The sequence below is a fragment of the Nicotiana tabacum genome, chromosome 23 (assembly GCF_000715075.1).
Source record: "Nicotiana tabacum cultivar K326 chromosome 23, ASM71507v2, whole genome shotgun sequence".
NCBI lineage: Eukaryota > Viridiplantae > Streptophyta > Magnoliopsida > Solanales > Solanaceae > Nicotiana > Nicotiana tabacum.
In genome coordinates this window covers 88,100,345-88,172,149 of record NC_134102.1, presented here as the reverse complement: position 1 = coordinate 88,172,149, position 71,805 = coordinate 88,100,345, and the positions used below count along the sequence as shown (strand labels likewise).

The following is a 71,805-nucleotide window of genomic DNA, read 5'->3' as shown; positions in this document are numbered from 1 at the left end:
AGTCCCTCTCGCGCTATTACTTTACCATTTTGACTGGAAACTTCCTAATGGGATGAGTCCCGAAGAGATAGACATGGCCGAAAAATTTAGCACTAGTCTTGAAAGAAAAAATGCGCTTTGTTTGGTTCCTTCGCCTTACGTTGGGGCTACGTACTAGGAATTGAGTTTTTGCAACCTGTGAGCTGTGATTTTCGTGTTTTTTTCTCCTTCCTTTTAGACATTTTACTTGAGGAAATCAAACTCTTATGTACGCACTGATGCCTCTGATTAGACGGTCGAAGTTAGCCCATAATATAATGTCGCTTCATTCGTAGAGTCATGGTCGTTGATAGGAAGGTGTGGAGGTCGAGTATTAGGGTTGTAAGTTAGGGGGTAGTCGAGCGTTTCTCCTCAATGTGCCGCCTAGTCTGCTAGTGTTTTGTCTAGGACTGCTAGCGGTTTTTGTTGTGCTTCACATTTTTGTTGTCTTTCACATTTTGGCATTTCCATTTATTTGCTGTATTTTATGATGTTGATACTATTTTTCTGATTTCTGTCGTTGTTACGAATCTATTGTCTCGAGCCGAGAGTCTCCCGAAAACAGTCTCTTTATCCCTCCGGGATAAGGATAAGGTTTGTGTACACTCTACCCTTCCTACACTCCACTAGTGGGATTCTACTAGGTTATTATTGTTGTCATTTGTAAAGTCAAATAAAATCGAGGGTTCAATTTCTGTTGCAATTTTACTAGGCAACTTCCTGCTATATTGTAACTCTAACTTTATCTTTCATATAAATCTGGCACACTAGTCTTTGGATAGTTGTGCGTGTATTCATGTAATGAGAAAAAATATTTTAAAATTCCCATAAATATTATTAAAAATATGTCTTCAGTTATAAATATAATTAAAGAAAATATTATAAGTTCGTAAAAATGATGAATGTTAATTATGTGTGGTTAATTGTATAACGAAAGAAACATTGCCCCAAAGAAATACTTTTAAACTTTATTAAAATTCTGATACATGATTTTTGTATTTGGTTTAAAAGCCCAAATAGAGTAAATTTTTTTTTGATAAGGTAGTTTTCTCTTTTATTTTGCGTTAGGAGATTTTAGAATTGAAAGCAATTTCATTCTGTCACGCCCTAAGACAACGTGACCAGCACTCGGTACTCTATCCGACCCGAGTGAACCATCCCATAGATTAATACTCATCTATATGCGTAATAGGAGGATGCATAAGCCTCTTCAAATACAATCATTTTAATATATAAACCAAAACATGAATAATATCTTTAAGTAAATATTTTCATTCAAAAGAAAGCTTCATAAAGATAAAAGAAAGTTTCATTCATGCATGCCATATGAGTAACTATAGGATTACAACCCAAAAATAAATACTACTATTGTCTATGGAATCTCTATGACACGGAATGACATAGCCAACCAAGGCACCATGTCTCAAAAGAATGATAATATAATAAATTCCTCCACGGGTGCGAGGGTGGAGTCTCACCAAAAGTATCAACAGGAAATGTAGAGCTGCCCTATCCACGCGGTACAAGCTGCTCAGGTCCAGTCCCTGAAAACAGAAATGGAAATGTGGCCGAAAGACCTAAGCTCCACATGCTTAAAACAAATCATGAACCGTTCCCCAACAGAAAATAGGACCAGACTTAAGAAGATATAAGATATGCAATAATAATTGATATAAGAAAGAAGTCTGCATATCAATTAACAATTTAGAAAATGAAACAAAATACTATGGTAAAACATATTTCAAAGTCTTCCTTTAGTATTAATCTTTGCAAATCATGTTAGATTTTTCATTTACCGGGAGCACTATACAGTCAACGACACAAAAGAAAGTCAACTAGGTTATGTAACTAGCGGTAAGTATAATATACCCTAGTTTCTAAGATCGTCTCATCATTGTGTCGCACGAATCGACTCAACCGTGCTAATAAAGCAGCACAATAGTACCCCCTAATGGAAAGTACTCTGCCGTAGTTCACAATCGTAAGGTAGGTTCTACGCCTACACTGGTACGTGTAGTTTCATGACCTAATGAGAAAAAGTATCCAAGGTCAATCTCGGTGAACTTAAGTAACTCCCAAAACCTTTACATTTATCAATGACGATATTCATAGCCAAATCAACTATTTGAGAATAGTTAAATCCGAGATATTTCACAACTCATGTATTTTTGTTTCAAAAAACAAAATACTACAAGTGTTATTCCTCATTTATTTAGTTTTAAAATTTGCATACGTTTCAAGAAAATAATATTCATAACACTCAAACCTTTTATGATGCAATAATTGGTACAATCCCAACTCGCTCGTCCCCACAAACTAGGACTTACATTTAGAAACTCAATTTAATCGTGCTTCGATATGAGTTTGGAGAAAAGCTCAGAGGGTAATAAGTTTCAACGTACCTCAAATTGCTTCCAACCTTACCCCGAATGATCCAATAATGCCGACGAGGCACGATCTACATATACGAACTCACATAATTTAATAACGTATCACAACAATACCAACTAACCCAACTAAGTGTCTAACACTTTAAGTCCAATTTCATAAGTTTAGCAAAAATCCCCATTTCATCATTTGAAGGTAAATCCTTGAATTTTAACTCCAATTCCTTCATTAAACATATTATGGGATCTATTCATTCCACTAGAAGCTCAAAATAACATCGTTCAGACAAGACCCAACACTATTCATCATCCCAATTAACCCGGCACTCACCATTAATGAAATAGTTATCTCCAATGCATTTCAATATCTTTTTTTTTCACTTAAGTAATCTCATGTAGCTCGGGTTTATTTAAATTACATTCTTAAGTTCGAAATTAGCCCAACCTAAGTATAAAAATTTATGGGCTTCACATTCTCCCCCACTTAGAAACATTCATCCTCGAATGTAAATCCTTAGTCTTATTAAAGCCCTAAAGTGTAATCTCCATGTCTTTCCTTACTCCTAGACTCTTAAGGATTCGAAATTTGACTAGCTTTCTAAATTTCTAAGAATTTCGACAGAGTTTCCTTTGTTTATGAGCCTATCCAAAATTTTCAACCTTACAGCGAGCCACAAGAGCACAATATAAAAGACCCTACACGACTCTACTCATCATAACTACATCAATAAATGCCTTCATGGTTTCATATATCTCCAATTACCATTACATAGCCTCTCCCGACATTACAACAATAAAATTTATTACCATAAGACAAGTCTAACAAGCATGTACAATAGAATAACCAATCAATCACCTGTCCCATGGAAGTAAATTATAATAAACTCTAAACTCAAAATTTCAAAAAGTAGTCATACTTGAAGTCGCGAATAAGTGTGGATATCAGATTTTTCTATCTTCTTCGGCCTCCCAAGTAGCCTCTTCGGCGTCATGATTACTCCATAACACTTTAACTGAAGCTATGTCCTTGGTCCTCAACCTACGGACTTGCCTATCAAGAATCTCAACCGGTTCTTCGTTATAACTTAAACCGTCATTTATTTCTACTACCTCCGGTGAGATGATGTCAGCAGTGTCACGCCCTATTTTCTCGCGAAAGCGGGATTCGACGTGTGACAACTCTTTTAAATGAGGTATTAAAAGAGAAGAGTCGCCACCTAACAGTTTAAGGTGCGTTAGGGCACCTATTTACATGTAACTCTGTTTTGACTAGTCAACGCCACCAAAGATCGGGTAAGGGCTCAAATTACCTAAAAGAGAAGGTGTTAGGTACTCTTCGAGGTCCACAACTGTGGGTCCGGGCCGAACTTAAAATTATGTGGATTACGCTAAGTGATCAAATAATAAAAGAGAATATAAAGGTCAAAAACTTTTATTACAAAAATCTTAATACGAATATAGAGATACAACTATTCCAATTCTAATAGCAAACATAGAAGGCCCGGTAGACGGCCACGATCGCCTCTGCCTCGACCTTTGGCTTTTCGTCTTCAGATTTGGCCTTAGCAAGTTCGGAAGCCAATCGAACCTCGAGCTCCTCTATTTTTTGTGCCTGAGCTGAGATCTTCTCCTTCATGCCTCGAAGCAGAATTTCGACCGATGACAATTGGGCTCGAGCAACCTCTTTTTCAGCAGCAAAGCGGTCCATACTTTCTTTCCACCCTAAGGTCTCCGCCTTCATCATGTTGACCTCTTCGCGGAACTTCTCGATCCTCTCGACCTTTTGCTGTAGCTGTGAGATTGAAATGTTAGCTACCATTCCTGAATCGAGCCCATGAGCTATTAAGATTTTCATTACTTGCTCGATCAGGTTAGTCTGATCTTGGTGAGCCTTGGCCAACTCGGCTCAGAGGTCCTTGATCTCTTCTTTTATTTGCCCACTGAGAAGTTTAAGGGCATTCCTCTCCTCCGTGAGCCCTCAGAGGTGGGCCTCACATCAGCTCAGTTCTGCTCGGGACTTTGAAAATGCCTCCTGATGGAGTGCCAAAGCCTATACGTAAAAAGAAAGTCAAGGCTTGTTGAGCCTCATCAAAGAGACTCGATGCTTCACTCAGGTCGGTGGCATCCTCGACCCCGATAAAGTAACCACGGAAGGGTTTCTCCCTTCCATGGGCCCCGTATACTTTGGGATTCCTTATAACTTGGGCCTCCTGAATTGCCTCCTCATAAAAAGCAGGGAGAATCGGCAAGTCTCCAATATCTATTTCCCCAAGTAAGCCACTTGGGGCGTTCTCCTCGCTACGAAGGGCCTCGGAGCTGACCCCTTCAGACATACCCGCCTGTTGCTCATCCGGTGTTCCATGTGTCTATGTTCCAAAAATATCATGGTGATCCGTCCCATGTGTTAGATTTCAGCTCAGTCCAATTGGACAAAGATTTGACTTACGAGGAAGAGCCGGTGGCTATTCTAGCCCGGCAGGTCCGACAGTTGATGTCTAAGAGTTATCCTTCAGTTTGGATGTAATGGAGAGGTCATTCGGTAGAGGAATCTACCTGGGAGTCCGAGTCGGACATGCGGAGTAAATATCCACACCTTTTCTCCAGCTCAGGTACTGTTTCTAACTCCGTTCGAGGACGAACGTTTGTTTTAGAGGTGGAGAATGTGATGACCCAAAATGTCATCTTTAAATTTAATAAGTAATTACGTGTTCTAAGACTTCGAAAAGCACCATTTATCATTCCTCGATTTGCGTGTGCAGTCCGTATAAGTTTTTGAAAAGTTTTTATGTGAAAAATGGATTAAAATGTGATAGAGAGCTTTAAAACTCAGCTAAGTTGACTTTAATCAACATTTTGAGAAAATGGACTCGGATCAGTATTTTGACAATTCCGGTAGGTCCGTATCGTTATTTGGGACTTGGGCGTATGGCCGGAATCGAATTCCGAGGTCCCTAGTTCGAGATATGGAATTTTGATGAAAAATTAAAAAGCTTGAAAGCTTAATGATTTTTAAGAAATTACTGATGTTGGATTTATTGACCTCGGATCCGTATTTTGGTTTTGGAGCCTGGTATAGGTCCACTATAATATTTATGACTTGTCTGCCGAATTTGGTAAGAATCAGAGTTGATTTGACGTGATTCGGACGTCCGGTTGTAAAAATATAAGTTTTAAAGTTTTCTTGAAAACCTCCTTTGATTTGGTGTCCGATTCGTAGTTCTAGGTGTTATTTTGGCGATTCAATCACGCGAGCAAGTTCGTATGATGTTTTAGAACCTGTGTGCATGTTTGGTTTGGAGCCCCGAGGGCTCGGGTGAGTTTCGGATAGGCTACAGGATGATTTCGTACTTAGGAAATCTAGTTTTCTGCAGACTTCAGGCTTCTGGTGTGTTCTTCTTCGCGTTCGCGAAGGTACTCTTGTGAACGCGAAGAGAAAATTGGACTGGCACGTTTTGTGCTTCGCGTTCGTGACATGGTGACCGTGTTCGCGAAGGCTTGAGGTTCAAATCTTCGCCTTCGCGATAGAAGCCTCGCGTTCGCGAAGGGAAAGAGATTGGCCAGGAAAATTAGCCTTCGCGGGCCCGAAGAGTAAAATTCGACAGCACATAATTTTGCTTCGCGAACACGAGGCATTGACCGCGTTCGCGAAGGGTAAAAATCCCAGAAATAGAACTTAAGTTCTGGAAATGGGGTTTCGACCCATTTTCAATTCTTTCCCATTTTTGAGCTCGGGTAAGGCGATATTTGGGCGATTTTTACGGGAAAACATTGGGGTAAGTGTTCCTTATCCTATATTGATTATATTTCATGATTTCATACTCATTTATATCATGAATCCGTGAATTTATGGAAGAAAAATCAGATTTTTATTAGATCTTCCAAAAACAAAAATTTAAGATTTGAAGGTCCATTTGACATCGGAATTGGACAAATTTGGTATGGTTGAACTCGTATCGGAACGAGTGTTCGGATTTCATGAGTTTTTCTGGGATTTGAGATGTGGGTCCCACTGCCGAATATTTTAATGAATTTCGGATTTTATTCCGAAAAATTTGTAAATTCATATTGAATTAATTCCTATGATTAGTATTGAATATATTGAATTGTTTGTGAATAGATTTGAAGCAATTGGAGGCAAATTTAAAAGGAAAAGTTGTGGTTGAATAATTAATTTGGAATTTGCAAAGCGAGGTAAGTGTCGTGGTTAACCTTGACTTGAGGGAATAGAACCCTTAATTTATTTGTTATGTGAATTGCATGTGAACGACGTATAGGCGAGTTGACGAGTGTCTATTCGTCGTCAAATTAATTGTTTGCCTGCCTACTTGAAAAATCATAAATTATTTTTAATTATAAATTAATTATTATAATAATTATTTCTCTCTTATTCTTTGTCAAATATTAATTCTTGAATTCCTGCATTAATTGTTACATGTTATTTGAATTATGTGATTTAATTGTTATTTGACATTTAGCATATTAAATATTACACTGCCTATTTTTTCCATGATTTCTATATTGTTGTGATTTAATTGTTGTATTTATTGGGAAAATTTCTTCTATAAGAATTGATTGAAATGGATACATTGGAGGATCGGGTTGCACGCCGCAACAGACTTATTAAAAGTTAATATTGGAGGATCGAGTTGTAATATATATATATATATATATATATATATATATATATATATATATATATATATATATATATATATATATATATATATATATATATATATATATATATATATATATATATATATATATATATATATATATATATATATATATATATATATATATATATATATATATATATATATATATATATATATATATATATATATATATAGCACGCCGCAACAGAATTGAATGTGAATAAATTGTGAGAGCGGGTTGCACACTGCAATAGAATTAATAGAAATTATAATTGGTTATGACTGCTGATTTGCCTTCAATTATTATAAATGAATTACATGATTTATTTCTATTATTGTTGTTGTTACTAATATTGCGTACATGTTAATGTAAGTGAACCGCCTTAGCCTCGTCACTACTTCGTCAAGGTTAGGCTCAGCACTTACCAGTACATGGGGTCGGTTGTACTGATACTACACTCTGCACTTCTTGTGTAGATTTTGGAGTTGGTCCCAGCGACGTACCATAGACTTGCTCGGATTTCAGCTACCAGAGGAGACTTGAGGTATAACTGCATGGCGTCCGCAGTTCTGAAGTCCCCGTCTATTTTACTTTAGCTGTGTGTTTATTCTCAGACATCTTTATTTTATTCAGACCTTATTTGTATTTATTCTAGAAGCTCGTGTACTTGTGACACCAATTCTGGGATGGTATTTAGACACCGTTATTATTATGGATTATTTCAAAATTGCTACTGCATTTGCTTCCTTGTTATTAATAAATTTAAAAATTATTTTAAAAATGGATAATATTATTCTAACGTTGGCTAGCCTAGCAAGTGAAATGTTAGGCGCCATCACGGTCTGAAGGTGGGAATTTCGGGTCGTGACAGATGACAATTGGGCTCGATCAACCTATTTTTCCGCAGCAAAGCGGTCCACACTTTCTTTCCACCCCAAGGTCTCCTCCTTCATCATGTTGACCTCCTCGTGAAACTACTCGATCCTCTCGACCTTCTGTTGCAGATGTGAGATTGAAATGTTAGCCACCGTTCCGGAATTGAGCCCATGAGCTTTTAAGATTTTCATTACCTACTCGATCAGGTCGGTCTGATCTCAGTGAGCCTTGGCCAACTCGGCTCAGACGTCTTTGATCTCCTCTTCTTTTTGCCCACTGAGAAGTTTAAGGGAATTTCTCTTCTCCGTGAGCCCTCGGAGGTCGGCCTCACATCGGCTCAGCTCTGCTCGGGACATTGGAAATGCCTCATAATGGATTGCCAAATCCTATACGGTAAAAGAAAGGAAATTAGACAGGAAGAAGAAGAAATAAACTAAGTATGATATCTAGAAAAAGAGTTGAGACTCACCCGATTCAAGGCTTGTTGAGCCTCATCGAAGACACTCGATGCTTCACTCAGGTCGGTAGCATCCTCAACCCCGATAAAGTAACCACGGAAGGGGTCCTCCCCTCCATGGGCCCTGTCTACTTCGGGAGTCCTTATAGCTTGGGCCTCCCCTCCATGGGCCCTGTCTACTCCGGCGTAAATCGGGGTTCTCTGTCGATATCCATTTGAGTTCTGTCGAGGGGCCTATTTGGATAAACGTAACCGAAAGGGGTCCACAATTGATCATCATCGACCCTGATCTTTGACTGGTACCAATTATGCACATCGGCCCAGGTTACCGCTGGATATTTAATTAAATTCTGCTTTAGCTGTCGTGATGCCACCGAACTTCGTTCATTAAAACCTTGAGTAAAGGCTTGAACAACCCAATCGTCTATGACCGGTGGTAGTTCCATGCGTTCCATCTGGAACCGAGATACGAATTCCCTCAACATTTCGTTGTCTTTTTTTTTAACCTTGGACAGGTATGACTTCCTAGTCGCAACCTTTATTGCTTTGGCATGTGCCTTTACAAAGGAGCATGCAAGCATGGTGAATGAGTCGATGGAATTAGGCAGCAAATTGTGGTACCATATCATTGCTCTTTTCGACATGATTTCTCCAAATTTCTTCAGTAGAACAGATTCGATCTCATCGTCTTCCAAGTTATTCCCTTTTATTGCACATGTATAAGAAGTGACATGCTCGTTAGGGTCGGTGGTTCCATTGTACTTAGGAATTTCTGGCATTCAGAATTTCTTCGGAATGGGTTTCGATGCCTTACTTGGAGGGAAATGCTTCTGTACGAATTTCTTTGAATTCATACCCTTTAGAATCGGCGGTGCCCCTGGTATTTGGTCAACCTGAGAATTGTATGTCTCTACTTTCTTGTTATTTGCCTCAATTTTCTTTTCTCCCGATTCAATCCGTTTAGTGAGCTCCTCGAGCATTTTCATAGTGGCAGAGTTAGTCCCCTATTCGTTGGCATTCGACCTTTCCGGCACAGGCTCGGTCCTGTGGACAACTTCTGGTTCGATCCTACTCAGTGTTCGATGCCGATTTTGTAGTTGTTCTATAGCATCTTGTTGAGCCTGTAATATTTTGAATATCAATTAGAGGCTAACTCTACCATCTTCTCCGCCCTGCGTACCTCAACCACCTGATCAAAATTCCCTTTGTACGCTACCTTCGGGATTAACGCCCAAATTTGCATTTAGGGTTACATGTGAACTAACATCGACGGGATTTGTAATTGGTGTTCCCTCGAGGTCAGCCTGAGGCACCTCGATCCCTGGGGCAGCTATATTGTTATTTTTCTCGTAAAATCTGAGGTTGTTGTCACCATGTGTAGGCGCTGCTTGTGAGTTTGGCATGTTTATCCTGAAAATAAAGATTCTTACAAGAATAAATGTAAAGCAGTGTGTGTTATCAGAATCGGTATTAAGAAATCACTATTATCCATAGCCCCATTATGGGCGCCAAACTGTTTATCCTTAAAATTGGATAGCAATTAAACTTATAATATGGTTCTAAGGACACGTGATTTCACTTAATACCAATTCATAAATATGAAGATTAGTGACAGAAATGAACTATAAAGTACAACAAACCAGTGTTAGAATGGAACTCACCCCTCGAGTTTGGATACCCTCGAACTGGTTGATGTAAGAACAATTAAAATATAACAAACTGATGAACAATGGTATAAATGAGAAAGAGAATTATATTGCTTTGATATCTGTGAACAACGTTTTTTGGCAAATGATTAGAACCCCTCTTTATATAGTAGAGGTATTTCACTTATGGTATAATTTCTTTTACATAAGGAAATCTCATGCTAATTAACCGCTTCTGATTTGATCCATTCCGAGATTTATGCCATGATTCCCGATCAGTCACGGATATCTCGCCTTTATGTTATTGTGCTATCTTCGATCTTGCTCGGTGTATGTCTCATTTCTCTTCAATTGCTACTAGCCTCGATCTCGACAGGTACCTCGATTCTGAACTTGGTACCTTATCCTCGTGATTTAGTCTATTTCGTTACGAGGCCGTCCTTCGATGCAACCTCCCAGTCTCGGTCAAATAGTAAAATCGGGTAGGCCAGGTTTTAACCGCATACAGATAGTCCCCTAATTTTTTGGTGTGTAGTGACAAGAAACGAATTGAGCCTTCAATTTTCTACCTCGACTTGTCATGACATCATATTCGTGACGTAAGCAACGGAAGTGACCAAAACGTCCCATCGGTACAGTTCCCCAAGTCATTAATGAGTGTCAGTTGGTGGTCGGCCACTAGTGCCTTTGAACCATCGCCGTGAATCCAATAAATAGACCCCACTCTCATTGATTCAAACTTTACTTTCGCTTCCTTCTAATCTCCAAAGCTTTTACATATCTTAAGTTTTTCCCTTCTACAAATCTTCAGGTTTTGCTGTTAATCCTTTCTCAAACGTTAAGTCCTATTATCTTCCTCTTCTTCAAACTCACACAAAATGGCAAAAACATCGAAAACGGTACCACAAAAAGAAGTTGCTTCATCTTCTCAACCGGCCTGCGGGAAAATGCCAGTGGAACCCCATCTAGAGGAATGTATTCCTGGGGGGTGCGTGCTAAACTCCGATTTCAAGACCGATTTTATCGATGCAAGTCAATGTCGAGGTATATATGCTTGATAACCGAGGGATACCTTAAGCAGGTAAAGAAAGATTGCAGCTGGGAGGGCAAAGAGGTGGTGATCCCGACCCCCGAAGAAGACATCACCACCCATGTGGAAGGGTTTCTAAGTGTTTACACTTACCCTTTCACGCTGGCCCCCTCGAACCCGTGGTCGTTGATTTTTGCCGTCAATATCAAATAACCCTAGGCCAAATCCATCCTTCCTTTTGGCGAATTGTTATTCTAATCCAATTCTTCATGAGCAAAGTCGAGGGGCTCAAGAACGGGAAGCTTCCATCGGATCCTAAGGAATCGATGACTCTACATACGAATGCCGCACGATTCACATTGGCCGAAGATGGAACATTATATAGAAGGATGTTCGATGGACCATTGGCAATATGTTTCGAACTAGGAGATACCGACTATGTCCTACGAGAAATCCACGAGGGCACCTGCGGAAATCATTCTGGTGCCGAATCATTAGTTCACAAAGTCATCAGAGTAGGATACTATTGGGACGATATGGAAAAGGATACAAAAGCATTTGTTCGAAAGTGCAACAAATATCAAAGGTATGCGCCGAAGATTCACCAACTCGGAGAGCAAATCCACTCATTCTTATCCCCATGGCCATTCATGAAATGGGGAATGGATATCGTCGGCCCTCTCCCATCGGCCCTGGGTAAAGCTAAATTTATTTTGTTTATGACTAACTATTTTTCTAAGTGGGTTGAAGCATAGGCTTTCAAGAAAATTAGAGAGAAAGAAATCATAGACTTCATCTGGGACCACATTATATGTCGATTCGGGATGTCTGCCGAGATCATATGCGACAATGGAAAGCAATTCGTCGGCAGCAAAGTGACAAAGTTTCTCAAAGATCACAAAATAAAAAGGATCCTGTCAACGCCATATCATCCTAGTAGGAACGGACAGGCCGAATCGACAAACAAGACCATCATTCAAAATCTAAAGAAAAGATTGAACGACGCTAAGGGAAAATGGAGAGAAATATTGCCCGAAGTCCTTTGGGCGTATTGAACAATGCCAACATCCAGTACGGGGGCAACATCGTTCTCTTTAGTATATGGCATCGAAGCTCTAATCCCATTTGAAGTCGAGAAACCCAGCGTCAAGTTTTGATATGCAACAAAAGAGTCAAATCATGAGGCTATGAATACAAGCCTCAAATTGCTAGATGAAAAACGGGAAGCCGTCCTCGTTCAAATGGACGCACAGAAACAGCGGATCGAAAGGTACTACAATCGAAGAGCCAATCTTCGACACTTTAAAATCGGGGACTTGGTTCTGAGGAAGGTCACCCTCAATACTCGAGACCCAAACGAAGAAAAACTTGTCCCAAACTGGGAGGGACCATATAAAGTCTTCGATATCATCGAAAAGGGATCCTACAAACTTGGCACGATGAACGGCGAACAATTACCAAACAATTGGAACATATCACTCCTCAAACGATATTACTGCTAAGGTATGACATTCTCCATTTTCGTTTATATTTTATACTAACCATTTGCAGGTGTTTAATCGAATACACCAAAGGATTCTTCAAACACAAAGTCCTTAGGTCTGAAAGCACGCTTTGCACTCTTCTTCCCTTAGACAGGTTTTTGTCCCAAATGGGTTTTTCTGGTGAGGTTTTTAACGAGGCAACCATTGTTAGTGCTAACTTAGAGCTATTCAACAGTATCTGGGGCTCCTTTACAATATACTAGGGGGCATCACCCTCGAATAGTTTCAAGGAAAGTTCTTTGTGTCGACAGGGTCTCGATAGGTAAAGGACCAAACGGTCAAATGAACAGTGTCCATGTAGATTATTCAAGCCCCAATGGAAAAACATGTACGCATGTATAATCTATTGAAAGAAGTATATTTCCTGACCAGATGTTCCATGCCTTAGAGAAAATATTTTACAATTTCATACTTATGATCTATTATGGAAACTGTCTTAAGGGCCGATCACAACTGAAGTTCAAACAATTCACCCTATACTCGGGGACTGCCATCCAAAATATCGACATCATCGAATTACTAAACCTCGAAATCATAAGACCTTAAAAAGGATATCCTTGATTTTATAGGCCACGGCCACCCCACTCGGGGACTGACACTTCGAACGAGATCGAAGTATAGCAAGGAAACAAGCCTAAAGGGCAAATCCCAAACTAAAGGCTACGACCAAATTAACACGGTTTGAAGACGTCCGAATTTCGTTATAAAACATGCCATCAAATAATCTCATAAATCGGTTAAAAAATCAACCCTTGGCTGAATTACTAAGGGTCTCGATAATATCGACCCTCGAAAAACCCTAAGGGGTATCGAATTGTTCAAACTCTCGGATAATTTTGTGCTAAGGCATAACAAAACAAAAGATTTCGATAACACCAATCCTCGAAAAACCTAATGGGTACAAATTTATCTCGTGCTAAGGCATGACAAATTTTTATGATTAATATTTCAAGCCGAAAAAGGTGAAAAGCCATTCTTTTGAGGCCATATCGGTCTAATTCAAGAGCCTAAGGGCCATTTTAGTTTTTGAGTTTGAGAAATCGTCCTTACTGAATTAAAACCTAAGGGTCACTCTACTTCGAGTTCGAGCAAGTACTTACTCGATTTTAAAGACTACACTGGTCCGACTTCGGTCTAATTTCCTAAAGTCCCAAACTTGTGAGCAAAATCTCCATAGGGCATAAAGGCATGAATGAAATAAAATTTTCACGAGGCAGGATATAGAATAAAGATAAGTCAAAGAGAAAAAAGATATTTTATATATACGAAGATATTTACAAGGACCGATCAGGGTCCCGCACAAAAAATCAAAAATGAAAAAGCCTAAGATTCCTAATTTTCCTCAAGGGAAGCTTCTTCTCCATCGAGGTCCTCCCCATTCTCGGACCCGCTCTTGCTGCCATGACCATCATAATCATCGGAAGAGTCCAGCACTCCAGCATCAACTTCATGTTCTCTAGCCTTTATTATCTCGTCGGTAAGATCGAAACCTAAAGCGTGGATATCCTTGAGGGTTTCCCTCCGAGATAGGCATTTGGTGAGTTAAGAAATCCAATGTGCTCGAGTTTGAGCGGTCTCGGATGCCTCTCTCGCTTGGACTTGAGCGGCTTTAGCATCGTCCCGGTAGACGACCACGATCGCCTCTGCCTAGGTCTTTGCCTTTTTGGCTTCAGATTTGGCCATTACAAGTTCAGAAGCTAATCGAGCCTCGAGCTCCACTATTTTCTTTGCCTGAGATGAGCTCTTCTCCTTCATGCCTCGAAGCTGACTTTCGACAGATTATGTGATGACCTAAAATATAATCTTTAAATTTAATAAGTAATTCTGTGTTCTAAAACCTCTAAAAGCACCATTTATCATTTCTCGACATGCGTGTGCAGTCCGTACAATTTTTCGAAAAGTTTTTATGTAAAAAATGGATTAAAATGTGAACTAGAGCTTTAAAACTCAACTAAGTTGACTTTAGTCAATATTTTGAGCAAACGGATCCGAATCAGTATTTTGACAATTCCAGTAGGTCCGTATCGTGATTTGGGACTTGGGCGTATGCCCGGAATCGAATTCCGAGGTCCCTAGCTCGAGATATGGAATTTTGATGAAAAATTAAAAGCTTGAAAGCTTAATGATTTCTAAGAAATTACTGATGTTGGATTTATTGACCTCGGGTCCGTATTTTGGTTTCGGAGCCCGGTATAGGTCCACTATAATATTTATGACTTGTCTGCCGAATTTGGTGAGAATCGGAGTTGATTTGCGTGATTCGGACGTCCGGTTGTAAAATTATAAGTTTTAAAGTTTTCTTGAAAACTTCCGTTGATTTGGTGTCCGATTCGTAGTTCTAGGTGTTATTTTGGTGATTCGATCGCGCGAGCAAGTTTGTATGATGTTTTAGAACCTGTGTGCATGTTTGGTTTGGACCCCCCGAGGGCTCGGGTGAGTTTCGGATAGGCTATGGGATGATTTCGGACTTAGGAAATCTGGTTTTCTACAGACTTCAGGCTTCTGGTGTGTTCTTCTTCGCGTTCGCGAAGGTACTCTCACAAACGCGAAGAGTAAATTGGGCTTGCATATTTTGTGCTTTGCGTTTGCGACATGGTAACCACGTTCGCGAAGGCTTAAGGTTCAAAGCTTCGCCTTCGCGATAGAAGCCTCGCGTTCGCGAAGGGAAAGAGACTGGCCAGGAAAATTAGCCTTCGCATTTGCGAAGGGCATCTCGCGTTCGTGAAGGCCAAGCCAGGCATGCATCGCGTTCGCGAAGAGTAAAATTCGACATCACATAATTGTGCTTCACGAACGCGAGGCACTGACCGCGTTCGCGAAGGGTAAGAATCCCAGAAACAGAACTTAAGTTTTGAAAATGGGGTTTCTACCCATTTTTAATTCTTTCCCATTTTTGAGCTCGGGTAAGGCGATTTTTGGGCGATTTTTACGGGAAAATATTGGGGTAAGTGTTCCTTATCCTATATTGATTATATTTCATGATTTTATACTCATTTATATCATGAATCCGTGAATTTATGGAAGAAAAATCAACAGGTTCACCCATATCTTCCTAGACAGGTATATTCCACCCTCCCAGAGGGAAGAGTTGAGGTTTCAGTTTGAGCAACTCCAACAGGGTCAGATGTCAGTGACCGATTATGAGGCGAGATTTTCTGAGTTATCTCGCCATGCACTTATGATACTCCCTACTGAGGCGGAGAGAGTGCGGAGGTTTGTTACAGGTTTACATACTGGCATTCAGGCCACTATGGCTAGAGAGGTTGAGATGCGTACTTCTTATAAGCTAGTCGTGGAGATAGCCTGCAGGATTGGGGGTGTGCGTCAGTGGAGCCGAGAGCAGGTTATGAGAGATAAGAGGTTCAGGTATTCTGGAGAGTTCAGAGGTGCTCTGTCTGGGGACAGAGGTCAGTTCGTGAGGGGGCAGTCCAGCAGGCCCCCATATCCAGCACCACCGCCTCCTCGAGGTGCTCCAGTGCGACCCTATCTCGGTGCTATACCAGAGAGTTCTTATCGCCCACCAGCTATTCAGGGTCCTCCCAGTGGGTATTCAGTTCCCCAAGGCCAGACTCTTAGTCAGCAGCCCATCATACCTAAGAGTTGTTATGAGTGCGGGGACCCCAGACACATACGGAGATTCTGCCCCAAGCTTCAGGGTAAACTAGTGCAACAGGGTCAGCAGCCTATAATTACCAGACCAGTTGCTCCACCAGTTGTCCGACCACCAAGAGGTAGAGGACAGATGGGTAGGGGCCGTCCTAGAGGTGGAGGTCAGCGAGGTGGAGTCCCGCCAGTTAACGCTCCAGCTCGGTTCTATGTTTTTCGGCCATACCAGATGTAGAGGCCTCAAATGCCGTGATTACATGTATTATTTCTATTTGCGGCAAAGATGCCTCAGTATTATTTGATCCAGGATCTACGTATTCATAGGTGTCATCTCTATTTGCTCTATTCCTAGGTGTTTCTCGTGAGTCCTTGAGTACTCTTGTTTATGTGTCCACTCCTGTGAGCGATTCTGTTATTGTGAACCAGATCTACCGGTCATGTATTATTACATTCTGTGGTTATAAAACTAGAGCAGATCTCCTATTGCTTGAGATGCCCGATTTTGAAATTATTCTGGGCATAGACTAGTTATCTCCATATCATGCTATTCTAGATTGTCATGCCAAGACTGTTACCTTGGCTAGAGTGGAAAGGTTAGTATGTTAGTTCATTTAATCGGGTTATTTCTTTTATAAAGGCTTAACACATAGTTGAGAATGGTTGTTTGGCTTATCTAGCCTATGTTCGGGATACTACTGCAGAGACTCCAGTTATTGATTTAGTGCCTGTAGTTCGGGAGTTCTCCGATGTATTTTCTTTAGATCTTCCAGGTATGCCACCTGATCGTGATATTGATTTTTGTATTGACTTGGCTCCAGATACCCAGCCTATATCTATCCCACCGTATCGCACGGCTCCGAAAGAATTGAAAGAAAAGCTCGAGGAGTTACTAGCCAAAGGGTTTGTCAGACCGAGTGTATCACCTTGGGGTTCACCAGTATTATTTGTGAAAAAGAAGGATGGAATAATGCGGATGTGTATTGATTATCGCCAATTGAACAAAGTCACTATTAAGAACAAGTACCCGTTGCCGCGTATTGATGATCTATTTGACCAGTTGCAGGGTGCTAGGGTATTCTCTAAGATCGACTTGAGGTCGGGGTACCATCAGTTGAAGATTCGGGATCCGGATGTTCCGAAGACTGCTTTCCGGACTAGATATGATCATTATGAGTTTCTGGTGATGTCCTTCGGTTTGACTAACGCCCCGGCAGCGTTTATGAATCTGATGAATAGGTTATTCATGCCATATATTGATTCGTTTGTCATTGTCTTCATTGATAACATTTTGATCTACTCGCGTAGTAAGGAGGAGCATGAGCAGTATATCAGAGTGGTGCTTCAGACGTTGCGAGAACAAATGCTATATGCTAAGTTCTCCAAATGTGAGTTCTGGCTAGAGTCTGTAGCATTTTTGGGGCATATTGTATTGGGCGAGGGTATTAAGGTTGATCCCAAAAAGATTGAGGCAGTTCAGAATTGGCATCGTCCTACTTCGGCGACTGAAATTAGGAGTTTCCTAGGTTTAGCAGGTTATTATCGTCGGTTCGTGGAAGGTTTTTCATCTATTGCAGCACCTTTGACCAAATTAACCCAGAAGGGTGCTCCGTTCTGATGGTCCGATGATTGTGAGATGAGCTTTCAGAAGCTCAAGATAGCATTTACTACAGCACCAGTGTTAGTGTTGCCTTCCGGTTCGGGGATGTATACAGTATATTGTGACACTTCACGCATTGGCTTGGGTTGTGTATTGATGCAGGAAGGGCGAGTTATTGCATATTCTTCACGTCAGCTAAAGCCCCACGAGAAAAATTATCCGGTACATGATTTGGAATTAGCTGCGATTGTTCACGCTCTTAAGATTTGGATGCATTATCTTTATGGGGTGTCTTGTGAAGTTTACACTAATCATCGTAGTTTGCAGCATTTGTTCAAGCAGGGGGACCTAAATTTGAGGCAGCGCAGATGAGTGGAGTTACTGAAAGATTATGATATTACTATACTGTATCATCCGGGCAAAGGAAATATGGTTGCAGACGCCTTGAGTAGAAAGACGGAGAGTATGGGTAGTTTGGCTTTCATTTCAGTAGAGGAGAGGCCATTAGCTTTGGATATTCAGTCCTTGGCTAACAGACTTGTGAGGCTGGACGTTTCAGAGCCCAGCCAAGTTCTTGCATGTGTTGTAGCTCAGTCTTCACTATTTGAGCTCGCCAGTATGATGATCCACACTTAATAGTTCTGTGAGAAACGGTACTACGGGGTGGTGCCAAGGAAGTTACTATTAGCGCGGATGGTGTTCTACGTCTCCAGGATCGTCTATGTGTTCCTAATGTGGATGGATCGAGTAAAAAGATCCTAGAGGAGGCACACAGTTCTCGGTATTCTATTCATCCAGGTGCTAAGAAGATGTATCATGACTTGAGGCAGCATTATTGGTGGCAACGAATGAAAAAGGACATCGTTGAGTATGTAGCTAGGTGTCTAAATTGCCAGCAAGTTAAACATGAGCACCAAAAGCCAGGTGGCCTACTTCAACAGATGACTATACCGGAGTGGAAATGGGAACGCATCACTATGGACTTTGTAGTTGGGTTGCCGCGGACCTTGCGGAAGTTTGATGCAGTTTTGGTCATTGTTGACAGGTTGACCAAGTCAACACATTTTATTCCTGTTGTGACTACGTATACTTCAGAGAGGTTAACCAAGATTTATATTTAAGAGATAGTTCGGTTACACGGTGTGCCAATTTCCATCATATTAGATAGAGGCCCTCAGTTTACTTCACATTTTTGGAGAGCAGTACAGAGTGAGTTAGGGACCCGGGTAGAGCTCAGCATAGCCTTTCATCCGCAAACCGACGGGCAGTCAGAGCGGACAATTCAGATTTTGAAGGATATGCTTAGGGCATGTGTAATTGACTTTGGAGGTCAGTGGGATCGTTTCTTGCCTTTGGCCGAGTTTGCTTATAATAACAGTTACCAATCCAGCATCAAGATGGCTCCATTTGAGGCTTTATATGGTCGGCGATGTCGTTCACCTATCGGATGGTTTGAGCCAGGTGAGGCTAAGTTATATGGTACTGATTTGGTAAGGGATGACTTGGAAAAGGTAAAGTTGATCCAGGAGCGACTTCATACAGCACATTCCAGACAAAAGAGTTACACGGATCAGAAAGCGCGTGATTTATCATTTATGGTAGGTGAAAAAGTTCTTTTGAAAGTTTCGCCGATGAAGGGAATTATGAGATTTGGAAAAAAGGAAAAATTGAGCCCAAGGTTTATAGGCCCATTTGAGGTGTTGAAACGAGTTGGGGAGGTTGCTTATGAGCTTGCATTGCCTCCCAGCCTATCAGGAGTTTATTCGGTTTTCCATGTATCTATGCTCCGGAAGTATCATGCCGACCTATCACATATGTTAGACTTCAGCACAGTTCAACTAGATAATAACTTGGGTTATGAAGAGGAGCCAGTTGCCATTGTTGATAAACAGGTTTGCCAGTTCAGGTCCAAGAGGATTTCTGCAGTAAAAGTCCAGTGGAGGGGCCAACAAGTCGAGGAAGAGACTTGGGAGGCCGAGGAAAACATGCGGAGCAGATATCCACACTTATTCAGCACTTCAGGTATAATTCTAAACCCGTTCGAGGACGAACGTTTGTTCAAGAGGTGGAGAATGTAATGACCCAACCAGTCATTTTGACTTTTAGAACCCCGTTCCCCTAAATAAAACTCTCTATATGTGCTTATATTAAATTATGACTTGCGGGGATGGTTGGTTCGGGATTTGTTAGTGTTTGGATTGAAATCGGAACACTTGGTTCCTTAAGTTGGCTTTAAAAGGCCAAGTTTGACTTCGGTAAACATTTTGAGAAAACGACCCCGAAATAGAATTTTGACGATTCCAACAGCTCTGTATGGTGATTTTGGACTTAGGAACATGTTCGAAATTTTATTTGGAAGTCCGTAGTTAAATTATGCTTGAAATGGCTAAAATAGGAATTTAAGTTTGAAAGTTTGACCGGGGAGTTGACTTTTTGATATCAAAGTCGAAATCCAGTTCCGAAAATTGTTATAGCTCTGTTATATCATTTATGACTTGAGTGCAAAATTTGAGGTCAATCGGACTTGATTTGATAGGTTTCGGTACCTAATGTAGAAGTTGGAAATCTTAAGTTTCATTAAGATTGAATTGGAAGATGATTCGTAGTTTTAGCGTTGTTTTATGTGATTTGAGGTTTCAAATAAGTTCGTATGATATTTTAGGACTTGTTGGTATATTTGGTTGAGGTCCCGAGGGCCTCGGGGGAGTTTCGGATGGTTAACGGATCAAAAGTTGGACTTAAAAAGCTGCTGTAATTTTTCTCTTCTGCTGGATATTCTGGGCTGTTATCGAGCCCAGGGTCGAAGCCAGGGACGAGGCTCAGGATCGAGCCCAGCTCGAGGGCTATGATTGAAGGCTCAGGCTTGATGCCATGATCGAAGGCCCAGGCTCGAGGGCCATGATCGAAGCCACGATCGAGGCCCAGGCTCGAGGGCCATGATCGAAGCCACGATCGAGGCCCAGTTCCGAAGGCTGCATGATCGAAGCCACGATTGAGACCCAGTTCCGAAGGCTGCCTAGGCAGAACTATAAAGGAGGAAATTTCGTCCCATTTGCCATTTTTGACGAACTTGAGCTTGAGCAGAGGCGACTTTTGTCAGATTTTTAAGGAAAGATATTGGGGCAAGTTATTCTAACTCGGATTTGGTCTATATACACAAATATATCATTGTTTTCACCATTTAGTTAGTGTTTTGAGATTGAAATTTGGAAAAAATTTAGAAATCTCATAGAAACGAATTTTTGAGATTTTGGTATCGATTCGGAGTCGGATTTGAGTGAAACTGGTATGGTTGGATTCGTAATTGAATGAGTTATCGAATTTCGTAACTTTTGCCGGATTCCGAGACGTGGGCCCCGCAGACGAATTTTCAATTAATTTCAAATTTTTATTGAAAATGTATTATTTTCTTATGTAATTGATTCCTATATTTTTTTAGTAATTGTATCGAATTATTTTGACTAGATTTGAGCTCGATAGAGTTGGATAATCGTGGAAAAGGCCTACTAGTGGATTAAATTGGAGCTAGACGAGGTAAGTCTCTTGTCTAATCTTGTGAGAGAAAAATTATCCCATAGGTAATTAAAGTAATAATTGTTGCTAATTATGGTAGTTACGTACGCACGAGGTGACGAGAGTCCGTGCGTAGCTACTATTAATGCTAAAGTCTAGGTAGTTTTGGACTCAAAGCATGAATTACTTGTGTAAATTGTATTCTTTATTTAATTAATATTATTTGATATATATATATATATATATATATATATATATATATATATATATATATATATATATATATATATATATATATATATATATAAAGGAGGGAATAAAATATACTTGATTTTCTGTTTTAATTAATTAATTGATTTCTATAATTGGTTTAGTGATTGTATCGAATTATTTTGGCTAGATTCAAGCCAGACAGAGCTGGATAATCGTGAAAAAGGCCTACTAGTGGATTAAATTGGAGCAAGACGAGGTAAGTCTCTTGTCTAATCTTGTGAGGGGGAAATTACCCCATATGTAATTAAAGTAATAATTGTTGCTAATTGTGGGGGCTACATACGCACGAGGTGATGAGAGTCCGTGCGTAGCTATTATTAATGATAAAGTCCAGGTAGTTTAGGACTCAAAGCATGAATTACTTGTGTAAATTATATTCTTTGTTTAATTAATATTAATTGATATATATGAATATATTGTGAATTAAATTATATTCTTTGTGTGTGTATATATATATATATGATGTGAATTGTTAGATAAAAATATTAAAGGATGTGAATCTCATGTGCTTGATCTTCTGTTTAAATTAATTAATTGTTAAGAGAAATTATTCTTCCTCCCGGATTTATCTTATAATAAATATACTCTCTATCCGGGAATACATAAGAAAATTTCCTCCTTTCTTGTGGAGCGGGCCGAACGCCTCGGTAGGATAGATGCATCTATGGATCGCGCCGGACGTCCCTCGACAGTGTACACGACACTCTAGATCGGTCCGTACGACCTCGGCAGAAATCGTGCCTAATAATAATAATTACACGATATTTGATAGTTTATTGCCGCTTGTGAAACTAATTGATGAATTGAAAATCTTTGGAATTTAAAGAATTATTATCTCTGTTTGTTAAAGAATTATTGTTATTCCTGTAAATGAGGCAAATTGATAAATTAAAAATTTATTGAAATTGAAGGAATTTAATTAATGTATTGAGAATTGTTGCATTTGAAGTAATTTAATTGTTTCTGCTGATTAAATAAAATTATTGTTGACTTTGTGAATCGCAACTTCTCAAAATGACTAATTCGTCATATTTACTTACCATGCATGCATTCAAAGTAAAGAAAAACGTACAATGCCGTGATAAGTACATAGGCGGCTCAATGGTGTTGGAGGCTTAAAGACAAGCTGTAATAAGTTAGTTTAAACTTGTATAATAAGTGAGTTTATTCTTTTCACTTTATGAGATGCAATTTAATCTTGGCGTTATAACCAAAGTACAATAAATAGTTAAATTACATATAAGAGAGTAGCTTTTGGGGCCTCTAATTTTGTGAGGCCTAAAGCAGCTGCTTTAGTGGCCTGGGGGTTAAGCAGCCTCTGAATAAGTATAATCTACGTGAATAGAAGTATGCAGTGGCAAATACATGAATTTTCATAAGCTGTATTAATATTTAAAAAACTGAACAAATAAATAAATCATTGGAATGACTCATAAGGCACAAGCGACTCTAAACTAGTTGTAGACATGTTGAATAGGAAAGACAAAATACCTTGGCATCTGGATAATATCATTAAGGAGATTCTGTGGATTAATTATAACATGATGTGATTGTCCAATGTGATTGTCCAGCAATTAAGTTACCGATATTTTAGCCAAATGGAATCACACTATACATAATAGTTTGATTCCAAGTGAATTGCCAAGGAAAGCTATTGGTTTTTATATGTCGGACAAAATACAACAACAACAATAACAATCCAGTATAATCCACTAGTGGGATATGGGGAGGGTAATGTGTACGCAGACCTTACCCCTATCCTGGGGTAGAGAGGCTGTTTCCGATAGAACATCAGCTTCCTCCCTCCAAAAACTCCCCACTTTGCTCTTGGGATGACTCAAACTCACAACCTCTTAATTGGAAGTGGAGGGTGCTCACCACTAGAGCAACCTCTTGATCGGACAAAATGCAAATGCCAAATCGTAGACATAAGATAGTTAAGAACTCTTTTGTGATTCATAATATCTCTGTGGAGTCAGCCTCATTAAATAAAAGAGAAAGAAAAAAGCTAAAGAAAATAAACAAACTCACAATTTGGTTACAACAAGTTACAGGAAGTAACTTGGGCGGTGGAACAAGTTGTTAAACAATTTGCAAGATTGCAAATTGGCAAATAGGCGACATAGCCAATTTTGATTGGTTTTAGAGAGAATTCATTCAACTATAAATAGGGACGATGTTTCCTCATTTCAAACACACCAAAATCAGAGAGCGCAATAGAACATAAAGAGAGTAATCAACATATTGTAGTTTGTGAGATAAATAGAGAGTGGGAGTAATATCATGGCGAGGTATCAAAAATAAAGAGTGTTATTTGTTTCGAAGTTGTAGTAGTCTCTTGACACTACCAAGTTATAATATTATAGTGATATTATAGTGCTCTGCTTGGGTATTGTATTTCACCCAGTTAAAAGATTTGGTATCGTTTACTCTCTTTTGATATTGTTATTTACTATGAATATTATTCCTGGGCGGGATTATTTTTTCCCAACAATGTGGTATCAGAGCCATGGCGAGTAATAGTCCGCTGTCTTTTCAATACCCTCGTCTCATAAAAGATAATTATGAGAAATGGTATCTACGTATGAAAGTCATTCTTGGCTCTTAGGATGTGTGGGAAATCGTAGACAGAGGGTATGCAAAATACGATAATGAGGAAGCTCTTGCTCAAAATGAAAAAGAGTTCTTGGCAAAGACGAGGAACAAGGATCAACAAGCCCTCATGCTCATCCATCAATGTTTGGAAGATGCAATGTTTGAGAAGGTGACAGATGCTACTACCACAAAGGAAGCTTGGGAGATTTTACAAAATTCTCTCGAAGGAGTTGACAAGGTGAGGAAGGTAAAACTTCAAACTCTAAGAGCTGATTTTGAAGTTTTAAAAATAAAATAATCTGAATGCATTTCAAATTATTGTTCAAAAGTGAACACTCTTATAAATCAATTAAGAAGACACGGGAAGGACATAGAAGATGTCTGTGTGGTAGAAAAGATCCTACGCACTTTAACACCTAAATTTAATTTTGTAGTGTGTGCTATTGAGGAGTCTAGAGATTTAGACTCAATGACGGTGGAGAAATTGGAGGGTTCTTTACAGACCCATGAAGAAAAGATCAAGAGGAGACAAGAGTGCTACTAGAGCAACTTCTTAAAACTCAGGCATCCTTTAAGGACTATGAAGGTGAAAAGTGTTATCGAGGAAATGAACGAGGACGAGGCCGTAGTGGTCATGGAAGAGGAAGAAGTACTGGTAAAAACTTCAACAATGAAGTTAAAATCCACCAAATATTCATAGGTCGTGGTCGTGGACAAATCGGAAGAAGAGGACGCGGCTACTATCAAGAAAATAATGGACAAAAGGTATGACAAATTAAAATTGAGTGTTATAATTGTCATTAATTTGGCCATTACTATTGGGAATGTCGTAGCAACATTGAAGAGAAAGCTAGCCTTGTTGAGAACAATAAAGAAGAAGATGAGTCAACATTATTGTTGGCACTCAAGGAAGAAGATCGGGAAGATTGTGGCTCGTGGTATTTGGATAATGGAGCAAGCAATCATATGTATGGATGCAAAGACAAGTTTGTGAAAATCAATAAGATGGTGAGAGGTAATATGCCCTTTGGAGATACCTCAAAGATTCAAATTGAAGGGATAGGTACGATTCTAATCTCCTGTAAAGATGGTGACCACAAGTTAATTCAAGATGTTTATTATATTTCAAATTTAAAAAGTAATATTTTGAGTTTGGGACAACTTCTTGAAAAGGGATATGATATCAACATGAAAAATATGCATCTTTGGTTTAGAGATTCAAGTGGAATTCTAATTGCTAAAGTGCATATGGCAAAGAACCGATTATTTCTCTGAATCTTAAAACAACTGATGCAAAGTGTTTGAAGGCTAATGTGCAAGATGAATCAAGGTGTTGGCACATGCAATTTGGGCACATTAATTTTGAAGCCCTCAAATCAATGGGAGAAAAGAACATAGTGCGTGGGATACCATCAATCAACCATTCAAATCAATCGTGTGAAGCTTGTCTTCTTGGAAAACATGCAATGAGGAGTTTTCCAAAGGAATCCATTTCCAGATCAACCATGCCGCTCCATCTTGTTCATACTGATATGTGCGGACCAATCAATCTACCTTCCTTTAGTAAAAGTAAATACTTTCTGCTTTTCATTGATGACTTTAGCGGAAAGACTTGGGTTTATTTCTTGAACCAAAAGTCTGAAGCTTTTGCTGCTTTAAAATTTTCAAAGTACTTGTGGAAAAGGGAGTGGCTATAAAATAAAAGCTTTAAGGTTCAATAGAAGAGGCGAATTCACTTCAAAAGAATTTAATGACTTTTTTTCAGTCTCATGGAATTAGTCGCCCTCTAACGATACCTTATTCACCCCAACAAAATAGAGTTACAGAGAGAAAGAATCAAACAATTTTTAATATGACTGGATGCATGTTAAAAGCTAAAAGTATGCCCAAGGAATTTTAGGCAGAAGCTATTTCTTGTGTAGTTTATTTGAACAACAGGTCTCCAACAAGAAATGGTAGAGATCAAACTCCTCAAGAAGCACGGAGTGGATGAAAGTCAAGTGTCAAGCACTTGAGAATCTTTGGGAGCATAACATATGCCCATGTGCAACAACAAGGAAGAGCGAAGCTTGACGATCGAAGTGTCAAGCATGTGTTTGTTGGCTATGATACGAGTTCAAAAGGCTACAAGCTATACAACTCAAGCAGTGGCAAGGTAGTAGTGAGTCGTGATATTGAATTTAATAAAGAATTGGCATGAAATTGGGAGGCTCAGGAAGAAACTTCATTTGATTTTATTTCACATTTTAGTGATGAAGAAGAACCAGAGACCGTGGAACCTATGCAAGCTGCTACTCCACCTCCTTCACCAACTAATGTTGCATCTCCTTCTTCTCAAGAAAGTTCAAATGAACACACGTAGAGGATGAGGAGTATTCGAGAGCTCTATGATGGCACAAAAAAAGTTATTAATTTTGATTTTTTGTATTGTCTCTTTGTTGATAGTGAACCAATAAACTTTGATGAATTTATTACAGACAAAAGGTGGAGACAAGCAATGGAGGAGGAGATCGATTCAATAGAAAAGAACAACACTTGGGAGTTAACAACTCTTCCCAAAGGTAATCGAGCAATTGGAGTGAAATGGGTATACATGACAAAGAAGAATGCTGATGGAGATATGGAGAGATACAAAGCACAACTTGTGACTAAAGGCTACAAGGAAAGGCAGTGTATTTCCGATAAGAAAGTAGAGCTCAAATATGTGAAGTCTCATGATCAAGCTGCGGATATTTTTACAAAGCCTCTCAAGTTTGAAGATTTTTAGAGATTGAGATCAAGATTTGAAATGAAAAAAAAAATTAAAATTAAGGGAGAGATTTGTGGGGTTAGCCTCATCAAATAAAAGAGAGTGGGTAGTCTCATAACACTACCAAGTTATAATATTATAGTGATATTATATTACTTCGCTTGGGTATTATATTTTATCCCGTTAAAAAATTTGGTATCGTTGTTACTCGCTTGTGATATTGTTATTTACCGCGAATATTATTCTTGGAAGAGATATTATTTTTCCCAATAACCTCATCAAAGTACGTAGTTGCTGCCAAAGTTTTGTAGTTTGCAGGAGTTTTATATGCGACTATTATATCTTTGCTGTAATTTTTTTTTTTTGTCTTTGAGAGAGGAGTCTTTTTGTAGATTTGATGCCGGGTACATGTGGTAGTAGACTTGGTTCTTCCCATGTACCTAGTAAATAAAGTTGTGTACGTCTTTGATGGAGGTATTGGCATTAAGTCCTCCTCCACTGAGTTTTTGATTAATACACATGTTTGGGGTCTACCAAACTGTAACAATACGACCAATTTGTTTTGTTTATTTGAATCCCGTTTTCTTATTTGATTCTTACCATATATGTATTTGTGGTTTGTGACTTTCGAAATTGGTTAGTTGGCTTCGTGAAGGTTTGAGAATTTTTATCTTTAGAATCTTAAGTTATAAGAGTTGACCAAGGTTTGACTTTTGAGCACACGACCTCGGATTGATGACTTGGTGTTATAAGTTATAAGTTATAAGTTATAAATTATAAGAGTTGACCATTTATAAGTTATAAGTTATAAGAGTTGACCAGTTCTTACCACTTGCGTAGTTTGCTTACAACAACAGTTGCCAGTCAAGCATTCAAATGGCTCCATATGAGGCCCTGTATGGTAGGCGGTGCCGGTCCCCAGCGGGTTGGTTCGAACCGGGCGAGGCTAGGCTATTGAGTACAGACTTGGTTCAGGATGCCTTGGAAAAGGTTAAGTTGATTCAAGATTGACTTCGTACAGCCCAATCTAGACAGAAGAGTTATGCGAATCGGAAGGTTCATGATGTTGCATTCATGGTTAGTGAGCGGGTATTGCTCCAAGTTTCGCCTATGAAGGGTGTGATGAGGTTCGGGAAGAAGGGCAATTTGAGTCATAGGTATATTGGGCCTTTTGAGATTCTTGAGAGATTTGGAGATGTGGCTTATAAACTTGCACTACCACCTAGTCTATCTGCGGTTCATCCGGTATTCCATGTTTCCATGCTTCGGAAATATCAAAGCGATCCGTCTCATGTGTTAAACTTCAATTCGGTTCAGTTGGACAAGGATCTATCTTATGTTGAGGAACCAATGGCTATTTTGGATAGGCATGTTTGAAAGCTGGGGTCAAAGAACATTGCTTCCGTGAAGGTTCAGTGGAGGGGTCATCCGGTCGAGGAGGCGACTTGGGAGACCGAGCATGATATGCGCAGCTGTTATCCACACTTATTCACCAGCTTAGGTACTTTTTCTAACTCCGTTCGAGGATGAACGTTTGTTTTAGAGGTGGAGACTGTGATAACCTAAAATGTCATCTTTAAATTTAATAATTAATTTTGTATTCTAAGACCTCGAAAAGTACTATTTATCATTCCTCGACTTGTGTGCGCAGCCCGTAAAATTTTTCAGAAAGTTTTCAGGTGAAAAATGAATTAAAATGTGAATTAGAGCTTTAAAACTCAACTGAGTTGACTTTGGTCAACATTTTGAGCAAATGGACTCGGATCAGTATTTTGACAGTTCTGGTAGGCCCGTATCGTGATTTGGGACTTAGGCATATGCCCGAAATCAAATTCCGAGGTCCCTAGCCCGAGATATGAAATTTTGATAAAAAATTAAAAGTTTAAGTTCAAATATTGACCAGATGTCAAATTATGTGCAAACGACCCCGGAATAGAATTTTGATGATTTCAACAGCTCCGTATGGTGATTTTGGACTTAGGAGCATGATTGAAATTTTATTTGGAAGTCTGTAGTGGAATTAGGCTTGAAATGCCAAAAGTTAAATTTTTGGAAAGTTTGACCGGGGGGTTGACTTTTTAATATCGAGGTCGGAATCTGATTCTGGAAATTGGAATAGGTCTGTTATGTCATTTATGACTTGTGTGCAAAATTTGAAGTCATTCCGAATTGATTTGATGTGTTTCGGCACAAGATATAGAATTTAAAAGTTCAAAGTTCATAGATTTTGATTTGAGGTGCGATTCGTCGTTTTGATGTTGTTTGATGTAGTTTGAAGCCTCGACTAAGTTCGTATTGTATTTTGGGACATGTTGGAATAATTGGTTAAGGTCACGAGGGTCTCGGGTGGATTTCGGAAGGTAAACGGAATAAATTTCGGACAAAGAGGGTTGCTAGAAATTTGCAAAACAAGAAAGTTGTAGTCATTTGATTATAGTTTCCAGAAAGTTAAACCATTTATTATTTGGACATTTGTACAGAAAGTTATGATGGATTGAATGAAGGCTGGTAGAGCAGTTTTGCCAGGAATTCTGATACGTGGAGCCGATTTTGGAAGCTTATATCTCGCAATTCATAAAGAACCGAAAAATTTGCAAAACATGAAAGTTGTAGTCGTTTGATTCTAGTTTCCAGAAAGTTAAACTATTTATCATTTGAATATTTGTACATAAAGTTATGATCGATTGAAGGAAGGCTGGTAGAGCAGTTTCTGGTGGACTTTTAGTGACTGAAAATGGACTTTTAGTGACGGAAAATGGACTTTTAGTGACGGGTGGGCAGAAACTTAAGGACCAAAAATGATCATTTCCTTCATTTCGTTTTGGATTTTTGGAGCACGGTTCTTGGGCGATTTTTGGGCGATTTTCACGGAAAAATATTGGGATAAGTGTTCCTTATTCTATATTGTTTATATTTCATGATTCCCTACTCATTTACATCATGAATCCGTGAATTTATGGAAGAAAAATCAAGATTTTTGCAAAATCTTCCAAAAACAAAAATTTAAGATTTGGAGGTCGAGTTGTTATCAGAATTTGATAAAATTGATATGGGTGGACTCGTAATTGAATGGGTTATCGGATTTTATAAGTTTTGCCGGATTCCGAGATGTGGGCCCCACGGGCAAATTTTGAGCTAATTTCGGATTTAATTGAAAAATATAATATTTTCTTATGAAATTGATTACTATAATTTTTGTTGACAGTATCGAATTAATTATGATTAGATATGAGTCGATCGGAGTCAGAAAATCGAGGAAAAGGCTTAATACTTGGTTAAATTTGAGCAAGTAGAGGTAAGTGACTTGTCTAACCTTGTGTGAGAAAAATTCCCCTAGGATTGATAATTGTAATGTATGAAAAGTCGTGTACACGAGGTGACGAGTGTGTACACGTGCTAAATGTAAAAGATTATGTTTTAAATTGTGTAGATCATTGTTGCGCATTAATAAAATTATTTCATTTTGTTATATTCTTCATTATTGATTTAATGTTTATATTTTTAAATTTGCTTGACCTTTTCCTGCTAATTATTTTATCTGTTTAGTTGGAACTTGGTTTCTTTTATTCTGTGCATTATTTGAAGGTTGATTTTCTTTAAATTAAATATTATTAATATGAAGTATTTGACATTTTTAAACTTGATATTGAAGCAAAGTATTAAAGATTTTGAAACATTATTTTCCTGAATTATTTACTCCTGAATATTTTTGTAAGATTTTTGTACTCATTGTGATGGAGCAGTGAGCTCTTTATTGTAAAAAAATATTATTGTTGAATTATTTTGACATGAGATCTTTATTGTGGAAAAATATTATTGTTGAATTATTTTGGCAAGTTAAATTATTTGAGCACTTGAGGTACAAATTGTGATATATTGTGATATTGATACGCATGCGGTGGTATAAGGTCTGGGTATTGAAACGCATGCGGTGAGATAAGGGTAGCTTGATACGCGTGGCTAGTAGGGGGAACTACTAGAAGTCATGCGGTGTGATAAGGATGGCTAAAACGTGGGATGCTATTTCGGAAAAAATATTTTCTTTCAAATAAATTGTGAAGGCTCCCGCGGTGAGATAAGGAAATGAGATATTGTGAATTTGTTTATGATTTGGGACTACGACGCGGCACCTCGGGAGTGCCCTTGTTGATATTGATTTATGGTCGCAGTTGCCTTTGATTATTGTGTGATTTTTTTAAAGTTAAAAAAAATTCTATTTTGTTTCCACGAGGTATTTATTTGCCATTATTTGATATAATTAAATGTGACATACTATTTCATTCATTTCTATTGTTATTTTATCTTATAATATTATTTAAAATTTTTATCATGCCATTATTTATTCTCTAGTAAGGCCTGACCTGACCTCGTCACTATTCTACCGAGGTTAGGCTTGGCACTTACTGGGTACCGCTGTGGTGTACTCATACTACGCTTCTGCACATCTTTTTGTGCAGATCCAGGTACATTTTATCAGACCATGCATCAGTAAACTAGCTGTACGAGGAGACTTCGAGGTATATCTGTCAACGCCCGCAGACTCCGAAGTCCCCTTCTATTCTTATTATGTTGCTTCTTTATTTTCTTTAGACTCTGTTATATAGAGATATCGAGGATAAATTCTTAGAAGCTTGTGACTTATTTCTACTGGATTTTGGGAGTTGAAATTGTTTGAATTGTAGTTTAATTATTTCAGATATTTATTATTATTCTGCATTGATAGGCTTACCTAGTCTTAGAGACTAGGTGTCATCACGACATCCTACAGAGGGAATTTGGGGTCGTGACAGGAACTGAACTTGAATGTGCCTTTGGACCAAAGCCTCGTAAATGTCTTGTTCCAGAAACAAGATTCAGCAATGGAAAGGTATGTTTTTAAAAAATTAAAGGGAAAGGTATATACCCTTAAAATAAAGGTTACTAGTAAGTACCATTTATGGGATGAAAAAATATCAATTATACCCATATAAAGTCTTTTGCTAATTTGAACCCAGGAATGATCTGAGGGAGTGTAAAACCAACCCTGCATATTACTATGCCGAAGGCCTTGGCAAATTATGTCAATGGGAAGAGTTGATGACTTATCAAAAGAAGAACGGATCACTTTTCAACTCACCAGCCACTACTGCAGCTGCTTTGATTTTCCATTGCAATGATGATAAGTGCCTTGGATACATAAATTCAATCCTGAAACAACACAAAAATTGGGGTATATATGTATAGTGATCATCTGAAATATTATACTATTGCTACCTAATGTTTAGATTCTCTTTACAAGCTCTGTATTAGGTTTTATTTGGTATCAAATGAACGGGTTAAAACACGCAGAATCAATAAATAAGAAATTAGAAATGGACTAAATCAATAAATAAATAAACGGGTTATTAACCCGTCCAATTGTTATTTGGGTATAGATGGGCTGGGTATAGATGGACTAAGCAATGGATCATCACCTTTTAAAAGTATTCACATGAAATTATGTCTCATAATTTTATGTTATCTCCACCCCTTTTTCCATTGCTAATATTTAGTTTCTTCTTAATTTTCCTGGGCGTCTATACGAAGTTCCTACTATTTATCCTACGACAATACGTATACGTCTGCAAATGGTCGATACCCTGCAAAAGCTGGGAATGGACCGACATTTCGAAGCAGAAATCAGAAATGTTCTAGATGAAACATACAGGTAACTTTCGATAGATCATATACCTTGATTTAAATCCATCTTTTAGTCTTATCAACATGTAATTCTGATTAATGACAAATAGACTTTGGGCGCAAAAGGACGAAGAAGTTTTTTCAGATGTTGCTTATGGTGCCATGGCGTTTCGACTATTACGGATGTGCAACTTCGAAGTTTCCTCTGGTTTGTTGATAAAAATCGTTTAATTACTCGCCTTAGAGGTTTGCACGATTGAACGTCCTGTAGTTAATTTGCTAACATTCTGCAGAAGAATTAGCACGATTCAAAGGTCAAGAAGGCGGATCAGCTGTCGGTTCGGGGCCTGGACCTTCATCATCATCATTTTCTTAAACCTCCTCCCCTTAGGTTCCCGAGTACTCGAAACCGGTGCTCGAAGAGTCAGTTGCTGCAGGCCGGGCATGAAGATTTTCTCGGGCATTTAGCTTTAATTTTCGGGCCTTGATGATGCAATCATCAATATCGACGATGACCGCTTTCGCCTCTTCCAAGATTTTTCTACTTATATGGTACATAGCATAAGTCTTTTCAAACATGAGGGATTCCTCATGGTATTGGAGATTTCCCTTAAGTTTGTCAACCTCGGCCTGAACACCGTCCCTCTCGGATCTCATGGCACTGAGGCTAGAATCAAGACCACGAGTTGTAGATAGATGAATCCGGTTTTGCTTCACGATCTTCTTAAATCTTTCTTCCATCTTGGCCCTCTTCTCCTCGGCGGCATTGGCTTCTTTGGTACGGAGCTCAAGGTTGCCTTCAAGTTAATCACTTATACCTCGGAGGCAGAGTCGCGCTTGGCAACAACAAGTACAGTATCTTGGAGCTCGGCCCACTTAGCCTTAGCCTCTTGGAATTGCTGCAAGCGGGACTCAAGCTCACCCGCCTCAGCAGCTTATGCCTCCAACACTGGGAGGCGCATAGCAAGTTGGTCCATGTCGGCCAACAGTTAATCCCGCTCGAAAGCGAGTCCTTGCTTATCGAGGATCAATTTCTGCAGGCCCTCAGAAGCAAGGAAGTTGGCATGTAAAAAGAAAATATATCAAAGTCAGAATTCCCATTGCAGCAGATAAATGAAAAGGAAATTGTAGGAAGACAAGTACGGTACTGCTGCGACGATGTGTATGGCATTATTCAACAAGCACTCCCCCGAAAGGAAGCATATTTTCTTCCTATCTTTCTCTGAATCCAACGGCTTTAAGTAGATCGCAAACACCACCGGCCTGGACAGCAGATGGCACTCCTTAAAAATCGAAAGAGTAGCACTCCTCCCTTAGGGATCTGGGAAAGGGGGTGAGTAATTATGCCCCAAATTCCCATGGTCGGGGGACCGTGGAGGAGAAACGCCCCTCTCTCGAGCGCCTGTTACCGGTGGAGGAGATGAAGTGGGTGCTGGTGGCGAAGGTGCAGCTCATGTTGAGGGGCGTGAAGTTGTTGGCATTGAAGGTTGAGAAGCAGCTGCGGCAGGAGCAGCGCTGATTATTGGTTGCTCCACATTCGAAGGCAGAAGAGGCCCGGGGTCCGGGCTCCTTTGACTAGAAACAACAATGGAAGTTAGAAAGAGAGAATCAGCATCTTCTACTATTTCCACCTCACCCTAAATTGCTTGGACTTCATCTGCGGTCAGGTTTTGAAGCTCTCCCGGTTGAGCGTCCGATTGAGCTGATGAAGTTGTTTTTCTCCTTTGGAGGGCAGACACGTCATCACTAGCTTCTCCATCTTCCATAACAACCACCGTGGCCAGCTCGATTGTTGCAATTTTTATTTTCTTATGTTGAGCCCCATCCAAGAAATTGCCATTGGTTGCTTGTTCTCTAGTCGGGGACTCCGAGAAGAAGCACTTTCACCGGAAGCAGGTCCGCGTCCACTACGTCGAGCAAGGGAACCTTGTAGCACCCTCATGGCCTCCTCTGGGTTGGTTAAAATATCGACCTCGGGTCAGGTGACGGAGCCCTGCGGAAGTCTTGAACCAAGCAAAAGATGGAGTTAGCAAAGTTATCTACGTTCATACAATGATAAAAGGAAGAAGGACTCGTTCATACCATGGTTCTTGGCCCTCCACCCATATTGGGGCCATTTCCTTCCATCGGCGAGATTCTAGTATTGTAATTTTCAGAATCTTCTGAACCCACTAGTCCAGGCCTTGGACTCGTGGTGGTTCCCACCGGGTAGCTAAAGCAAAAGAAACAAAGAGGTCAACAATAATGGAAAATAATTGTTTTACGAAGGAAACGAATCAAAAACTTACGAAAATGGTTCCTCGACTCAGGAAAAGGCACAGTTGTGGCCAGAATGATGTCCCTAGTGGTGATGATGACAAATCTCTCCATCTACCCACAATCATTGTCATCATCTACACTGGTGAGGATAGCGTGGTGGCCACGTTTGCTGAAATTTATTACTCTCCCACGAAAACGTTTTGGGAATAGAGATTCATCCATTCTGCAAAGGTGAGGGTTTCCCCAGTCTCCATACATAGCAACCCCGAAGGGAGCATGGTCAACGGGAACAGATCGAATATTTGCCATCGGATAGAATTCAATGAAGAATATTCTCCAATATTGAATGGACAGCCATTGTAGAAAATATTTGCATTCATGTCCTGCTGTTACACATTCATCAATGACTCATTTATTATCATTTAAGTGGGGCTTGATCCTAGGATCTTGTTTCCCTAGATATGGCTATAAATAGCAGGCTCAGCACACAGTGTAGGTGTGATAAGCCGGTAGGTCATTTATAGTTTTACCTTTCATTTCTCTGTCCCGAGACCTCGAATAGTTGCGTAGTCCGTGTCCTTTTTTCCGGAAAGTTTTATGTGAAAATGTGAAATCATGCTTTAAAACTTATTTGAGTTGACTACGGTAAATATTTTATGTAAACAGACTCAGATCAGTATTTTAACGGTTCCGGTGGATCTGTATCGTAATTTGGGACTTGGACGTATGCCCGAAATCGAATTCGGAAGTCCCTAACTCTATTTAACATAATTTGTTAAAAACTAGCAATTTAAAGGTTTAAAGAATTCATAAGTTTGACCGTAGGTTGACTTTATTACTACCGGTTTCGAAGTTTGGTTCTAGAACTTGGTATAGGTTCATTTCAGAAACTATGACTTGTCTGCAAATTTTGGTGCAAAACTGAGTTAATTTGACGTGATTCGGACGTCCAGTTGAAAATTTTCATGTTCTAGGGCTTCTTTAAAAAATTTAATTGTTTTGGTATCCGATTCGTGGTTCTATGTGTTATTTTGATCGCGAGCAAGTTCGTATGATGTTATTACACTTGTGTGCATATTTAGTTTGGAGCGCGAGGGGCTCAGATGAGTTTCGGATAGGCTACGGACCATTTGAACTTAGAAGAATTTGCTGGTTTTGGGCTACTACTGATATTTGGTGTGTTCTTCTTCGCGATCACGAAGATACTCCCATGATCGCAAAGAGTAATCTGCGTTGGGGAGGCTTTTCCTTCATCGTGAACGTGATGGCTGGGATGCGAACGCGAAGCTTTGGGGGGCTACCCTTCGCGAACGCGGACAGCCTCTCGCGAACGCGTAGGGTTGAGGGACCGGGGAAGGGGGCCATCGTTGTTACTCTACGCGAACGCGGGCCTTGGCTCGCGAACGCGAAGGCCTGGGGAAGAAGCCTTCGCGAACACGTGAGGAACATTGTGAACGTGTAGGCCAACTGGGCAGTGCTCTTCGCGAACACGTCAGGTGTCTCGCGAACGCGATGAACACCTGACGCCCAGTATTTTAAACTTCCAAAAATCGGGATTTCACCCATTTTTCACCATCTTCTCTTTAAAGCTCGGCCTAGAGGCGATTTTGAAGAGAAATTTCATCAACATTTCATAGATTATTGTACTTTAACTCGTTTTCTTCCATTTCCATCAACACCCATTGATTTCTAACCTTGATTTATTCTCATTCATGGTAGAAAATTAGGGTTTGGGTAGAATTGAGGGTTTTTGTAAAATTGAGACTTAGACCTCAAATTGAGGTCAGATTTTGAAACTAATTACATAATCAGGATCGGGGTGAATGGGTAATCAAATTTTAGTCCGAATCTCGGGTTTTGACCAAGCGGGCCCGGAGTTGACTTTTGTTGACTTTTTAGGAAAAGTATAAAGATCTTAACTTTATGTATTGTAATTGATTTTCCTAGCATTGTTTGATGTTATTGAGTCGATTTTGGTTAGATTCAATTGGTTTGGAGGTGAATTTTAGAGGAAAGACCCTGGTTGAGCTTTGATTTGCTTGCAGAGCGAGGTAACTGTTGGGTAACCTTAATTTGAAGGAATAGAAACCCTTGAGCTATGTGTTATGTGAATTACATGTGTAGCGACGTATATATGAGGTGACGAGTGAATATACGGCGTCAAAATAATTGTTTTCATGATTTTTCGTATTTCGTTAATTATTTTATTCCATGTCTTAACTGTTATATGCTTTAATTGCTTCCTATACCTTAACTTGCTACTTGTCACTTATTATTCTCGTATTAAAATGTTAGTTTCTTCCATGCTTCCATGATTAATTGCTATTTGCTTTAATTATTTTAGTTGTACACTTTAACTGTCATATATTTGGCTTGGCTTGTAGCTTTGTATCAATTGTAGTATTCCTTGATTTGGTACTGGGATTCCTTATTATTTTGCTTTTATATTCTTTAGTCGTAAAAATTCTTGTGAATTGAGTTGTTGAATTGATCACATTTTATTGATTTATTGTTGATCGGGTTGCACGCCATAATGGGTGAAATAAGGGAGGATTGATATTAATATAGTGGGATCCGGTTACACGCCGCAACGGCTTTTACATGTTATTCTTGATATTGATATGGTGAAATAAGGGAGGACTGTGTTTATACGGTAGGATCGGGTTGCACGCCGCAACGGATTGTGTGTTTTGTATTCATTATTGCATTGTGTTAGCTTTCAGTGTTTTCATACGAGATTCTGAGGAGTGATGTCTCTAGTTTTACTGATTTCGAGGATTGAGTTTATTTTCATAAGTTAACTGCCTTGCCTTTCCCGTGTTTTCGTTCATGTTATTATTATTATACTGCATACATGTTGTTATAAGTGACCCGCCTTAGCTTTGTCATTATTTCGTCGAGGTTAGGCTCGACACTTACAAAGTACAAGGGGTCGGTTGTACTCATCCTATACTTTGTACTTCTTGTGCAAATTTTGGAGTCGGTCCTAGCGGCGGTCAATAGATTGCTCGGATTGATTGCCTGAACGAAGACTTGAGGTACAGTTGCTCGGTGTTCGCAGCCCTGAAGTCCCCTTCTACCTTACTCTAACTGCTATTTCATTTCAGACAGTTATACTTTCATTCAGACCATTATTTATATTATTCTAGTTGCTCGTGCACTTGTGACACCAGTTCTAAGATTGTATCTAGATATCGCTATTGTTATGGTTTTTCTCACTCTATTTTTGTTTATTTAGTTTCTCGGTTATTATCTAATTTGAATTGTTAAAATAGCTAAAAACTATTCTAACATTGGCTTGCTCAGCAAGTGAAATATTAGGCATTATCACGGTTCCGAGGGTGGAAATTCCGAGTCATGACAGTAGGACACGAATTTCTGGGCAAAACATATGCTATATTTCATTTTCGCTCTCAATTAAATAACTTTATTTGCTCCTTTACATGCTCTCATTTCTATCCCCGAAACACTGCTCGCGGAGCTAGTTCTTCTTCAGTTTCAATTGCTAAGTTTTATTTTTAATCTTATTTCATTATCATTTTAGATCAAATCAGTTCGCATATCTATAAATCATGTAACAAATTTAACAGTACTGTTTTATGGGTCAACAAATACTTTTATTAGGAATTTTGTCGGAATCCTCCCCACATAATATATAAGTTAATAATCCAATATCATCTTTTGCTTTGTTACTTGTCATCTGTTGTTTTTGCAATATTTTACGGGAGACTTTGTCACTACTGTGTAATATAATTATATTTTTCGGTAATGGTAGCTAAAGAAAATCCCATTACTCGATCTCGATTAGATAGCTGCTAGATGTACGCCACATAATGTTTTGTATTGGCCAACGGGACACTAATCTTATAGTGCTTTCTATTTTATTTCCTTTTAATATTCTGCTCTTTTACAATACCTATAAATGACTTGTCACTATTCTGTAGTATATTCACCTTTCCAATAATGGAAGCTAAATAAGTAATTATATATGCGTCACTTACGCTTGGATAGCTCATTATGTAATATATTCGCTTTTTCCAATAATGCTAACTTAATAAATAATTATACCTCCGTCACCTACGATTAGATAGCTCTTAGAGTAATAGTTTTGGTTTTAGTGCCATCAATCTTATAATCTGTTTATTGTTCCTTTGTTGAAGTCTTGTCACTCTTCTCTAATACTAATATTAACATCTTTCAATAATTGTAGTAGCAAATTTTTCCAACTCCTTTTGGCCCCAAGGCACTCTTTGTTTGAAACAAATACGTCAACCACATAAACATATTATCGCAACTCCTCAAAATGACTAATTCGTCATATTTATTTACCATGCACGCGTTCGAAGTAAAGAAAAAAGTACAGTGCCGTGATAAGTACATAGGCGGCTCAACGGTGTTGGAGGCTTAAAGACAAGCTGTAATAAGTTAGTTTAAACTTGTATAATAAGTGAGTTTATTCTTTTTACTTTATGAGATGCAATTTAATGACGATGTAACCAAAGTACAATAAATAGTTAAATTACATATAAAAGAATAGCTTTTGGGCCTCTAATTTTGTAATGCCTAAAACAGCTGCTTTAGTGGCCTGGGGGTTACGCCGCCTCTGGACAAGTATAATCTACGTGAATAAAAGTATGCAATGGCAAATACATGAATTTTCAGAAGCTGTATTAATATTTAAAAAACTGAATAAATAAATAAATCATTGGAATGACTCGTAAGGCACAAGCGACTCTAAACTAGTTGTAGACATGTTGAATAGGAAAGACAAAATACCTTGGCATCTGGATAATATCATTAAGGAGATTCTGTGGATTAATTATAACATGATGTGATTGTCCAGCATTGTTATAGGGAGGCAAATCAAGTTATCGATATTTTAGCCAAATGGAATCACACTATACATAATAGTTTGATTCCAAGAGAATTGCCAAGGAAAGCAATTGGTTTTTACATGTCGGACAAAATACAACAACAACAATAACAATCCAGTATAATCCACTAGTGGGATATGGGGAGGGTAATGTGTACGCAGACCTTACCCCTATCCTGGGGTAGAGAGGCTGTTTCCGATAGAACATCAGCTTCCTCCCTCCAAAAACTCCCCACTTTGCTCTTGGGATGACTCAAACTCGCAACCTCTTAATTGGAAGTGGAGGGTGCTCACCACTAGAGCAACCTCTTGATCGGACAAAATGCAAATGCCAAATCGTAGACATAAGATAGTTAAGAACTCTTTTGTGATTCATAATATCTCTGTGGAGTCAGCCTCATTAAATAAAAGAGAAAGAAAAAAGCTAAAGAAAATAAACAAACTCACAATTTGGTTACAACAAGTTACAGGAAGTAACTTGGGCGGTGGAACAAGTTGTTAAACAATTTGCAAGATTGCAAATTGGCAAATAGGCGACATAGCCAATTTTGATTGGTTTTAGAGAGAATTCATTCAACTATAAATAGGGACGATGTTGCCTTATTTCAAGCACACCAAAATCAGAGAGCGCAATAGAATATAGAGAGAGTAATCAACAAATTGTAGTCTATGAGATAAATAGAGAGTGAGAGTAATATCAACCTCTTGATCGGACAAAATGCAAATGCCAAATCGTAGACATAAGATAGTTAAGAACTCTTTTGTGATCCATAATACCTCTGTGGAGTTAGCCTCATTAAATAAAAGAGAAAGAAAAAAGCTAAAGAAAATAAACAAACTCACAATTTGGTTACAACAAGTTACAGGAAGTAACTTGGGCGGTGGAACAAGTTGTTAAACAATTTGCAAGATTGCAAATTGGCAAATAGGCGACATAGCTAATTTTGATTGGTTTTAGAGAGAATTCATTCAACTATAAATAGGGACGATGTTGCCTCATTTAAAACATACCAAAATCAGAGAGCGCAATAGAATATAGAGAGAGTAATCAACAAATTGTAGTCTATGAGATAAATAGAGAGTGGGAGTAATATCATGGTGAGGTATCAAAAATAAAGAGTGTTAGTTATTTCGAAGTTATAGTTGTCTTTTGACATTATCAAGTTATAATATTATAGTGCTCTGCTTGGGTATTGTATTTCACCAGTTAAAAGATCTGGTGTCGTTTACTCTCTTTTGATATTATTATTTACTGTGAATATTATTCCTGGGCAAGATTATTTTTTTCCCAACAACGTGGTATCAGAGTCATGGCGAGTAATAGTCCGCTATCTTTTCAGTACCCTCGTCTCACAAAAGATAATTATGAGAAATTGTATCTACGTATGAAAGTCATTCCTAGCTCTTAGGATGTGTGGAAAATCGTAGACAGAGGGTATGCAAAACACGATAATGAGGAAGCTCTGCCTCGAAATGAAAAAGTGGTCTTGGCAAAGACGAGGAACAATGATCAATAAGCTCTCACGCTCATCCACCAATGTTTGGAAGATGCAATATTTGAGAAGGTGACAGGTGCTACCACCACAAAGAAAGCTTGGGAGATTTTACAAAATTCTCTCGAAGGAGTTGACAAGGTGAGGAAGGTAAAACTTCAAACTTTAAGGGCTGGTTTTGAAGTTTTAAAAATAAAAGAATCTGAATGCATTTCAAATTATTGTTCAAAAGTGAAGACTCTTATAAATCAATTAAGAAGACACGGGAAGGACATAGAAGATATCTGTGTGATAGAAAAGATCCTTCGCACTTTAACATCTAAATTTGATTTTGTGGTATGTGCTATTGAGGAGTCTAGAGATTTAGACTCAATGACAGTGGAGAAATTGGAGGGTTCTTTACGGGCCCATAAAGAAAAGATCAAGAGGAGACAAGAGTGCCACTGGAGCAACTTCTTAAAACTCAAGCATCTTTTAAAGACTATGAAGGTGAAAAGTGTTGTCGAGGAAATGAACGAGGACGAGGCCGTGGTGGTCATGGAAGAGGAAGAAGTACTGGTAAAAACTTCAACAATGAAGTTAAAATCCACCAAACATTCAGAAGTCGTAGTCGTGGACAAATAGGAAGAAGAGAACGCGGCTACTATCAAGAAAATAATGGACAAAAGGTATGATAAATCAAAATTGAGTGTTATAATTGTCATTAATTTGACCATTGCTCTTGGGAATGTCGTCGCAACACTGAAGATAAAGCTAGCCTTGTTGAGAACAATAAAGAAGAAGATGAGTCAACATTATTGTTGGCACTCAAGGAAGAAGATAGGGAAGATTGTGGCTCGTGGTATTTGGACAATGGAGCAAGCAATCATATGTGTGGATGCAAAGTAAAGTTTGTGAAAATCAATAAGATGGTGAGAGGTAATGTGTCCTTTGGAGATATCTCAAAGATTCAATTTGAAGGGATAGGTACAATTCTAATCTCCTGTAAAGATGGTGGCCACAAGTTAATTCAAGATATTTATTATATGCCAAAATTAAAAAGTAATATTTTGAGTTTGGGACAACTTCTTGAAAAGGGATATGATATCAACATGAAAAATATGCATCTTTGGCTTAGAGATTCAAGTGGAATTCTAATTGCTAAAGTGCATATGGCAAAGAACCGATTATTTTCTCTGAATCTTAAGACAACTGATGCAAAGTGTTTGAAGGCTAATGTGCAAAATGAATTAAGGTGTTGGCATATGCAATTTGGGCACTTGTGACTGATGGAGATATGGAGAAATACAAAGCACGACTTGTGACTAAAGGCTACAAGCAAAGGCGGTGTGTTTCCGATAAGAAAGTAGATCTCAAATATGTGAAGTCACATGATCAAGCTACGGATATTTTTACAAAGCCTCTCAAGTTTAAAGATTTTTAAAGATTGAGATCAAGATATGAAATGAAAAGAAAAATTAAAATTAAGGGAGAGATTTGTGGGGTTAGCCTCGTCAAATAAAAGAGAAAGAAAAGAAGCTAAACAAAATAAACAAACTCACAATTTGGTTACAACAAGTTACAGGAAGTAACTTGGGCGGTGGAACAAGTTGTTAACCAATTTGCAAGATTGCAAATTGGCAAGTAGGCGACATAACCAATTTTGATTGGTTTTGGAGAGCATTCATTCAGGACGATGCTGTCTCATTTCAAACATACTAAAATCAGAGAGCGCAATAGAGCGTAGAGAGAGTAATTCACAGATTGTAGTCTGTGAGATAAATAGATAGTGACAGTAATATCGTAGTGAGGTATCTAAAATAAAGAGTGTTATTTCTTTCGAAATTGTAATAGTCTCATGACACTACCAAGTTGTAATATTATAGTGATATTATATTGCTTCGCTTAGGTATTGTATTTTATTCGGTTAAAAATTTTGGTATCGTTGTTACTCGCTTGTGATATTGTTATTTACCGCAAATATTATTCTTGGACGAGATATTATTTTTACCAATAACCTCATCAAAGTACGTAGTTGCTGCCAAAGTTTTGTAGTTTGCGGGAGTTTTATATGCGAATATTATATCTTTGCTGTAATATTTTTTGTCTTTGAGAGAGGAGTCTTTTTGTAGATTTGATGCCGGGTACATGTGGCAGTAGACTTGGTTCTTCCCATGTACCTAGTAAATAAAGTTGTGTACGTCTTTGATGGAGGTATTGGCATTAAGTCCTCCTCCACTGAGTTTTTTATTAATACACATGTTTGGGGTCTATACCAAACTGTAACGATCCAACCAATTTGTTTTGTTTATTTGAACCCCGTTTTCTTATTTGATGCTTACTATATATGTATTTGTGGTTTGTGACTTACGAAATTGGTTAGTTGGCTTCGTGAAGGTTTGAGAATGATTGGAACGCTTAGTTTTATCTTTAGAAGCTTAAGTTATAAGAGTTGACCAAGGTTTGACTTTTGAGTAGACAATCTCGGATTGGTGACTTCAGTATGTTTGTATGGTAACTTTGGACTCCCTGTATGTTCGGCTTTGGATTTAAAGGTTCCTAGGACGTTTTTGCTCTATTTGCCGGAAGTTGGCAAATTTGACGGTTTGGAGAGTTCATAAGTTTGACCGAGAGTTGACTTTGATTATATCGGACTTGGATTATTGTTTCAGGACGTGGAATAGGTTCATATAGTAGTTTGAAACTTGTGTGCGAAGTTTGGTTGGAATCAGGATTGGTTAGGCTTGAATCAGACGCTTGATTGGAAGTCGGAAGTTCTTGAACTTAAGAGAAGGATTTTGATCGTCGCTTTTTGGTTTTGATGTTATTCGTGGTGTTTCGAGCCCTTGGATAAGTTTGGATTAGATATATGGACTTGTTGGTATATTTGTACGGGGTCATGAAGAGGACTTTCACTCAAGAACATGCTTTTTTATTGTTTTTATTTTTAAAGAATTTGTTACGTAAGCTATGTTGATAATATTTATTAATTGAAAGTGTTGTTATATGCAAATTGAAGCGGAAGTGACTGTACCTTATGAGACTTTAATCACCAGTTATGATACTAACGAAGAGATTCAATTTTTTCCGTGATTAACAATGTGAGTCACGCAACAAAAGTAAAATTAAATCATATTCGTTGACATCTTTTCTGATCAGATATACCGGTCAAGCAAACGAAAGAGTCCTTAAGCAATTTAATTTCCTAACTGTAGCCCGGAGTTGTGGACTAATTTCTCCCGAATAGAACAGTAAAAACTATAATGTAATAGCTGCACTTCATTCAACTTGCAAAACTTTGACCAACTTAAATCAAAATAGGTCTAATTATTTATTGTTAGTACGACATAAAAACTGGTTTTAGGCGCTCTGGTTTTGTTGGTCCTTACCAGATAAGAGGTCAGCGGTTCAACTCAGTAATATTTAGCAGATAGAGCTCATAAAGAACAGAGAAAGTAGAAACACACGTGTGCGTATACCAAAGATCGAAACTGACCTCTATATTTTGGATACTTTACTATATTGTTCCATGTCTATGTTCGCTTCATCATTAATATTAATTCAAGTCTTTTTTCACTCTTCTAACTCAAAATCTTTTACTTTTTCTTGGTGCTAGTAAACATGTTACACATTGGCAGCAGAAGCAAAACCATATGCCTCTCCGATTACAAAGTCACAAATGGCAAGTTTTGTTCTTCATAACTCATTTCGATAACAAATTAGATTAATTAATTTGTCCGTCTGTTTTGGTAATCGATCATGCTCTTAATTTAGTTTTTCTTTTTTCTCCCTTTTATTCAAAGGATACGTATTTCACCACAGGCCGTCCATAGTAAGATGCAACTGCAACCATGCTTCATCATCGGTACATAATTTTAAGCTTATTCCAATGGATAACTGTTTGGATTTGGATAACTGTACCTTTTAGTTTATTTAATCACATTTTTAACCTCTAATTAATTGTAATGACTACAGGTACGGCCCCAAGAGGTAAAGGAGAGAATAAGAAAAATATTTGGGAAAATTGAGATATCTCCATCTTGCTATGACACTGCTTGGGTAGCCATGGTCCCTTCAAGAGATGAGCCAAAGCAGCCATGTTTTGCACAGTGCTTGGATTGGATCCTTGAAAATCAGAGAGAAGATGGATCTTGGGGTTTGAGTCCTACCCACTCATTGCTTGTGAAAGACTCCCTTTCTTCTACTCTGGCTTGTTTGCTTGCTCTCTCCAAATGGAGTGTCGGACACAAGTTAGTCCAAAGAGGTAATTTTGTTAAAATGAACATAAAGATGTTAATTAACGAAATAGATATGTAGTATATCCCCTCTCTCTCCTCATCTCCTCAAAATTGCTTATGATTTACTATTATTCTTCCATTTTCAGGACTGGATTATATAGGAAGACAGAGTTGGTCAATTGATAATAAGGGTCAAATTTCAGCGGCAGGATTCGATATTATATTTCCTAGCATGATCAAGTATGCAGGGGAACTGAACTTGAATGTGCCTTTGGACCAAAGCCTCGTAAATGTCTTGTTCCAGAAACAAGATTCAGCAATGGAAAGGTATGTTTTTAAAAAATTAAAGGGAAAGGTATATACCCTTAAAATAAAGGTTACTAGTAAGTACCATTTATGGGATGAAAAAATATCAATTATACCCATATAAAGTCTTTTGCTAATTTGAACCCAGGAATGATCTGAGGGAGTGTAAAACCAACCCTGCATATTACTATGCCGAAGGCCTTGGCAAATTATGTCAATGGGAAGAGTTGATGACTTATCAAAAGAAGAACGGATCACTTTTCAACTCACCAGCCACTACTGCAGCTGCTTTGATTTTCCATTGCAATGATGATAAGTGCCTTGGATACATAAATTCAATCCTGAAACAACACAAAAATTGGGGTATATATGTATAGTGATCATCTGAAATATTATACTATTGCTACCTAATGTTTAGATTCTCTTTACAAGCTCTGTATTAGGTTTTATTTGGTATCAAATGAACGGGTTAAAACACGCAGAATCAATAAATAAGAAATTAGAAATGGACTAAATCAATAAATAAATAAACGGGTTATTAACCCGTCCAATTGTTATTTGGGTATAGATGGGCTGGGTATAGATGGACTAAGCAATGGATCATCACCTTTTAAAAGTATTCACATGAAATTATGTCTCATAATTTTATGTTATCTCCACCCCTTTTTCCATTGCTAATATTTAGTTTCTTCTTAATTTTCCTGGGCGTCTATACGAAGTTCCTACTATTTATCCTACGACAATACGTATACGTCTGCAAATGGTCGATACCCTGCAAAAGCTGGGAATGGACCGACATTTCGAAGCAGAAATCAGAAATGTTCTAGATGAAACATACAGGTAACTTTCGATAGATCATATACCTTGATTTAAATCCATCTTTTAGTCTTATCAACATGTAATTCTGATTAATGACAAATAGACTTTGGGCGCAAAAGGACGAAGAAGTTTTTTCAGATGTTGCTTATGGTGCCATGGCGTTTCGACTATTACGGATGTGCAACTTCGAAGTTTCCTCTGGTTTGTTGATAAAAATCGTTTAATTACTCGCCTTAGAGGTTTGCACGATTGAACGTCCTGTAGTTAATTTGCTAACATTCTGCAGAAGAATTAGCACGATTCAAAGGTCAAGAAGGCGGATCAGCTGTCGGTTCGGGGCCTGGACCTTCATCATCATCATTTTCTTAAACCTCCTCCCCTTAGGTTCCCGAGTACTCGAAACCGGTGCTCGAAGAGTCAGTTGCTGCAGGCCGGGCATGAAGATTTTCTCGGGCATTTAGCTTTAATTTTCGGGCCTTGATGATGCAATCATCAATATCGACGATGACCGCTTTCGCCTCTTCCAAGATTTTTCTACTTATATGGTACATAGCATAAGTCTTTTCAAACATGAGGGATTCCTCATGGTATTGGAGATTTCCCTTAAGTTTGTCAACCTCGGCCTGAACACCGTCCCTCTCGGATCTCATGGCACTGAGGCTAGAATCAAGACCACGAGTTGTAGATAGATGAATCCGGTTTTGCTTCACGATCTTCTTAAATCTTTCTTCCATCTTGGCCCTCTTCTCCTCGGCGGCATTGGCTTCTTTGGTACGGAGCTCAAGGTTGCCTTCAAGTTAATCACTTATACCTCGGAGGCAGAGTCGCGCTTGGCAACAACAAGTACAGTATCTTGGAGCTCGGCCCACTTAGCCTTAGCCTCTTGGAATTGCTGCAAGCGGGACTCAAGCTCACCCGCCTCAGCAGCTTATGCCTCCAACACTGGGAGGCGCATAGCAAGTTGGTCCATGTCGGCCAACAGTTAATCCCGCTCGAAAGCGAGTCCTTGCTTATCGAGGATCAATTTCTGCAGGCCCTCAGAAGCAAGGAAGTTGGCATGTAAAAAGAAAATATATCAAAGTCAGAATTCCCATTGCAGCAGATAAATGAAAAGGAAATTGTAGGAAGACAAGTACGGTACTGCTGCGACGATGTGTATGGCATTATTCAACAAGCACTCCCCCGAAAGGAAGCATATTTTCTTCCTATCTTTCTCTGAATCCAACGGCTTTAAGTAGATCGCAAACACCACCGGCCTGGACAGCAGATGGCACTCCTTAAAAATCGAAAGAGTAGCACTCCTCCCTTAGGGATCTGGGAAAGGGGGTGAGTAATTATGCCCCAAATTCCCATGGTCGGGGGACCGTGGAGGAGAAACGCCCCTCTCTCGAGCGCCTGTTACCGGTGGAGGAGATGAAGTGGGTGCTGGTGGCGAAGGTGCAGCTCATGTTGAGGGGCGTGAAGTTGTTGGCATTGAAGGTTGAGAAGCAGCTGCGGCAGGAGCAGCGCTGATTATTGGTTGCTCCACATTCGAAGGCAGAAGAGGCCCGGGGTCCGGGCTCCTTTGACTAGAAACAACAATGGAAGTTAGAAAGAGAGAATCAGCATCTTCTACTATTTCCACCTCACCCTAAATTGCTTGGACTTCATCTGCGGTCAGGTTTTGAAGCTCTCCCGGTTGAGCGTCCGATTGAGCTGATGAAGTTGTTTTTCTCCTTTGGAGGGCAGACACGTCATCACTAGCTTCTCCATCTTCCATAACAACCACCGTGGCCAGCTCGATTGTTGCAATTTTTATTTTCTTATGTTGAGCCCCATCCAAGAAATTGCCATTGGTTGCTTGTTCTCTAGTCGGGGACTCCGAGAAGAAGCACTTTCACCGGAAGCAGGTCCGCGTCCACTACGTCGAGCAAGGGAACCTTGTAGCACCCTCATGGCCTCCTCTGGGTTGGTTAAAATATCGACCTCGGGTCAGGTGACGGAGCCCTGCGGAAGTCTTGAACCAAGCAAAAGATGGAGTTAGCAAAGTTATCTACGTTCATACAATGATAAAAGGAAGAAGGACTCGTTCATACCATGGTTCTTGGCCCTCCACCCATATTGGGGCCATTTCCTTCCATCGGCGAGATTCTAGTATTGTAATTTTCAGAATCTTCTGAACCCACTAGTCCAGGCCTTGGACTCGTGGTGGTTCCCACCGGGTAGCTAAAGCAAAAGAAACAAAGAGGTCAACAATAATGGAAAATAATTGTTTTACGAAGGAAACGAATCAAAAACTTACGAAAATGGTTCCTCGACTCAGGAAAAGGCACAGTTGTGGCCAGAATGATGTCCCTAGTGGTGATGATGACAAATCTCTCCATCTACCCACAATCATTGTCATCATCTACACTGGTGAGGATAGCGTGGTGGCCACGTTTGCTGAAATTTATTACTCTCCCACGAAAACGTTTTGGGAATAGAGATTCATCCATTCTGCAAAGGTGAGGGTTTCCCCAGTCTCCATACATAGCAACCCCGAAGGGAGCATGGTCAACGGGAACAGATCGAATATTTGCCATCGGATAGAATTCAATGAAGAATATTCTCCAATATTGAATGGACAGCCATTGTAGAAAATATTTGCATTCATGTCCTGCTGTTACACATTCATCAATGACTCATTTATTATCATTTAAGTGGGGCTTGATCCTAGGATCTTGTTTCCCTAGATATGGCTATAAATAGCAGGCTCAGCACACAGTGTAGGTGTGATAAGCCGGTAGGTCATTTATAGTTTTACCTTTCATTTCTCTGTCCCGAGACCTCGAATAGTTGCGTAGTCCGTGTCCTTTTTTCCGGAAAGTTTTATGTGAAAATGTGAAATCATGCTTTAAAACTTATTTGAGTTGACTACGGTAAATATTTTATGTAAACAGACTCAGATCAGTATTTTAACGATTCCGGTGGATCTGTATCGTAATTTGGGACTTGGACGTATGCCCGAAATCGAATTCGGAAGTCCCTAACTCTATTTAACATAATTTGTTAAAAACTAGCAATTTAAAGGTTTAAAGAATTCATAAGTTTGACCGTAGGTTGACTTTATTACTACCGGTTTCGAAGTTTGGTTCTAGAACTTGGTATAGGTTCATTTCAGTAACTATGACTTGTCTGCAAATTTTGGTGCAAAACTGAGTTAATTTGACGTGATTCGGACGTCCAGTTGAAAATTTTCATGTTCTAGGGCTTCTTTAAAAAATTTAATTGTTTTGGTATCCGATTCGTGGTTCTATGTGTTATTTTGATCGCGAGCAAGTTCGTATGATGTTATTACACTTGTGTGCATATTTAGTTTGGAGCGCGAGGGGCTCAGATGAGTTTCGGATAGGCTACGGACCATTTGAACTTAGAAGAATTTGCTGGTTTTGGGCTACTACTGATATTTGGTGTGTTCTTCTTCGCGATCACGAAGATACTCCCATGATCGCAAAGAGTAATCTGCGTTGGGGAGGCTTTTCCTTCATCGTGAACGTGATGGCTGGGATGCGAACGCGAAGCTTTGGGGGGCTACCCTTCGCGAACGCGGACAGCCTCTCGCGAACGCGTAGGGTTGAGGGACCGGGGAAGGGGGCCATCGTTGTTACTCTACGCGAACGCGGGCCTTGGCTCGCGAACGCGAAGGCCTGGGGAAGAAGCCTTCGCGAACACGTGAGGAACATTGTGAACGTGTAGGCCAACTGGGCAGTGCTCTTCGCGAACACGTCAGGTGTCTCGCGAACGCGATGAACACCTGACGCCCAGTATTTTAAACTTCCAAAAATCGGGATTTCACCCATTTTTCACCATCTTCTCTTTAAAGCTCGGCCTAGAGGCGATTTTGAAGAGAAATTTCATCAACATTTCATAGATTATTGTACTTTAACTCGTTTTCTTCCATTTCCATCAACACCCATTGATTTCTAACCTTGATTTATTCTCATTCATGGTAGAAAATTAGGGTTTGGGTAGAATTGAGGGTTTTTGTAAAATTGAGACTTAGACCTCAAATTGAGGTCAGATTTTGAAACTAATTACATAATCAGGATCGGGGTGAATGGGTAATCAAATTTTAGTCCGAATCTCGGGTTTTGACCAAGCGGGCCCGGAGTTGACTTTTGTTGACTTTTTAGGAAAAGTATAAAGATCTTAACTTTATGTATTGTAATTGATTTTCCTAGCATTGTTTGATGTTATTGAGTCGATTTTGGTTAGATTCAATTGGTTTGGAGGTGAATTTTAGAGGAAAGGCCCTGGTTGAGCTTTGATTTGCTTGCAGAGCGAGGTAACTGTTGGGTAACCTTAATTTGAAGGAATAGAAACCCTTGAGCTATGTGTTATGTGAATTACATGTGTAGCGACGTATATATGAGGTGACGAGTGAATATACGGCGTCAAAATAATTGTTTTCATGATTTTTCGTATTTCGTTAATTATTTTATTCCATGTCTTAACTGTTATATGCTTTAATTGCTTCCTATACCTTAACTTGCTACTTGTCACTTATTATTCTCGTATTAAAATGTTAGTTTCTTCCATGCTTCCATGATTAATTGCTATTTGCTTTAATTATTTTAGTTGTACACTTTAACTGTCATATATTTGGCTTGGCTTGTAGCTTTGTATCAATTGTAGTATTCCTTGATTTGGTACTGGGATTCCTTATTATTTTGCTTTTATATTCTTTAGTCGTAAAAATTCTTGTGAATTGAGTTGTTGAATTGATCACATTTTATTGATTTATTGTTGATCGGGTTGCACGCCATAATGGGTGAAATAAGGGAGGATTGATATTAATATAGTGGGATCCGGTTACACGCCGCAACGGCTTTACATGTTATTCTTGATATTGATATGGTGAAATAAGGGAGGACTGTGTTTATACGGTAGGATCGGGTTGCACGCCGCAACGGATTGTGTGTTTTGTATTCATTATTGCATTGTGTTAGCTTTCAGTGTTTTCATACGAGATTCTGAGGAGTGATGTCTCTAGTTTTACTGATTTCGAGGATTGAGTTTATTTTCATAAGTTAACTGCCTTGCCTTTCCCGTGTTTTCGTTCATGTTATTATTATTATACTGCATACATGTTGTTATAAGTGACCCGCCTTAGCTTTGTCATTATTTCGTCGAGGTTAGGCTCGACACTTACAAAGTACAAGGGGTCGGTTGTACTCATCCTATACTTTGTACTTCTTGTGCAAATTTTGGAGTCGGTCCTAGCGGCGGTCAATAGATTGCTCGGATTGATTGCCTGAACGAAGACTTGAGGTACAGTTGCTCGGTGTTCGCAGCCCTGAAGTCCCCTTCTACCTTACTCTAACTGCTATTTCATTTCAGACAGTTATACTTTCATTCAGACCATTATTTATATTATTCTAGTTGCTCGTGCACTTGTGACACCAGTTCTAAGATTGTATCTAGATATCGCTATTGTTATGGTTTTTCTCACTCTATTTTTGTTTATTTAGTTTCTCGGTTATTATCTAATTTGAATTGTTAAAATAGCTAAAAACTATTCTAACATTGGCTTGCTCAGCAAGTGAAATATTAGGCATTATCACGGTTCCGAGGGTGGAAATTCCGAGTCATGACAGTAGGACACGAATTTCTGGGCAAAACATATGCTATATTTCATTTTCGCTCTCAATTAAATAACTTTATTTGCTCCTTTACATGCTCTCATTTCTATCCCCGAAACACTGCTCGCGGAGCTAGTTCTTCTTCAGTTTCAATTGCTAAGTTTTATTTTTAATCTTATTTTATTATCATTTTAGATCAAATCAGTTCGCATATCTATAAATCATGTAACAAATTTAACAGTACTGTTTTATGGGTCAACAAATACTTTTATTAGGAATTTTGTCGGAATCCTCCCCACATAATATATAAGTTAATAATCCAATATCATCTTTTGCTTTGTTACTTGTCATCTGTTGTTTTTGCAATATTTTACGGGAGACTTTGTCACTACTGTGTAATATAATTATATTTTTCGGTAATGGTAGCTAAAGAAAATCCCATTACTCGATCTCGATTAGATAGCTGCTAGATGTACGCCACATAATGTTTTGTATTGGCCAACGGGACACTAATCTTATAGTGCTTTCTATTTTATTTCCTTTTAATATTCTGCTCTTTTACAATACCTATAAATGACTTGTCACTATTCTGTAGTATATTCACCTTTCCAATAATGGAAGCTAAATAAGTAATTATATATGCGTCACTTACGCTTGGATAGCTCATTATGTAATATATTCGCTTTTTCCAATAATGCTAACTTAATAAATAATTATACCTCCGTCACCTACGATTAGATAGCTCTTAGAGTAATAGTTTTGGTTTTAGTGCCATCAATCTTATAATCTGTTTATTGTTCCTTTGTTGAAGTCTTGTCACTCTTCTCTAATACTAATATTAACATCTTTCAATAATTGTAGTAGCAAATTTTTCCAACTCCTTTTGGCCCCAAGGCACTCTTTGTTTGAAACAAATACGTCAACCACATAAACATATTATCGCAACTCCTCAAAATGACTAATTCGTCATATTTATTTACCATGCACGCGTTCGAAGTAAAGAAAAAAGTACAGTGCCGTGATAAGTACATAGGCGGCTCAACGGTGTTGGAGGCTTAAAGACAAGCTGTAATAAGTTAGTTTAAACTTGTATAATAAGTGAGTTTATTCTTTTTACTTTATGAGATGCAATTTAATGACGATGTAACCAAACTACAATAAATAGTTAAATTACATATAAAAGAATAGCTTTTGGGCCTCTAATTTTGTAATGCCTAAAACAGCTGCTTTAGTGGCCTGGGGGTTACGCCGCCTCTGGACAAGTATAATCTACGTGAATAAAAGTATGCAATGGCAAATACATGAATTTTCAGAAGCTGTATTAATATTTAAAAAACTGAATAAATAAATAAATCATTGGAATGACTCGTAAGGCACAAGCGACTCTAAACTAGTTGTAGACATGTTGAATAGGAAAGACAAAATACCTTGGCATCTGGATAATATCATTAAGGAGATTCTGTGGATTAATTATAACATGATGTGATTGTCCAGCATTGTTATAGGGAGGCAAATCAAGTTATCGATATTTTAGCCAAATGGAATCACACTATACATAATAGTTTGATTCCAAGAGAATTGCCAAGGAAAGCAATTGGTTTTTACATGTCGGACAAAATACAACAACAACAATAACAATCCAGTATAATCCACTAGTGGGATATGGGGAGGGTAATGTGTACGCAGACCTTACCCCTATCCTGGGGTAGAGAGGCTGTTTCCGATAGAACATCAGCTTCCTCCCTCCAAAAACTCCCCACTTTGCTCTTGGGATGACTCAAACTCACAACCTCTTAATTGGAAGTGGAGGGTGCTCACCACTAGAGCAACCTCTTGATCGGACAAAATGCAAATGCCAAATCGTAGACATAAGATAGTTAAGAACTCTTTTGTGATTCATAATATCTCTGTGGAGTCAGCCTCATTAAATAAAAGAGAAAGAAAAAAGCTAAAGAAAATAAACAAACTCACAATTTGGTTACAACAAGTTACAGGAAGTAACTTGGGCGGTGGAACAAGTTGTTAAACAATTTGCAAGATTGCAAATTGGCAAATAGGCGACATAGCCAATTTTGATTGGTTTTAGAGAGAATTCATTCAACTATAAATAGGGACGATGTTGCCTTATTTCAAGCACACCAAAATCAGAGAGCGCAATAGAATATAGAGAGAGTAATCAACAAATTGTAGTCTATGAGATAAATAGAGAGTGAGAGTAATATCAACCTCTTGATCGGACAAAATGCAAATGCCAAATCGTAGACATAAGATAGTTAAGAACTCTTTTGTGATCCATAATACCTCTGTGGAGTTAGCCTCATTAAATAAAAGAGAAAGAAAAAAGCTAAAGAAAATAAACAAACTCACAATTTGGTTACAACAAGTTACAGGAAGTAACTTGGGCGGTGGAACAAGTTGTTAAACAATTTGCAAGATTGCAAATTGGCAAATAGGCGACATAGCTAATTTTGATTGGTTTTAGAGAGAATTCATTCAACTATAAATAGGGACGATGTTGCCTCATTTAAAACATACCAAAATCAGAGAGCGCAATAGAATATAGAGAGAGTAATCAACAAATTGTAGTCTATGAGATAAATAGAGAGTGGGAGTAATATCATGGTGAGGTATCAAAAATAAAGAGTGTTAGTTATTTCGAAGTTGTAGTTGTCTTTTGACACTATCAAGTTATAATATTATAGTGCTCTGCTTGGGTATTGTATTTCACCAGTTAAAAGATCTGGTGTCGTTTACTCTCTTTTGATATTATTATTTACTGTGAATATTATTCCTGGGCAAGATTATTTTTTTCCCAACAACGTGGTATCAGAGTCATGGCGAGTAATAGTCCGCTATCTTTTCAGTACCCTCGTCTCACAAAAGATAATTATGAGAAATTGTATCTACGTATGAAAGTCATTCCTAGCTCTTAGGATGTGTGGAAAATCGTAGACAGAGGGTATGCAAAACACGATAATGAGGAAGCTCTGCCTCGAAATGAAAAAGTGGTCTTGGCAAAGACGAGGAACAATGATCAATAAGCTCTCACGCTCATCCACCAATGTTTGGAAGATGCAATATTTGAGAAGGTGACAGGTGCTACCACCACAAAGAAAGCTTGGGAGATTTTACAAAATTCTCTCGAAGGAGTTGACAAGGTGAGGAAGGTAAAACTTCAAACTTTAAGGGCTGGTTTTGAAGTTTTAAAAATAAAAGAATCTGAATGCATTTCAAATTATTGTTCAAAAGTGAAGACTCTTATAAATCAATTAAGAAGACACGGGAAGGACATAGAAGATATCTGTGTGATAGAAAAGATCCTTCGCACTTTAACATCTAAATTTGATTTTGTGGTATGTGCTATTGAGGAGTCTAGAGATTTAGACTCAATGACAGTGGAGAAATTGGAGGGTTCTTTACGGGCCCATAAAGAAAAGATCAAGAGGAGACAAGAGTGCCACTGGAGCAACTTCTTAAAACTCAAGCATCTTTTAAAGACTATGAAGGTGAAAAGTGTTGTCGAGGAAATGAACGAGGACGAGGCCGTGGTGGTCATGGAAGAGGAAGAAGTACTGGTAAAAACTTCAACAATGAAGTTAAAATCCACCAAACATTCAGAAGTCGTAGTCGTGGACAAATAGGAAGAAGAGAACGCGGCTACTATCAAGAAAATAATGGACAAAAGGTATGATAAATCAAAATTGAGTGTTATAATTGTCATTAATTTGACCATTGCTCTTGGGAATGTCGTCGCAACACTGAAGATAAAGCTAGCCTTGTTGAGAACAATAAAGAAGAAGATGAGTCAACATTATTGTTGGCACTCAAGGAAGAAGATAGGGAAGATTGTGGCTCGTGGTATTTGGACAATGGAGCAAGCAATCATATGTGTGGATGCAAAGTAAAGTTTGTGAAAATCAATAAGATGGTGAGAGGTAATGTGTCCTTTGGAGATATCTCAAAGATTCAATTTGAAGGGATAGGTACAATTCTAATCTCCTGTAAAGATGGTGGCCACAAGTTAATTCAAGATATTTATTATATGCCAAAATTAAAAAGTAATATTTTGAGTTTGGGACAACTTCTTGAAAAGGGATATGATATCAACATGAAAAATATGCATCTTTGGCTTAGAGATTCAAGTGGAATTCTAATTGCTAAAGTGCATATGGCAAAGAACCGATTATTTTCTCTGAATCTTAAGACAACTGATGCAAAGTGTTTGAAGGCTAATGTGCAAAATGAATTAAGGTGTTGGCATATGCAATTTGGGCACTTGTGACTGATGGAGATATGGAGAAATACAAAGCACGACTTGTGACTAAAGGCTACAAGCAAAGGCAGTGTGTTTCCGATAAGAAAGTAGATCTCAAATATGTGAAGTCACATGATCAAGCTACGGATATTTTTACAAAGCCTCTCAAGTTTAAAGATTTTTAAAGATTGAGATCAAGATATGAAATGAAAAGAAAAATTAAAATTAAGGGAGAGATTTGTGGGGTTAGCCTCGTCAAATAAAAGAGAAAGAAAAGAAGCTAAACAAAATAAACAAACTCACAATTTGGTTACAACAAGTTACAGGAAGTAACTTGGGCGGTGGAACAAGTTGTTAACCAATTTGCAAGATTGCAAATTGGCAAGTAGGCGACATAACCAATTTTGATTGGTTTTGGAGAGCATTCATTCAGGACGATGCTGTCTCATTTCAAACATACTAAAATCAGAGAGCGCAATAGAGCGTAGAGAGAGTAATTCACAGATTGTAGTCTGTGAGATAAATAGATAGTGACAGTAATATCGTAGTGAGGTATCTAAAATAAAGAGTGTTATTTCTTTCGAAATTGTAATAGTCTCATGACACTACCAAGTTGTAATATTATAGTGATATTATATTGCTTCGCTTAGGTATTGTATTTTATTCGGTTAAAAATTTTGGTATCGTTGTTACTCGCTTGTGATATTGTTATTTACCGCAAATATTATTCTTGGACGAGATATTATTTTTACCAATAACCTCATCAAAGTACGTAGTTGCTGCCAAAGTTTTGTAGTTTGCGGGAGTTTTATATGCGAATATTATATCTTTGCTGTAATATTTTTTGTCTTTGAGAGAGGAGTCTTTTTGTAGATTTGATGCCGGGTACATGTGGCAGTAGACTTGGTTCTTCCCATGTACCTAGTAAATAAAGTTGTGTACGTCTTTGATGGAGGTATTGGCATTAAGTCCTCCTCCACTGAGTTTTTTATTAATACACATGTTTGGGGTCTATACCAAACTGTAACGATCCAACCAATTTGTTTTGTTTATTTGAACCCCGTTTTCTTATTTGATGCTTACTATATATGTATTTGTGGTTTGTGACTTACGAAATTGGTTAGTTGGCTTCGTGAAGGTTTGAGAATGATTGGAACGCTTAGTTTTATCTTTAGAAGCTTAAGTTATAAGAGTTGACCAAGGTTTGACTTTTGAGTAGACAATCTCGGATTGGTGACTTCAGTATGTTTGTATGGTAACTTTGGACTCCCTGTATGTTCGGCTTTGGATTTAAAGGTTCCTAGGACGTTTTTGCTCTATTTGCCGGAAGTTGGCAAATTTGACGGTTTGGAGAGTTCATAAGTTTGACCGAGAGTTGACTTTGATTATATCGGACTTGGATTATTGTTTCAGGACGTGGAATAGGTTCATATAGTAGTTTGAAACTTGTGTGCGAAGTTTGGTTGGAATCAGGATTGGTTAGGCTTGAATCAGACGCTTGATTGGAAGTCGGAAGTTCTTGAACTTAAGAGAAGGATTTTGATCGTCGCTTTTTGGTTTTGATGTTATTCGTGGTGTTTCGAGCCCTTGGATAAGTTTGGATTAGATATATGGACTTGTTGGTATATTTGTACGGGGTCATGAAGAGGACTTTCACTCAAGAACATGCTTTTTTATTGTTTTTATTTTTAAAGAATTTGTTACGTAAGCTATGTTGATAATATTTATTAATTGAAAGTGTTGTTATATGCAAATTGAAGCGGAAGTGACTGTACCTTATGAGACTTTAATCACCAGTTATGATACTAACGAAGAGATTCAATTTTTTCCGTGATTAACAATGTGAGTCACGCAACAAAAGTAAAATTAAATCATATTCGTTGACATCTTTTCTGATCAGATATACCGGTCAAGCAAACGAAAGAGTCCTTAAGCAATTTAATTTCCTAACTGTAGCCCGGAGTTGTGGACTAATTTCTCCCGAATAGAACAGTAAAAACTATAATGTAATAGCTGCACTTCATTCAACTTGCAAAACTTTGACCAACTTAAATCAAAATAGGTCTAATTATTTATTGTTAGTACGACATAAAAACTGGTTTTAGGCGCTCTGGTTTTGTTGGTCCTTACCAGATAAGAGGTCAGCGGTTCAACTCAGTAATATTTAGCAGATAGAGCTCATAAAGAACAGAGAAAGTAGAAACACACGTGTGCGTATACCAAAGATCGAAACTGACCTCTATATTTTGGATACTTTACTATATTGTTCCATGTCTATGTTCGCTTCATCATTAATATTAATTCAAGTCTTTTTTCACTCTTCTAACTCAAAATCTTTTACTTTTTCTTGGTGCTAGTAAACATGTTACACATTGGCAGCAGAAGCAAAACCATATGCCTCTCCGATTACAAAGTCACAAATGGCAAGTTTTGTTCTTCATAACTCATTTCGATAACAAATTAGATTAATTAATTTGTCCGTCTGTTTTGGTAATCGATCATGCTCTTAATTTAGTTTTTCTTTTTTCTCCCTTTTATTCAAAGGATACGTATTTCACCACAGGCCGTCCATAGTAAGATGCAACTGCAACCATGCTTCATCATCGGTACATAATTTTAAGCTTATTCCAATGGATAACTGTTTGGATTTGGATAACTGTACCTTTTAGTTTATTTAATCACATTTTTAACCTCTAATTAATTGTAATGACTACAGGTACGGCCCCAAGAGGTAAAGGAGAGAATAAGAAAAATATTTGGGAAAATTGAGATATCTCCATCTTGCTATGACACTGCTTGGGTAGCCATGGTCCCTTCAAGAGATGAGCCAAAGCAGCCATGTTTTGCACAGTGCTTGGATTGGATCCTTGAAAATCAGAGAGAAGATGGATCTTGGGGTTTGAGTCCTACCCACTCATTGCTTGTGAAAGACTCCCTTTCTTCTACTCTGGCTTGTTTGCTTGCTCTCTCCAAATGGAGTGTCGGACACAAGTTAGTCCAAAGAGGTAATTTTGTTAAAATGAACATAAAGATGTTAATTAACGAAATAGATATGTAGTATATCCCCTCTCTCTCCTCATCTCCTCAAAATTGCTTATGATTTACTATTATTCTTCCATTTTCAGGACTGGATTATATAGGAAGACAGAGTTGGTCAATTGATAATAAGGGTCAAATTTCAGCGGCAGGATTCGATATTATATTTCCTAGCATGATCAAGTATGCAGGGGAACTGAACTTGAATGTGCCTTTGGACCAAAGCCTCGTAAATGTCTTGTTCCAGAAACAAGATTCAGCAATGGAAAGGTATGTTTTTAAAAAATTAAAGGGAAAGGTATATACCCTTAAAATAAAGGTTACTAGTAAGTACCATTTATGGGATGAAAAAATATCAATTATACCCATATAAAGTCTTTTGCTAATTTGAACCCAGGAATGATCTGAGGGAGTGTAAAACCAACCCTGCATATTACTATGCCGAAGGCCTTGGCAAATTATGTCAATGGGAAGAGTTGATGACTTATCAAAAGAAGAACGGATCACTTTTCAACTCACCAGCCACTACTGCAGCTGCTTTGATTTTCCATTGCAATGATGATAAGTGCCTTGGATACATAAATTCAATCCTGAAACAACACAAAAATTGGGGTATATATGTATAGTGATCATCTGAAATATTATACTATTGCTACCTAATGTTTAGATTCTCTTTACAAGCTCTGTATTAGGTTTTATTTGGTATCAAATGAACGGGTTAAAACACGCAGAATCAATAAATAAGAAATTAGAAATGGACTAAATCAATAAATAAATAAACGGGTTATTAACCCGTCCAATTGTTATTTGGGTATAGATGGGCTGGGTATAGATGGACTAAGCAATGGATCATCACCTTTTAAAAGTATTCACATGAAATTATGTCTCATAATTTTATGTTATCTCCACCCCTTTTTCCATTGCTAATATTTAGTTTCTTCTTAATTTTCCTGGGCGTCTATACGAAGTTCCTACTATTTATCCTACGACAATACGTATACGTCTGCAAATGGTCGATACCCTGCAAAAGCTGGGAATGGACCGACATTTCGAAGCAGAAATCAGAAATGTTCTAGATGAAACATACAGGTAACTTTCGATAGATCATATACCTTGATTTAAATCCATCTTTTAGTCTTATCAACATGTAATTCTGATTAATGACAAATAGACTTTGGGCGCAAAAGGACGAAGAAGTTTTTTCAGATGTTGCTTATGGTGCCATGGCGTTTCGACTATTACGGATGTGCAACTTCGAAGTTTCCTCTGGTTTGTTGATAAAAATCGTTTAATTACTCGCCTTAGAGGTTTGCACGATTGAACGTCCTGTAGTTAATTTGCTAACATTCTGCAGAAGAATTAGCACGATTCAAAGGTCAAGAAGGCGGATCAGCTGTCGGTTCGGGGCCTGGACCTTCATCATCATCATTTTCTTAAACCTCCTCCCCTTAGGTTCCCGAGTACTCGAAACCGGTGCTCGAAGAGTCAGTTGCTGCAGGCCGGGCATGAAGATTTTCTCGGGCATTTAGCTTTAATTTTCGGGCCTTGATGATGCAATCATCAATATCGACGATGACCGCTTTCGCCTCTTCCAAGATTTTTCTACTTATATGGTACATAGCATAAGTCTTTTCAAACATGAGGGATTCCTCATGGTATTGGAGATTTCCCTTAAGTTTGTCAACCTCGGCCTGAACACCGTCCCTCTCGGATCTCATGGCACTGAGGCTAGAATCAAGACCACGAGTTGTAGATAGATGAATCCGGTTTTGCTTCACGATCTTCTTAAATCTTTCTTCCATCTTGGCCCTCTTCTCCTCGGCGGCATTGGCTTCTTTGGTACGGAGCTCAAGGTTGCCTTCAAGTTAATCACTTATACCTCGGAGGCAGAGTCGCGCTTGGCAACAACAAGTACAGTATCTTGGAGCTCGGCCCACTTAGCCTTAGCCTCTTGGAATTGCTGCAAGCGGGACTCAAGCTCACCCGCCTCAGCAGCTTATGCCTCCAACACTGGGAGGCGCATAGCAAGTTGGTCCATGTCGGCCAACAGTTAATCCCGCTCGAAAGCGAGTCCTTGCTTATCGAGGATCAATTTCTGCAGGCCCTCAGAAGCAAGGAAGTTGGCATGTAAAAAAGAAAATATATCAAAGTCAGAATTCCCATTGCAGCAGATAAATGAAAAGGAAATTGTAGGAAGACAAGTACGGTACTGCTGCGACGATGTGTATGGCATTATTCAACAAGCACTCCCCCGAAAGGAAGCATATTTTCTTCCTATCTTTCTCTGAATCCAACGGCTTTAAGTAGATCGCAAACACCACCGGCCTGGACAGCAGATGGCACTCCTTAAAAATCGAAAGAGTAGCACTCCTCCCTTAGGGATCTGGGAAAGGGGGTGAGTAATTATGCCCCAAATTCCCATGGTCGGGGGACCGTGGAGGAGAAACGCCCCTCTCTCGAGCGCCTGTTACCGGTGGAGGAGATGAAGTGGGTGCTGGTGGCGAAGGTGCAGCTCATGTTGAGGGGCGTGAAGTTGTTGGCATTGAAGGTTGAGAAGCAGCTGCGGCAGGAGCAGCGCTGATTATTGGTTGCTCCACATTCGAAGGCAGAAGAGGCCCGGGGTCCGGGCTCCTTTGACTAGAAACAACAATGGAAGTTAGAAAGAGAGAATCAGCATCTTCTACTATTTCCACCTCACCCTAAATTGCTTGGACTTCATCTGCGGTCAGGTTTTGAAGCTCTCCCGTTTGAGCGTCCGATTGAGCTGATGAAGTTGTTTTTCTCCTTTGGAGGGCAGACACGTCATCACTAGCTTCTCCATCTTCCATAACAACCACCGTGGCCAGCTCGATTGTTGCAATTTTTATTTTCTTATGTTGAGCCCCATCCAAGAAATTGCCATTGGTTGCTTGTTCTCTAGTCGGGGACTCCGAGAAGAAGCACTTTCACCGGAAGCAGGTCCGCGTCCACTACGTCGAGCAAGGGAACCTTGTAGCACCCTCATGGCCTCCTCTGGGTTGGTTAAAATATCGACCTCGGGTCAGGTGACGGAGCCCTGCGGAAGTCTTGAACCAAGCAAAAGATGGAGTTAGCAAAGTTATCTACGTTCATACAATGATAAAAGGAAGAAGGACTCGTTCATACCATGGTTCTTGGCCCTCCACCCATATTGGGGCCATTTCCTTCCATCGGCGAGATTCTAGTATTGTAATTTTCAGAATCTTCTGAACCCACTGGTCCAGGCCTTGGACTCGTGGTGGTTCCCACCGGGTAGCTAAAGCAAAAGAAACAAAGAGGTCAACAATAATGGAAAATAATTGTTTTACGAAGGAAACGAATCAAAAACTTACGAAAATGGTTCCTCGACTCAGGAAAAGGCACAGTTGTGGCCAGAATGATGTCCCTAGTGGTGATGATGACAAATCTCTCCATCTACCCACAATCATTGTCATCATCTACACTGGTGAGGATAGCGTGGTGGCCACGTTTGCTGAAATTTATTACTCTCCCACGAAAACGTTTTGGGAATAGAGATTCATCCATTCTGCAAAGGTGAGGGTTTCCCCAGTCTCCATACATAGCAACCCCGAAGGGAGCATGGTCAACGGGAACAGATCGAATATTTGCCATCGGATAGAATTCAATGAAGAATATTCTCCAATATTGAATGGACAGCCATTGTAGAAAATATTTGCATTCATGTCCTGCTGTTACACATTCATCAATGACTCATTTATTATCATTTAAGTGGGGCTTGATCCTAGGATCTTGTTTCCCTAGATATGGCTATAAATAGCAGGCTCAGCACACAGTGTAGGTGTGATAAGCCGGTAGGTCATTTATAGTTTTACCTTTCATTTCTCTGTCCCGAGACCTCGAATAGTTGCGTAGTCCGTGTCCTTTTTTCCGGAAAGTTTTATGTGAAAATGTGAAATCATGCTTTAAAACTTATTTGAGTTGACTACGGTAAATATTTTATGTAAACAGACTCAGATCAGTATTTTAACGGTTCCGGTGGATCTGTATCGTAATTTGGGACTTGGACGTATGCCCGAAATCGAATTCGGAAGTCCCTAACTCTATTTAACATAATTTGTTAAAAACTAGCAATTTAAAGGTTTAAAGAATTCATAAGTTTGACCGTAGGTTGACTTTATTACTACCGGTTTTGAAGTTTGGTTCTAGAACTTGGTATAGGTTCATTTCAGTAACTATGACTTGTCTGCAAATTTTGGTGCAAAACTGAGTTAATTTGACGTGATTCGGACGTCCAGTTGAAAATTTTCATGTTCTAGGGCTTCTTTAAAAAATTTAATTGTTTTGGTATCCGATTCGTGGTTCTATGTGTTATTTTGATCGCGAGCAAGTTCGTATGATGTTATTACACTTGTGTGCATATTTAGTTTGGAGCGCGAGGGGCTCAGATGAGTTTCGGATAGGCTACGGACCATTTGAACTTAGAAGAATTTGCTGGTTTTGGGCTACTACTGATATTTGGTGTGTTCTTCTTCGCGATCACGAAGATACTCCCATGATCGCAAAGAGTAATCTGCGTTGGGGAGGCTTTTCCTTCATCGTGAACGTGATGGCTGGGATGCGAACGCGAAGCTTTGGGGGGCTACCCTTCGCGAACGCGGACAGCCTCTCGCGAACGCGTAGGGTTGAGGGACCGGGGAAGGGGGCCATCGTTGTTACTCTACGCGAACGCGGGCCTTGGCTCGCGAACGCGAAGGCCTGGGGAAGAAGCCTTCGCGAACACGTGAGGAACATTGTGAACGTGTAGGCCAACTGGGCAGTGCTCTTCGCGAACACGTCAGGTGTCTCGCGAACGCGATGAACACCTGACGCCCAGTATTTTAAACTTCCAAAAATCGGGATTTCACCCATTTTTCACCATCTTCTCTTTAAAGCTCGGCCTAGAGGCGATTTTGAAGAGAAATTTCATCAACATTTCATAGATTATTGTACTTTAACTCGTTTTCTTCCATTTCCATCAACACCCATTGATTTCTAACCTTGATTTATTCTCATTCATGGTAGAAAATTAGGGTTTGGGTAGAATTGAGGGTTTTTGTAAAATTGAGACTTAGACCTCAAATTGAGGTCAGATTTTGAAACTAATTACATAATCAGGATCGGGGTGAATGGGTAATCAAATTTTAGTCCGAATCTCGGGTTTTGACCAAGCGGGCCCGGAGTTGACTTTTGTTGACTTTTTAGGAAAAGTATAAAGATCTTAACTTTATGTATTGTAATTGATTTTCCTAGCATTGTTTGATGTTATTGAGTCGATTTTGGTTAGATTCAATTGGTTTGGAGGTGAATTTTAGAGGAAAGGCCCTGGTTGAGCTTTGATTTGCTTGCAGAGCGAGGTAACTGTTGGGTAACCTTAATTTGAAGGAATAGAAACCCTTGAGCTATGTGTTATGTGAATTACATGTGTAGCGACGTATATATGAGGTGACGAGTGAATATACGGCGTCAAAATAATTGTTTTCATGATTTTTCGTATTTCGTTAATTATTTTATTCCATGTCTTAACTGTTATATGCTTTAATTGCTTCCTATACCTTAACTTGCTACTTGTCACTTATTATTCTCGTATTAAAATGTTAGTTTCTTCCATGCTTCCATGATTAATTGCTATTTGCTTTAATTATTTTAGTTGTACACTTTAACTGTCATATATTTGGCTTGGCTTGTAGCTTTGTATCAATTGTAGTATTCCTTGATTTGGTACTGGGATTCCTTATTATTTTGCTTTTATATTCTTTAGTCGTAAAAATTCTTGTGAATTGAGTTGTTGAATTGATCACATTTTATTGATTTATTGTTGATCGGGTTGCACGCCATAATGGGTGAAATAAGGGAGGATTGATATTAATATAGTGGGATCCGGTTACACGCCGCAACGGCTTTTACATGTTATTCTTGATATTGATATGGTGAAATAAGGGAGGACTGTGTTTATACGGTAGGATCGGGTTGCACGCCGCAACGGATTGTGTGTTTTGTATTCATTATTGCATTGTGTTAGCTTTCAGTGTTTTCATACGAGATTCTGAGGAGTGATGTCTCTAGTTTTACTGATTTCGAGGATTGAGTTTATTTTCATAAGTTAACTGCCTTGCCTTTCCCGTGTTTTCGTTCATGTTATTATTATTATACTGCATACATGTTGTTATAAGTGACCCGCCTTAGCTTTGTCATTATTTCGTCGAGGTTAGGCTCGACACTTACAAAGTACAAGGGGTCGGTTGTACTCATCCTATACTTTGTACTTCTTGTGCAAATTTTGGAGTCGGTCCTAGCGGCGGTCAATAGATTGCTCGGATTGATTGCCTGAACGAAGACTTGAGGTACAGTTGCTCGGTGTTCGCAGCCCTGAAGTCCCCTTCTACCTTACTCTAACTGCTATTTCATTTCAGACAGTTATACTTTCATTCAGACCATTATTTATATTATTCTAGTTGCTCGTGCACTTGTGACACCAGTTCTAAGATTGTATCTAGATATCGCTATTGTTATGGTTTTTCTCACTCTATTTTTGTTTATTTAGTTTCTCGGTTATTATCTAATTTGAATTGTTAAAATAGCTAAAAACTATTCTAACATTGGCTTGCTCAGCAAGTGAAATATTAGGCATTATCACGGTTCCGAGGGTGGAAATTCCGAGTCATGACAGTAGGACACGAATTTCTGGGCAAAACATATGCTATATTTCATTTTCGCTCTCAATTAAATAACTTTATTTGCTCCTTTACATGCTCTCATTTCTATCCCCGAAACACTGCTCGCGGAGCTAGTTCTTCTTCAGTTTCAATTGCTAAGTTTTATTTTTAATCTTATTTCATTATCATTTTAGATCAAATCAGTTCGCATATCTATAAATCATGTAACAAATTTAACAGTACTGTTTTATGGGTCAACAAATACTTTTATTAGGAATTTTGTCGGAATCCTCCCCACATAATATATAAGTTAATAATCCAATATCATCTTTTGCATTGTTACTTGTCATCTGTTGTTTTTGCAATATTTTACGGGAGACTTTGTCACTACTGTGTAATATAATTATATTTTTCGGTAATGGTAGCTAAAGAAAATCCCATTACTCGATCTCGATTAGATAGCTGCTAGATGTACGCCACATAATGTTTTGTATTGGCCAACGGGACACTAATCTTATAGTGCTTTCTATTTTATTTCCTTTTAATATTCTGCTCTTTTACAATACCTATAAATGACTTGTCACTATTCTGTAGTATATTCACCTTTCCAATAATGGAAGCTAAATAAGTAATTATATATGCGTCACTTACGCTTGGATAGCTCATTATGTAATATATTCGCTTTTTCCAATAATGCTAACTTAATAAATAATTATACCTCCGTCACCTACGATTAGATAGCTCTTAGAGTAATAGTTTTGGTTTTAGTGCCATCAATCTTATAATCTGTTTATTGTTCCTTTGTTGAAGTCTTGTCACTCTTCTCTAATACTAATATTAACATCTTTCAATAATTGTAGTAGCAAACTTTTCCAACTCCTTTTGGCCCCAAGGCACTCTTTGTTTGAAACAAATACGTCAACCACATAAACATATTATCGCAACTCCTCAAAATGACTAATTCGTCATATTTATTTACCATGCACGCGTTCGAAGTAAAGAAAAAAGTACAGTGCCGTGATAAGTACATAGGCGGCTCAACGGTGTTGGAGGCTTAAAGACAAGCTGTAATAAGTTAGTTTAAACTTGTATAATAAGTGAGTTTATTCTTTTTACTTTATGAGATGCAATTTAATGACGATGTAACCAAAGTACAATAAATAGTTAAATTACATATAAAAGAATAGCTTTTGGGCCTCTAATTTTGTAATGCCTAAAACAGCTGCTTTAGTGGCCTGGGGGTTACGCCGCCTCTGGACAAGTATAATCTACGTGAATAAAAGTATGCAATGGCAAATACATGAATTTTCAGAAGCTGTATTAATATTTAAAAAACTGAATAAATAAATAAATCATTGGAATGACTCGTAAGGCACAAGCGACTCTAAACTAGTTGTAGACATGTTGAATAGGAAAGACAAAATACCTTGGCATCTGGATAATATCATTAAGGAGATTCTGTGGATTAATTATAACATGATGTGATTGTCCAGCATTGTTATAGGGAGGCAAATCAAGTTATCGATATTTTAGCCAAATGGAATCACACTATACATAATAGTTTGATTCCAAGAGAATTGCCAAGGAAAGCAATTGGTTTTTACATGTCGGACAAAATACAACAACAACAATAACAATCCAGTATAATCCACTAGTGGGATATGGGGAGGGTAATGTGTACGCAGACCTTACCCCTATCCTGGGGTAGAGAGGCTGTTTCCGATAGAACATCAGCTTCCTCCCTCCAAAAACTCCCCACTTTGCTCTTGGGATGACTCAAACTCACAACCTCTTAATTGGAAGTGGAGGGTGCTCACCACTAGAGCAACCTCTTGATCGGACAAAATGCAAATGCCAAATCGTAGACATAAGATAGTTAAGAACTCTTTTGTGATTCATAATATCTCTGTGGAGTCAGCCTCATTAAATAAAAGAGAAAGAAAAAAGCTAAAGAAAATAAACAAACTCACAATTTGGTTACAACAAGTTACAGGAAGTAACTTGGGCGGTGGAACAAGTTGTTAAACAATTTGCAAGATTGCAAATTGGCAAATAGGCGACATAGCCAATTTTGATTGGTTTTAGAGAGAATTCATTCAACTATAAATAGGGACGATGTTGCCTTATTTCAAGCACACCAAAATCAGAGAGCGCAATAGAATATAGAGAGAGTAATCAACAAATTGTAGTCTATGAGATAAATAGAGAGTGAGAGTAATATCAACCTCTTGATCGGACAAAATGCAAATGCCAAATCGTAGACATAAGATAGTTAAGAACTCTTTTGTGATCCATAATACCTCTGTGGAGTTAGCCTCATTAAATAAAAGAGAAAGAAAAAAGCTAAAGAAAATAAACAAACTCACAATTTGGTTACAACAAGTTACAGGAAGTAACTTGGGCGGTGGAACAAGTTGTTAAACAATTTGCAAGATTGCAAATTGGCAAATAGGCGACATAGCTAATTTTGATTGGTTTTAGAGAGAATTCATTCAACTATAAATAGGGACGATGTTGCCTCATTTAAAACATACCAAAATCAGAGAGCGCAATAGAATATAGAGAGAGTAATCAACAAATTGTAGTCTATGAGATAAATAGAGAGTGGGAGTAATATCATGGTGAGGTATCAAAAATAAAGAGTGTTAGTTATTTCGAAGTTGTAGTTGTCTTTTGACACTATCAAGTTATAATATTATAGTGCTCTGCTTGGGTATTGTATTTCACCAGTTAAAAGATCTGGTGTCGTTTACTCTCTTTTGATATTATTATTTACTGTGAATATTATTCCTGGGCAAGATTATTTTTTTCCCAACAACGTGGTATCAGAGTCATGGCGAGTAATAGTCCGCTATCTTTTCAGTACCCTCGTCTCACAAAAGATAATTATGAGAAATTGTATCTACGTATGAAAGTCATTCCTAGCTCTTAGGATGTGTGGAAAATCGTAGACAGAGGGTATGCAAAACACGATAATGAGGAAGCTCTGCCTCGAAATGAAAAAGTGGTCTTGGCAAAGACGAGGAACAATGATCAATAAGCTCTCACGCTCATCCACCAATGTTTGGAAGATGCAATATTTGAGAAGGTGACAGGTGCTACCACCACAAAGAAAGCTTGGGAGATTTTACAAAATTCTCTCGAAGGAGTTGACAAGGTGAGGAAGGTAAAACTTCAAACTTTAAGGGCTGGTTTTGAAGTTTTAAAAATAAAAGAATCTGAATGCATTTCAAATTATTGTTCAAAAGTGAAGACTCTTATAAATCAATTAAGAAGACACGGGAAGGACATAGAAGATATCTGTGTGATAGAAAAGATCCTTCGCACTTTAACATCTAAATTTGATTTTGTGGTATGTGCTATTGAGGAGTCTAGAGATTTAGACTCAATGACAGTGGAGAAATTGGAGGGTTCTTTACGGGCCCATAAAGAAAAGATCAAGAGGAGACAAGAGTGCCACTGGAGCAACTTCTTAAAACTCAAGCATCTTTTAAAGACTATGAAGGTGAAAAGTGTTGTCGAGGAAATGAACGAGGACGAGGCCGTGGTGGTCATGGAAGAGGAAGAAGTACTGGTAAAAACTTCAACAATGAAGTTAAAATCCACCAAACATTCAGAAGTCGTAGTCGTGGACAAATAGGAAGAAGAGAACGCGGCTACTATCAAGAAAATAATGGACAAAAGGTATGATAAATCAAAATTGAGTGTTATAATTGTCATTAATTTGACCATTGCTCTTGGGAATGTCGTCGCAACACTGAAGATAAAGCTAGCCTTGTTGAGAACAATAAAGAAGAAGATGAGTCAACATTATTGTTGGCACTCAAGGAAGAAGATAGGGAAGATTGTGGCTCGTGGTATTTGGACAATGGAGCAAGCAATCATATGTGTGGATGCAAAGTAAAGTTTGTGAAAATCAATAAGATGGTGAGAGGTAATGTGTCCTTTGGAGATATCTCAAAGATTCAATTTGAAGGGATAGGTACAATTCTAATCTCCTGTAAAGATGGTGGCCACAAGTTAATTCAAGATATTTATTATATGCCAAAATTAAAAAGTAATATTTTGAGTTTGGGACAACTTCTTGAAAAGGGATATGATATCAACATGAAAAATATGCATCTTTGGCTTAGAGATTCAAGTGGAATTCTAATTGCTAAAGTGCATATGGCAAAGAACCGATTATTTTCTCTGAATCTTAAGACAACTGATGCAAAGTGTTTGAAGGCTAATGTGCAAAATGAATTAAGGTGTTGGCATATGCAATTTGGGCACTTGTGACTGATGGAGATATGGAGAAATACAAAGCACGACTTGTGACTAAAGGCTACAAGCAAAGGCGGTGTGTTTCCGATAAGAAAGTAGATCTCAAATATGTGAAGTCACATGATCAAGCTACGGATATTTTTACAAAGCCTCTCAAGTTTAAAGATTTTTAAAGATTGAGATCAAGATATGAAATGAAAAGAAAAATTAAAATTAAGGGAGAGATTTGTGGGGTTAGCCTCGTCAAATAAAAGAGAAAGAAAAGAAGCTAAACAAAATAAACAAACTCACAATTTGGTTACAACAAGTTACAGGAAGTAACTTGGGCGGTGGAACAAGTTGTTAACCAATTTGCAAGATTGCAAATTGGCAAGTAGGCGACATAACCAATTTTGATTGGTTTTGGAGAGCATTCATTCAGGACGATGCTGTCTCATTTCAAACATACTAAAATCAGAGAGCGCAATAGAGCGTAGAGAGAGTAATTCACAGATTGTAGTCTGTGAGATAAATAGATAGTGACAGTAATATCGTAGTGAGGTATCTAAAATAAAGAGTGTTATTTCTTTCGAAATTGTAATAGTCTCATGACACTACCAAGTTGTAATATTATAGTGATATTATATTGCTTCGCTTAGGTATTGTATTTTATTCGGTTAAAAATTTTGGTATCGTTGTTACTCGCTTGTGATATTGTTATTTACCGCAAATATTATTCTTGGACGAGATATTATTTTTACCAATAACCTCATCAAAGTACGTAGTTGCTGCCAAAGTTTTGTAGTTTGCGGGAGTATTATATGCGAATATTATATCTTTGCTGTAATATTTTTTGTCTTTGAGAGAGGAGTCTTTTTGTAGATTTGATGCCGGGTACATGTGGCAGTAGACTTGGTTCTTCCCATGTACCTAGTAAATAAAGTTGTGTACGTCTTTGATGGAGGTATTGGCATTAAGTCCTCCTCCACTGAGTTTTTTATTAATACACATGTTTGGGGTCTATACCAAACTGTAACGATCCAACCAATTTGTTTTGTTTATTTGAACCCCGTTTTCTTATTTGATGCTTACTATATATGTATTTGTGGTTTGTGACTTACGAAATTGGTTAGTTGGCTTCGTGAAGGTTTGAGAATGATTGGAACGCTTAGTTTTATCTTTAGAAGCTTAAGTTATAAGAGTTGACCAAGGTTTGACTTTTGAGTAGACAATCTCGGATTGGTGACTTCAGTATGTTTGTATGGTAACTTTGGACTCCCTGTATGTTCGGCTTTGGATTTAAAGGTTCCTAGGACGTTTTTGCTCTATTTGCCGGAAGTTGGCAAATTTGACGGTTTGGAGAGTTCATAAGTTTGACCGAGAGTTGACTTTGATTATATCGGACTTGGATTATTGTTTCAGG

General features: G+C 38.5%; 4 protein-coding genes across 8 annotated transcripts in view; all 4 read left to right on the top strand.

Moving 5' to 3' along the window:
* Positions 1 to 531, top strand: part of LOC107812532 (premnaspirodiene oxygenase-like) — a 2,854-nt gene extending 2,323 nt beyond the window's left edge. For both annotated transcript variants that reach the window (XM_016637668.2, XM_016637667.2), the window contains exon 2: positions 1 to 531. This exon is cut by the window's left edge and continues 467 nt beyond it. In XM_016637668.2, coding sequence (XP_016493154.1) covers positions 1 to 157 — 157 coding nt within the window. In that variant the 3' untranslated portion in view covers positions 158 to 531.
* Positions 532 to 31,745: 31,214 nt separating this feature from the next.
* On the top strand, positions 31,746 to 33,159 carry LOC142177646 (cis-abienol synthase, chloroplastic-like). 2 transcript variants are annotated; one of them, XM_075246942.1, is made up of 5 exons: positions 31,746 to 31,817; positions 31,945 to 32,159; positions 32,516 to 32,636; positions 32,735 to 32,816; positions 32,902 to 33,159. In XM_075246942.1, exons 1-5 carry the CDS (start codon positions 31,810 to 31,812, stop codon positions 32,908 to 32,910), a joined length of 435 nt encoding a protein of 144 aa, XP_075103043.1. In that variant the 5' UTR covers positions 31,746 to 31,809; the 3' UTR covers positions 32,911 to 33,159. The 2 variants fall into 2 exon arrangements, with proteins under 2 accessions (XP_075103043.1, XP_075103042.1); XM_075246941.1 differs by having other exon boundaries at positions 32,719 to 32,816; positions 32,902 to 33,055.
* Positions 33,160 to 44,545: 11,386 nt separating this feature from the next.
* Positions 44,546 to 47,010, top strand: LOC142177518 (cis-abienol synthase, chloroplastic-like). 2 transcript variants are annotated; one of them, XM_075246509.1, is made up of 9 exons: positions 44,546 to 44,681; positions 44,829 to 44,894; positions 45,016 to 45,077; positions 45,188 to 45,476; positions 45,597 to 45,777; positions 45,905 to 46,119; positions 46,476 to 46,596; positions 46,679 to 46,776; positions 46,862 to 47,010. In XM_075246509.1, exons 2-9 carry the CDS (start codon positions 44,834 to 44,836, stop codon positions 46,942 to 46,944), a joined length of 1,110 nt encoding a protein of 369 aa, XP_075102610.1. In that variant the 5' UTR covers positions 44,546 to 44,681; positions 44,829 to 44,833; the 3' UTR covers positions 46,945 to 47,010. The 2 variants fall into 2 exon arrangements, with proteins under 2 accessions (XP_075102610.1, XP_075102611.1); XM_075246510.1 differs by lacking the exon at positions 44,546 to 44,681 and having other exon boundaries at positions 44,682 to 44,894; positions 46,695 to 46,776; positions 46,862 to 47,008.
* Positions 47,011 to 58,504: 11,494 nt separating this feature from the next.
* LOC142177619 (cis-abienol synthase, chloroplastic-like) lies at positions 58,505 to 60,969 on the top strand. 2 transcript variants are annotated; one of them, XM_075246861.1, is made up of 9 exons: positions 58,505 to 58,640; positions 58,788 to 58,853; positions 58,975 to 59,036; positions 59,147 to 59,435; positions 59,556 to 59,736; positions 59,864 to 60,078; positions 60,435 to 60,555; positions 60,638 to 60,735; positions 60,821 to 60,969. In XM_075246861.1, exons 2-9 carry the CDS (start codon positions 58,793 to 58,795, stop codon positions 60,901 to 60,903), a joined length of 1,110 nt encoding a protein of 369 aa, XP_075102962.1. In that variant the 5' UTR covers positions 58,505 to 58,640; positions 58,788 to 58,792; the 3' UTR covers positions 60,904 to 60,969. The 2 variants fall into 2 exon arrangements, with proteins under 2 accessions (XP_075102962.1, XP_075102963.1); XM_075246862.1 differs by lacking the exon at positions 58,505 to 58,640 and having other exon boundaries at positions 58,641 to 58,853; positions 60,654 to 60,735; positions 60,821 to 60,967.
* Positions 60,970 to 71,805: the final 10,836 nt, after the last annotated feature.

Excerpts from the sequence above, each read along its gene's own strand:
- LOC142177646 (XM_075246941.1), top strand. Across the intron at positions 32,637-32,718 it reads GTTCTAGATGAAACATACAG|ACTTTGGGCGCAAAAGGACG; the intron begins GTAACTTTCGAT and ends AATGACAAATAG. Across the intron at positions 32,817-32,901 it reads CAACTTCGAAGTTTCCTCTG|AAGAATTAGCACGATTCAAA; the intron begins GTTTGTTGATAA and ends AACATTCTGCAG.
- LOC142177518 (XM_075246509.1), top strand. The coding sequence starts at position 44,834 with ATGTTACACATTGGCAGCAGAAGCAAAACCATATGCCTCTCCGATTAC. Across the intron at positions 44,895-45,015 it reads CGATTACAAAGTCACAAATG|GATACGTATTTCACCACAGG; the intron begins GCAAGTTTTGTT and ends TTTTATTCAAAG. Across the intron at positions 45,477-45,596 it reads ACACAAGTTAGTCCAAAGAG|GACTGGATTATATAGGAAGA; the intron begins GTAATTTTGTTA and ends TTCCATTTTCAG.
- LOC142177619 (XM_075246861.1), top strand. The coding sequence starts at position 58,793 with ATGTTACACATTGGCAGCAGAAGCAAAACCATATGCCTCTCCGATTAC. Across the intron at positions 60,079-60,434 it reads GAAACAACACAAAAATTGGG|TTCCTACTATTTATCCTACG; the intron begins GTATATATGTAT and ends GTCTATACGAAG. Across the intron at positions 60,736-60,820 it reads CAACTTCGAAGTTTCCTCTG|AAGAATTAGCACGATTCAAA; the intron begins GTTTGTTGATAA and ends AACATTCTGCAG.